Source organism: Microtus oregoni, unplaced genomic scaffold (genome assembly GCF_018167655.1).
Source record: "Microtus oregoni isolate MIOR12 unplaced genomic scaffold, Mior012 000161F_ref0000079, whole genome shotgun sequence".
NCBI lineage: Eukaryota > Metazoa > Chordata > Mammalia > Rodentia > Cricetidae > Microtus > Microtus oregoni.
Genome location: NW_024544816.1, coordinates 3,532 through 75,395, shown reverse-complemented (window position 1 = coordinate 75,395; position 71,864 = coordinate 3,532). Strand labels below are relative to the sequence as shown.

The 71,864-nt window shown below is 46.7% G+C and overlaps 1 protein-coding gene across 1 annotated transcript; it reads left to right on the top strand.

Moving 5' to 3' along the window:
* The first annotated feature begins 11,761 nt into the window (after positions 1–11,761).
* LOC121445163 (glycophorin-C) lies at positions 11,762–55,194 on the top strand. The gene is made up of 3 exons (XM_041647161.1): positions 11,762–12,091; positions 50,174–50,224; positions 53,357–55,194. Exons 1-3 carry the CDS (start codon positions 12,052–12,054, stop codon positions 53,551–53,553), a joined length of 288 nt encoding a protein of 95 aa, XP_041503095.1. The 5' UTR covers positions 11,762–12,051; the 3' UTR covers positions 53,554–55,194.
* The last annotated feature ends 16,670 nt before the right edge of the window (positions 55,195–71,864 follow it).

The window sequence follows — 71,864 nt, the reverse complement described above, 5'->3', positions numbered from 1 at the left end:
TGATATTTGATTAGCCTCCTACAAGTACAAAGCTCTCATTCCTAGCCACAGAAGCCACAGATTTTTTGTTTGTTTGTTTGTTTGTATGTATGTCTATATTAAAGGAAAAGTCATAGATTCAGTGAGCTTTCATAATCCTAGAAGAAATAATTGTGTCCCTGGGATTTATTAGCCAGACAGTCTAACCAAATTGGCAATTTCCAGGCAAGTGAGAGACCCTCTCTCAAAAACAGGTGAATGGCATCTGAAAAACAGCAGCCAAGTTCGCCCTCTGGCCTGCACATGCACATACACATATGTGAATCTGCACACCCTTGAACACGCATGTGAATACCACACCACATATAAACACACACATGTGCACACAGGGGGGTAGGAGCATTTTTTATATTTTAAAGTGAAAGACCCTCAGAAAGGACCTTTTCCTCCAATGAAGTCCCCAGAACCAGGACACTCCGAGTCCAGACCACAGGATGCAATTAGCAAGAGGTTTATTGAGTAAACACAGGTACCTGCGGGCAGCAAGTATTTCGGAGGACTTGCGTGCCTGCCAACTGGAGAGCGGGCTTTTTATAGGGAAGAGCAAAAAGCAAGTTTACAGAAGCAAAAGCGTGGTTATCGGAATGAGGCGGGGGCATGACTGTTCCTATCTAAACCTGCTTTGTTGATGTCCTATCTTATTGACATCCTGCCCTGCAGTCTTCCTATCTCATAGACATCCTGCTCTCTCAAGCACGTGGGATGTTCTTACGAGAGCAGGCTGGCTGCTGATCCAGAGAATTTTTTTTAAAGCAAACAGGACGTTCCCCCGGGAGCATGCTAGCTGCGGGTTTTGAGGAGGGGGTCTGTAGGGTCTTTCAAAAGAAGGCGAAAGTGTGCTGCTTACACACTCTGTACCTCCTGGGGTTATTAGAGCTGGTGTTTGCTGTATAGCTGATGATGCCCACATTGGAGGGAGCAGCAGCCAGGGCTGGAGCTTATCCAGCCTTTTCCCTGTGTCTTCTCACCTGCTATAAACCCCTAGCCAATATGGGAATGCAGTCACATGGGGAGGGAAACGGGCTTGACCCAAAAGTCACAATGAAAATGTCACTGTGCGTTTTAATCATGTCTGGATGTCATACCAAAAGGTTGTCAAGTGGGTGGCTTGTTTCTCTGTTCTGGAAGCTGGGTATCCAGGGTCAGAGAGTTGGCATGTTCAGCTTCCAATGAAACCTCTTCCCTTGGCTTACAGACAGCGGCTGTTTCCTTGCGTTGTCCTTATATAACAGAAAAAGGTATAATTTCATCTCTCTTCTTTATATACAGCTATCACCCACACACCTAGGACCATCCCTAATGAAGCGACCTCTCCCAACCTTACGCACTTACTCCACAGGCAACTGCATCAGGTAGTGCTTTGAATCAACTACTTTTCTTGTGACCATGGTAAAATACCTGAAAAGAAAAAATAACAGCTTAAGGAAGGAAGGGATTGTTTTGGCCCACAGTTTAAGAAAGCAGTCCATCCATTGTGGCAGGAAATGCATGGCAACGAGGAGCTGGTCACATGGCCATCACAATCAAGAATCAGAGAGATAAATGCTGATGCTCTGCTCCCTTTCCCCTTTTATTCAGCCCAGAACCCTGTCCCATTCCCTGCTGCTGACAGAAGCCGTTTAAGGAAGAGCTGGTTTATTTCAGCTCAGGACTCCAGGCCACCGTTCATCATTGTTGGGAAGTCATGGCAACAGGAACTTAAAGATGCTGTCACATCACAGACATGCCCAGAGGCTTGTCCCTTAGGGGAGTCTGGATCCTGTCAAGTTGACAATCACTCTTCACCATCACAGGCTTCATGAGTGAATCTGCAGGGTGTTGTGGGGGAGAGGGGACAATCTGATCACTGTCACACATCCAGGGAGGCAGACACAGTTCTGTTTTGTGAGTACGGGGTCTGGTTTTTCCTTCACTCATCACTCCTGTCCTGTAAATCTGAGGGTATGTACCAGACAAATCTTTTTTTCTTTCTTTCTTTCTTTCTTTCTTTCTTTCTTTCTTTCTTTCTTTTTTGAGACAGGGTTTCTCTGTGTAGCCCTGGCTGTCCTGGAACTAGCTCTGTAGATCAGGCTGGCCTCAAACTCAAACTCACAGAGATCCGTCTGCCTCTGCCTCTGCCTCCCGAGCGCTGTGAGAAAAGGCATGCACCACCACCGCCTGGCCCAGGCAGACTTCTTAATGACCCTACATTATATCTCATTGCTATAATTAATTACATATTTGAGATTATTCTTCAAGTTATAGATTACTTCTCTGATTTAGCTCTCTTCTGTGACAAAAATATCAAATTTCAAACTATATTATTTTTGACTATATAAAGACACATATTGCTTAAAAATGAATTTAGTGGTGAGAATGCTAAGAAGTCTAGACAAAGAAATACAACATTCATGATGGATATTAATGAGGAGCTAAAATAAATAAGGAGAGTAGCATGATGTGGGCATTAAAGACAAGGTCAGATCCTGAGATGTGAACATTCTAAATATTCTTGTAGATCTGCTGCAGTCTCAATGAGAACTTTGGTAGGCTGTGCTGAAGACAGTGACAAGCTAACCCTAACATTTACATAGAAACATAAAATACTTAGAATAGAAAAAAAAATCTTTTAAAAAGGCAAAGTTGTGAACTCCGACTTTCAAGTCTGTTATTGAATTTTGATACAATAATGTGTACTGACACAAAGACGGCTCTGGGGTGTGAAGGAGAAATGTCCCCACAGGCTCATGTGACGGCGTTCAGTCGGTGGTGCTGCTTGGGAAGGCAGTGGAACCTCTCAGACGTCCAGCCTCACTGGAGGAAGTGAATCCCTGTGGGCGGGCACTGAGGCTTCACAGCCTAGCCCCACTTCCTGCTTCTTCTTGCTCCCTGAGTGTCTTTGCAATATGAACGGCCTGCCTCCTGTTTCTGCTGCCGTGTCTTCTACATCATGATGGAACAACCTCCTTGAACTGTAGACCGGAACAAACCCTTGTGCTGCTTCACGATCTGCACAACTATAGAAATAGATTTCTAGGGTCCAGCGGGGAACCTACTAGGACTTTTCTGCTAAGCGGACAGGGTGCCAAGCTGTCCTCTAAAGCTGTGCCTCTGTACTTATAGAACAACTCTCAGACTCATCGGGGAAGTTCCTCAGGCAGCGGATGGTGGTTAGTGCAGAAGCTCACCACTGACCAAACGTGGAGACAAAGGGTCAACAGAATGCTCAGCTACAAATGTGACATCTGTACCATCATCACCGTCACCACCATCACAATCCTTCCCAGCCTGCAGAAGAGGGGGCAGAATGATTTACCCTAATATTTACATCTTGATTCTTGATGTTTTTTAAATATATATTTTTAATTAAAATAAAATTATATCATTTCCCCTTTCCCTCTCTTTCCATGACACCCCCCACTCCCTGTGAAACTGATGGCCTCTTTTTCTTTGATTATTGTTACATATGCTTGTGCACTTGTGTGTGTGTGTGTGTGTGTGTGTGTGTGTACTGAATATTCACACGTGCTAGGCAAACATCTTACCACTGCACTATATCCCCAGTTCTATTTTCAATTTTTATCTTGAAGAGTCTCAACAAAGTTTCCCAGGGTAGCTATTTAATGGTTCTGTAGCTGAGGAAGGCTTTGAACCCACAATACATCAATACTTCCTGTTTCAGCCAGCCAAATACCTGACTGTCACCAGGATAACCTTGCTGTATCCATCTTAACATCAAATGGAGACCATCAAAGGACAAACCTGATAGACAGACAAGGCAGACTTTTCCAAGATTCCCAAGGCACTGCAGACACCAAGGAGCTCCTCCTCTGTTAGGAGCGGGTTCACTGCTGTCCACACATTTGCTCGGAAGGGCACCATTCACAGGATGCCTCACCGTAATGTTTCAGGGACAGACTCCTGCAAGTAAAGCAGATAACGTGGAACAATTTCGACAGGCTACAGGGGGGCTTTCAGATAGACTAACATCTTCACTTGTTTTATTATGAAATGGTTTACAAAACATTTGATTAAAAATAAAATACTTGGCAGACATTTGCAAATACAATGACTTACATAGAAAACCCTAATAAGACTGGCTCAGGCAGTAAATACTGGAATTAGAAGCACAAGGCCCCAAGTTTTAGACAAGTCAGGCATAATGGTACTGTAATCTTAGCAGTGGAGGGGGAGACAGGTGGGTCCCAGGTAACTCTCCAAGTTCCTGCACACTACAGCTAGCTGTCCCCAATTCAGCTTGATTCTGCTACTTCCTGGTGAGTCCAGATCCCACAGTAGTGTCTCACAGGACCAACTTCAGATGCTGATCAGTCCTAGGATGTTTCGAGATTGCCCACCATTCCCATCCAAATTACCTATGAATCAGAAATTTCATAATTCTCTCTTGGGTTCAATTATTTGCTAAAGTAGATCAGCCATTGTCCTGAGACTCAGCAATCAGCCAGCCAGGCATGTTGGTACAATACTGCAACCCCAGCATGGGGTGGTTGACAGAAAGAGAATGGGGAGCTTGGAGACAGCTTGGACTATGTGGAAAGCTCATGTCATCCTTGGCCTTTCAGTAAGACTGTCTCAGTCACAGAAAGTCAAAGGATGGGGGAAAAATGAGAGGCTGCCAACAGCTCCAGAGAGACAGAAGAGCAGGTGAGAGATGGCAGGCCCATGGCAGTGAGGCTATTGTTTACTGTAATCAAAGCTACGCGACACTATATTCACCAAAACCTGCAGAACTTCATGACACAGTTGATGGTTTACCTTCCCTTACCACTTACCTCTAAACAAGACTTGGCTAAGAACAATGCATTTAGGCTGGGGCATGGTTTAGTCAGTAAAGTGTTTGCTTTCAAGCAGAAGGACCTCAGGTTGATGGCCAGAACATACATCTTAAAAGGCCAGGTGTGGTGATACACTTATGGAATGCCAGCTCCGGGGAGGTGGGACAGACAGAGCCCTAGTGCTTGCTCAGTGGTCAATCTACCCTACTTGATGCGTTTCAGGTCAGTAAAAGGCCTTATCTCTTTTTTTTTTTCTTGGTTTTTCGAGACAGGGTTTCTCTGTGGTTTTGGAGCCTGTCCTGGAACTAGCTCTTGTAGACCAGGCTGGTCTCGAACTCACAAAGATCCGCCTGCCTCTGCCTCCCAAGTGCTGGGATTAAAGGCGTGCACCACCACCACCCGGCTTAAAAGGCCTTATCTCAAAACAGAAGTGGACACACTATAATGTCAGAGAGTACACACCTCACACTAATGCACACTAACATGTCAGAGAGCACACAGTGCACTAACGCACACTAACATGTCAGAGAGCACACAGAGCACTAATGCACACTAACATGTCAGAGCACACACACCACACACTAAGTCAGAGAGCCCACACAGCACACTAACACACTAACAGCTCTGAACACCCACACACAAGCTGGAATCTTACCAGAGCTCCCTCCCCCATGGGTCCTGAATTCCTTTTTCTCTCCAGCCGTAAAAAGAATGCCGTTAACTTTTTTCAGACTCCCCAGCTGTGACTGTCCACAAGCAAAAGCCTCAGCAGAAAAACCGATGCCCATGTCAGCTCTCCATGTCATCAGTTCTTTCTGCAGAACTGAGCCCCTCAAAATAGCCTGCTTTAATAATGCTCTATAATGTCAAGCCAATTTTCTTAATGTTGTGCCTGTCATAATTTTTTACACTTTATGTATGCACATGTGATGTATGTATGCTGTGCACGCTTGTGTGTGTGCAGGCACATGCATACCATAGCACATACAGAGAGGTCAGAGGACAAGCTCAGGCATTGATCTTCACTTTCTACCCCCTCTAAGACAAGTCCAGCACACCAGGTTAACTGGCCCACAAGCTCCTGAGGCGTCTCACGAGGCCTTCCTTCTCACCGTAGAAGCCCATGGATTGTGTACGCACTCGCTTCTGCATCTGGCTGTATGTGGGCTCTGAGAATGTGAACACAAGTCCTCACACTGTATGAATAAGTGTTTAACCCACTGAACTGTCTTCCTAGTCCCTCAAATTGGGAACTCAATATGCTAGAAAAGTCCAAAATTAAAACTACCAGTTGTCAGAGAGCTCTCAACTATTTCAAGTTTATCTGCCCTTCACCTAGCAATCCCATGTTCGATTAGCTTTCTGAAGCCCCCACAGAAGTACATGAAGATATGCTGCTACTGAAAACATGGTTGAGATTCCACTATTTGCCAGACATAATTCTTCATATTTTGTATGAGTTACCTCATCAATTCTTCCAGTGACATAGAGATAGTAGACATAGTCCACTGTGGACTTCAGGTAAGACATGCAGCAAAAGCCAGAAGAGGACTAGGCTATGGGACAATGTGCTGTTGCCTCAGATGCTCATCAGTAGAGACTGCTTTCTGTTTTTTTTTTAATGTAAAAACAATTTAATACAGACCAGACATAGTTCAGAGGATTGGTGTCTTAGTAAATCCTGTTGTTGCTGCAACAAAATACCCAACAAAAACAACTTAAGGGGAAGGCTTATTTCGGCTTCAGGGGATATAGCCCATCATGGCAAGGAAGGCACGGCCGCAGGAGGGCACGGTGCCTGGCCACATGGCGTCCACAGCCAGAAGCAGAAAAGATGAAGGCTGGTGCTTAGCTACCTTTTTCCTTTTGTGTATTCTATGATCCCAAGCATGGAATTATATAGCCCACGCAAGGGTGGACAATCCCTCTTCAATTAGCATCAGCAAGACAATCTCTCTTTTCTGAAAAGTCACTATCTCCATTGCTGACTCTGTTCTTGTTCAAGGCAACTCTATATTATTCCTCCTTTGTCCCCATGAGTACCCTGGGCTGCCCATGTATAGCTGCTGGATAATTGTATGGACGGATGAGTGAATAGGCGGGCGGGAGGAAAGAGAATGGAATTCTTCACAGCTCGTATAAACCTTTTCCTTATATGTACAAAGAATGCCGTCTATAGTTTACTGTTTCGTAAATATTTCTGTATTCACACCCAGCTTGCCTCCATCCTTCAAGACTCTAGTCTCATCTTCACACTTCAGGTGTACCAGGAGCCAGAAAACTATGGCTTTTATCCAGTCCTTTTTTTTTTCAGTGTCATTGTCTTCCTTCAGAGCAGAAGCAGCTTTTGTATTGATTGTCCCATGCTTTAGAGAAAACAAACACTGTCTTCTTCAGAGAAAAACTCATCACAGGGATGAGCGTCTAAGCGTTTGTCCACAGTCAGATCCACTCTTACCAGAGAAGAAACTCCACTTCATGGTCATCAGTTTCTACTATTGCTGTAGACAATAAAATTACGATATGACCCAGAGTGTCATTTCCAGCAGGTTCTGATGAGCGATACACAAGTCAGAACGGTGTAGTAAGAAACTGACCACCACAGTGTGCAGGGACCTCTGCACACTGCGAAGGGCTGAAGCAGAGGGCCAAGATCCCCTTCACCCCATGAAAACATTCCAGGCTTCAGCTAGATGCAGCAGCAGGGAGAGCCTCTAATATTCCTTCAAACACAGAAGATCTCTGGCAGGACTGGCCGGCTGGCTGGCTGCAGACTCATGCTGAGGACAGAAAGAGTACATATTTGCTAGATGATATAACAAACCACCACGGGGGTTCATCCAGCAGGGAACTCTCCATTAGGCCTGACACTCACTGCTCCCCAGAACTCTGCCAGATTACTCTGACTTGGTGGGTTTGTTTTTTTTTTTTCCATCAATGAGTAAAACCACCAAGCAAAAATAAAGATAATAATAAGCCCTCACTTACCGAGTACCTTCAGCTTCCAAGCCACATTCTATGTGACACATTCCAAAAAAGGAAAAAAAAAACTGTATACAGAAGAGAGAAAAACAAACCAAGTATTAGCACATGAGTCCATTCCTGTCCTGATTTCATTTCTGTCCCGTGATTAAAACAACCTGAGAAAGATCAACTCACACTTAGATTACAGTTAGAGTTCATCGCTGTAGGGAAGCCAAGGCAGGGATGCAGAGAAACTAGTCATCTCGCCTCCAGGAGCAGAGAGAGGGTGAATGTACGCATGCCTGGTACTAAGCTAGACTTCTCTGCTCTCACTCAGTTCAGGTCTCCAAGGCAGGGAATGATGCTCCCTGTGCCAGTTACGTAAACAAGATAATTCCCTGCAGACATGTGTACAAGGCAACATAATCAAGAGAACTCCTCATTGACACCTGCTTCCCAGTTGATTCTTGTTTCTATCAAACTGGCAACTAAACTAGCCACCAGAATACCAAAGCCCAAATTCCTCAGTCCGTCTAATAGCCCAGGATCCCATTTTGATCTCAAGTACTTCATTCACCTCATCGGCCATGTTACCTGACAGGTATCAGTTTGTGCCAAGTTAAGACCAATACTCAACATAGTCAGAAAATGATGTGGGAGTGTCATATATCAATCTTTTGATTTCATTGGTTAAGCAATAAAAGAAACTGCTTGGCCCTGTGGGTGGAGTAAACAGAACAAAATGCTGGGAGGAAGAGGAAGTGAGGTCAGACTCCACAGCTCTCCTCTCGGGAGCAGATGCCTCAGAGAGACGCCATGCTCCTGGCTCCTGGGCAGACACATGCCATGAAGCTCCTACCCAGGATGGACTAGGCTAGAATCTTCCCGGTAAGACCGGTGCTCACAGATTATTAGAGATGGGTTGATCGGGATGTGAGAATTAGCCAGTAAGGGCTAGGGCTAAAGGGCCAAGCAGTGATTAAATGAATACAGTTTGTGTGTTGTTATTTCGGAGCATAAGCTAGCCATGTGGGCAGCCGGGGTGCTGGGGACGCAGCCCCGCCGCTCATATTACTACAAGAAAATGTAAACGAACCAAAGGAAAAAAAAAAAGAACCACAGTACCAAATATTTGGAAGATAAAACACTGAGGACCCCATGCCTGTCTCACGACAACAGAAACTGATACGTATTGGAAGACAGTCTGGTATTATCTAATAAATTCCATTTGCCTCGGCTGTAGTTACTGCAACAATTACCCTGATGAACTCATTAATCAAAACAAGGTTGAAACTTAGGATTTCTGCCCAGCCAATCCCCTGCTTCCAAAAATAACAATAGCGGAAATCCCCTTCAGAAAGTCTCTCCTGGGACTGGGGGGATGGTTTGGTCAGTAAAGTGTTTGCCTTGCCATGCAAGCATGAGGGCCTGAGTTTAGCACCCAGCACCCACGTGAGAGCTGGGTGCAGGGCCACAGGCTGTGATCCGACTCTGGGGAACCAGAGACGAGAGGATCACTGGGGCTTACAGTCAATTAGTCTAATCAAATCAGCAATCTCCAGGTTCAGTGAGATTCGCTGAGAAACCCTGTTTCACAAGCGACTGGAGAAGACACTCAGGCTTGACCTCTGCTCTCCATCCACACACAGGGAGAAAGAGAGGGAGGGAGGGAGGGAGGGAGGGAGGGAAGTCGTTTAGGTCTGCACTCCTAACACCCTGTGCCTGGGTTACAGCTGAAGTCACAGGTGCATTCAGAATTGTGCCAGGCTTCTGTGGGCCCTGGGATCCACACTCACGATTTCAGGTTTCAACCACCAAGCAGTATCTCCAGCTCCTTTCACACCTTTCTGGTTATTTGCTTCTTTTCTTTCTTCACTTTTTCTTATTGTAGAAAAGCAATGTAGACATCATTACGGTTCTCAGGCATGTCCTACCTCATAGTCACCCAGCTCATCTCTGCAGTGTTCTTTAGACTTCCTCCTAGGAGTTGGCCAGTCTTCTAACCATCCATCTGGTACTGAATTTAAAGCCCTGCACTGTCTTCAGGCCCGGCCACAGTGGCCTGTACCATGGGGTTCTACCCCCTTGACACTCTTCAACTTTACAGCATCCTGGCCTGCAACAGCTTGCTCTGTGTGAGAAGCCGGCATGTCTATCTTAAATCTCCAGAAATGAGGCAGGAGAAGACCTGTCCTAGCCAAGTTATCCCTTAGTCGGGTGTAAGGTTTAAGGACCAACATCATCTCTACCTGCCGCCGCCACCCTCCTGGCTGTCACTTTGAGAGTATTATTTTGTTGGGATCTAGCATAGCATTATTATTAATAAGTTCTCCTGTAGGGTGGTTAGTGTCAATCACCAGCTTGATACAGTCACCAGGAGATGGGCTTCTGAGCATGCCTGCGATAGAGTACCTAGGTTAGGTTAATCAGAGGTGTGGAAGATCCACCCTAGGCAGCACCATCCTGTGGGCAGAGGTCCCGAGTGGTAGGAAAAGGAGAAAGTGACCTTAGCACCAGCATCATGACTCACGGCTTCCGGGTTGCTGATCCAGTTCCCCAAGGGCCTGGTGCTTCCTCCAGCCACCAAGGCTTTCCCAGGAATGACTGTGCCTTTGAACTGTGAGTCCAACTGAACCCTTCCCTCCTTAAGATGCACTTGCCGGGATGTTGTATCACAACTACAGGGACAGAGACAGATGCAGCTACAATTGTTTCTTATCGCGGAATTAACACGAGACTGAAATTTAGGGCTTAATATTGGGAAGAGGCACCAAGGCCACCGCTGGTCATCTTGGCTGGAACTTGAATGGCTCCAGCAACAGCTCTGAGCACATCAAAAGTCTGAAACATCCTTCTAACCTTGATGCAGCCGTGCCACATGTGGGGTGATGAATTACAGAAAGATGTGAAATAAAGGGACTTCAGGTCACATGGGGCAGCATGTGGGGGTCAGAGGTCAGCCTCAGCTGCTGTTCCTTAGATACCATCTACCTCGGTTTTTAGGACAGGGTGTCTCAATAACCTGGACCTCACCAAGCAACCTAGGCTAGCTGGCCAGCCAACTCAAGGAATTACCTGCCTCCACTCCTCCAGTGCTGGGTTTACAAGCGTGCGCCACTACATTTGGCTTTGTTGTTGTTGTTGTTGTTTAATTGATTAGGCTACCACCTGTGAGCTGAGTATTAGCATCCCCCGCCGCCATTCTGCTTCTCATGTAGATGCCTCAAGCTCCCTCTGCCATGCCTTTTCTGAAATGATAAACTGTACCTTCAAACTGCAAACCAGAATAAACCTTATTTCATCATGGCAACAAGAAAAGTAACTAAGACACTGGAATTGAACTCTTGTCCTCCTCATGCTTGCAAGGTGACAGCACTACTTAGATAACGCTACATACTGGTGACACTGTCAGGTGACACAGAAGACCTTCCACCCATCACAGAAAGGGTGACGTAAACTAAGCCAGACACAGAGCGTCAAGCACAAGTTTTACCTGTCTTGTGGAATCTACAGTGTCATTTCAAAGTAGCAATTATTAGTGACCAGTGACAGGCGGGAAACTAGAACAAGACTGGGTAAGTGGTACACACACACACACACACACACACACACACACACACACTGAGCTGGATACCTCCAAAAGTAAAAGATTGGCAAAGAGTTAGAAATGCTAATTGACCGCATCAGTACACAGCCAATGTATGCCCTGAAATATCGTGCCAAGCCCTGAAAATATATATACAACGATTAATGTTAATTAAGAGGAATCATTTTAAAAAGGAAGAAATTTTTAGGTTGGTTCCGGTTGCACAGAACCAAGCATCCAAGCCACGCTTGAAACGCTTGTCTGCCCCTATTTGGATAGTGCCCAGCCAGGCCACTGGGTCTCACGTGGGACTTTTCCAGTGCTCACACGCGGGTGGGAGCGGGGGGAGGGGAGTGGGGGAGGTCTGTCTAACCCCAAGCTTTCTGATAGTGGCAGATGGAAACAGAAACACCGCGAACTGTGAGCTTTGAGCAGAAAGTTAGAGCGCAGAAGAAAACGTTCGGAAGTGGGCGGGTGTGTGTTTAAAAAAAAAAAATGGGTGGGAACCTCATGGCCAAGTTGTAGAAAAAAAAGTTGAAGTGTGCCTATCTTGGGGCGGAGCCCCTCCCTTCTGCTCGCCGCGCGCGCGGAGTGGGAGTCCAGGCTACAACCGAGAGGCAGGGTCCAGGAGCTGGGGACCCCCGCCGCCGCAGTGCGCCCACCGCGTGTCTCTCCCGCCGCGTAGCGATGAGCAGCCCCGAGAGCACGCCGCCTCCCCCGCACCACGGTGAGTAGCGGGACTGCCCCGGATCCCCGCCAGACCCGGGAAGCACCGAGCGTGCGGGGTCCGAGTCCAGGAGCCGCAGGCTGGGCCCGCTGGCATGGTGGCTGGCCCCCAGCCCAAAGAGGCCACCAGTCCCGCGGTGGCACGCTGTTTCTTTGTGTGGGGTTTGGGAAGGGTCCGGGACCCGAGGGAGAGAGAAGCCGAGCCTTTAGCAACCAGGCACCCACCACACACTCCACCCACAAGCGAACTCCTCACCCCCACCCCAAGGCAAGTCGCCATGGTCCGGTCAAGTTCGCACCAGAGAACCCGGGCCAACTCCGGGAAAACTCCAAAAACCTCCAACAGTTCTTCCTGGCCCAGGGACAGGCACAAAACTTTGCGAGATCCGCTCTCCTAGACTCTTTGGGATTACGAAACAACAAACAAACAAAAACGGCCGTCTTTTTAAAGGCTTTAACTTCTTGGTGACAAGAGCAGTCAGTGAGAGTCTCCGGATGTCGGAAACACTGATGGGCCTCTCCGTGCCTGCCCTCCTCTGCTTTGGGGCTCTTGCAACCTAAAATGTTGTTTTTAAAAGAACACAACTGTTTATCTGTTTTACCCTTTACCTCAGAGGAATTACATGGCGTTCTCTAGCACAATAATAAGACAATAAGCGGTAGCAGAGGCCTCTTTAATTTTATTTATTTATTTATATTTTTGAGGCAGGGTTTTATGTAATCAAGGCTAGTTTGTAAATTGGACCAGGCCATGTAGTCAAAGATGTCTTTAAACTTTTGATCCTCCTGCCTTCACCTCTCAAGTATTGTGATCACAGGCATGTGGCAACACACATAGTTTATGCCGTACTAAAGAGGGAACTTTGTTCTCCGTGCATGCTAAGCAAGCGTGCTACCAACTGAACTACACCCCTGGTCTGCCTCCACTCTTCGTTAAGTCCTATAAATGTTGGCGATGGAAGCCCCTCGGGGGCCCTGTCTTGTGTGTTTGGATAGGTACCTTCTATTGGTGGTGTGTGGTCTGTGACTGTGTGCCCGTCTCCGTCACCGGCACATGCTATCCTGCATGTTGCCTGCAATGGAACTGTGATGTCTCAGCTCCGGTTCCGGGGTTCCGGCATCCACAAAGTGAGAAAGCCTCATAGAGCATTTCTCATTGGATTGTAAGAATGAGATGCATGCAAATGCTTGGGAGTTGAGGCTGCCTAGCACCCAGGTTCCCACGCGTTTGTTTCAGTCTGTGACTGACGCAGGTTCTCGTTTGTGGTTGCACGAGCACGTGTGTTCAGTTTCAGATCTTGCTTGGTCAACAGCTGCAAACACCTCTCTTCCTGGGCTGATGGGGTTGCCTTTGCTCAGATAGTTCTCCAGGTTACTGTCCCCATTGGATCTGTGGCAGGGTCCCTGCTATGGGAGCCCTATTTCTTGCTGCTAACTCAGACAGGATGTGTCTGCATTCTATCTCCATGATGAAGCTGTAGCTACTCAGTGCCTGAGGTTGGGGCAGAGAGAATTGACTTCCCTGTGTCGGGTCTGCCTAGATCCAGCAGGGTTTAGTCTTTTTCTAGGCCTGGTTGTCACCATTACCAGCAAGTTATGCAGGGCGGTCTGGTGCCTTGCCCTTGGATGAAAGGGGTCACTGCTTAGCATAGAGATGCCAGGTTTGGCAGCTTTATATAGAATTTGCTGTCGCTGGCAGAGGCAGAGAGGGTAGCCAGAGGTGCCAAATGAAATTATATCTCTCAACCCTTGTGCAGTCCCTCTAGATGCTGGGGACATTGGGAGTCTCGCACAGTAAGCAGCTGGACCTTTCCCAGGGTACCCTCAGTTGGGCAAGTATTTTAGAGACTTGCAAAACACTCTGGGAAGCAGAGGGCTGTGGAGTAAGAGGTATTTTGTGTGTGTGTGTGTGTGTGTGTGTGTGTATGTGTAGTGGAAGTAGGTAACTGTTTGCACAGTGAGTGGGGAGAGGTTAAGAAAACCGAATGGATTTATCTGTGGGTGACAGAGCCATCTTTGTATGTGGAGTTTTACCTATATGTGACTGTAAGAGCTCAGGATAAAGGGTCCTATTCCGGGATTTAATCCATGAGACAAATATTTTTGTGTGTTTAGAATATTCTTAAATTCTCAGACACTGTCCTCCAGAAGATCGTGCCAGTTGTGTGTACAGGGGGTGCACATGCGTGTGCATGTGTGCATGTTTGTCCGTGTTCATGAGTGTGGAGTGTGCACCTATCTGTGCTGTCGTGCATACAGACCCGTGTGCGACCTCCGATGTCATTTCTCAGGTCCTTACCACCTTATGTTTTGACAGGGCCTCTTGCTGTCCTGGAACTCACTGAATAGGCTAGGCCGATTGCCTGTGAGTTTTACCTACCTATCTCTGCTTCCCCAGCACTAGGGTTACAAATACGTACCACTACACCCAGCGTTTTTCCATGGGTCCTGGTGATCAAATGTGCGTTCTCCCTTGTGTAGTTTATGGACTGAACTACCTCTCCAGTTTCTTATGCTCGTGACCATTATGAGGACAGAAAATCACCCCCAGACTTGCTCACTCTCACCATCTCAGCTGAATTGATGGGTAGGAAATGTGGTCACGTTGGAGTATGCCTCTCTAATTACAAGAGACTCTAAGCATGTCTTATGACTGATAAGATACGCTATTACTTTGGCGGGGAGTGCCTGCCAGAGCCTAGTCCATCCATTCGTCTATCTGTCCTTGTGTGGTGTCAGACCTGGGCGTTCACCGGCTTTCGGGGGAATGCCAATATCTCAGGGCCTCAGCTCTCTCTCCCTTTGGTGGGTTTAACAATCAGCCTCACAGTAACGGCTTGGGGGACAGAAGTCACCTGGACCCGTGCCTAGCAGTGGTGGTTTAGGAGAAAGCAAAACTGACTTGCAGATGTGGGTACCCACCCTCACTCAGTCTCCAGCAGCAGGTGGCAAGGCTGTTATTTCTTGCTTTTGACAGTGTAGCAGTATTATTAGTGCTTTTAGGCCAAGCTCTGGTGTGGATCTTGCCTGGATCACCCCAGCATGCTTGGTATTTGACAAAGGGAACAATGGAGGATCAGGGAGGCCTGCCTGCTTCAAGGTTCCAACTTGCTAAGTACTAAGCCAGGCTAGTGATGGAGGCTGTCAGACACAGGCAGCCGAGGTCCACCTGAGTAGGTGACAGTAGCCTATTGGCAGGGAGCGTATGCAAGGCAAGGGGTTCTGCTCACTGCAAGGGCTGTACCTGGTTAACCAACCCAGAGCCCTGTGTGACAGCCACCAGGCATGCCACAGCTCCTCATCCAGGCCTGGGTTCCTGCCATGATCCGTGACCACCTACTAACACTGTCTCTCCGTTCCTGTGGTCAGACCTGCCCCACTATAGCTGCAGCCTTCCCTGATGGCCCTCATGCATCTGCCAATGCTGCCTGCCTTTCCACCTTCACCCTTCTGACCTGTATCCAGCTCCTAGATGTCCAGCTATCCTCCCCTGAACGCATCTGCGTGTCTATCAAGGGCTTGTTTATGTAGCCCAAGTCATTAAAAAGAAAATAAAACAGCCTTGGAAGTCATCCACTAAACAAACCTACAACGAGGCTACTTGGCAGTCCCGGTGGGTCCTGCATCTGCTCCCTCTCAAGAATCTGGGCTGGAGAGATGGCTCAGTGGTTAAGAGCACTGACTGCTCTTCCAGAGGTCGTGAGTTCAATTCCCAGCAACCATATGATGGCTCACAACCATCTGTAATGAGATCTGGTGCCCTTTTCTGGTGTGTGGGTATACATGGAAGCAAAATGTTGTATACATAATAAATAAATAAATCTTTAAAAAAAAAAAAAAGAATCTGACCTCCTCAGTGACTCTGGGCCCACACACCCTTCCCCAAACCCGTCTCCTGCTTAGGGCCTGGCACGATGAATTGTTAAGTGAGCCATTCAGAAACATAGAAATGTCCTTGAGAAGTCACCCCTATAGCTCCCAGGCCAAAACTTGATGTATGCTAAAAGGCCAGTAAATGAGACATTGAAGAAAGTGGAGGGCCCCAAACACACGGCATGCTAAGAGCGCAACTGAATGGCATTCTGATCTCCTCCTCCCCTGCCACCTCTCAGCTTGGCCTGGTGCTTCCTTTAGATCCTTATATAATCTGACCTTCTGGGGGAGTGCTGGCCACTGCCCTCAGGTTTATAAATTTTAATTTTTATACATTCTTCTAAAACAATGTTTTTTGTACAACCCTCTGGCCCATGTAGTAACAGACAATGGCCTCTTTCCCGCCTGCTGGCTAGAGCCCAACCCAAGGCTCTGGATTCCATCTGGAGGTAGGTGGAGATTGGACAAGGCCTCGTGCCAGCTGCTAGAGAGCCCTGTGCACAGCTGCTTCCCTGCCACAGGAAGCCCCCAGCTTGGGAAAGGACTTGCTGTCCCTTTGACCTTTAACCCTGAGGTCCTTGCTCTTTCTCTCGCCTTGATGCTCCATACCCTCACCTCTATTACCTCTCATTCACCTCGCTCTCCGTCCCTCTCTTTCTCTCTTCCCCTCCCTCTCCCCTCCGTCCCTGTGTGTGTGTGTAATGCAGTACATATGCATGCATACCGTGGTGTGTATGTAGAGGTCAGAGTGTGTATACGTGCAGTAATATGCATGCATACCATGGTGTGTATTTAGAGGTCAGAGTGTGTACATGCAGTTCATATGCATGCATACCGTGGTGTGTATGTGGAGTCACAGTGTGTACATGCAGTTCATATGCATGCATACCGTGGTGTGTATGTAGAGGTCAGAGTGTGTGTACGTGCAGTAATATGCATGCATACCGTGGTGCATATGCTGAAGTCAGAGAACGGTGTGGGATGTTGGTCTTCACTTCACTAGCCTCAGTAGATTTGCAGACGCCTACACAACTGCTCCTGATGTTTAGGGCTTTTGCATACATTCTGGGGATGCTTGGCACGCTGGAGCCATTTCCTAGCCCCTCACTGACACTGTTTGCCGATACTTTTGTGCAGTCCAGTCTCTGCTCATCTCCCTCTGTATTAAATCACACGCGCCTTCTCTGACTCCTTTTCAGGGCTCAAAGAAGGAACTTCTATTTCAGGTCTCCTGTGGTGCCCTCAGCCGGCAGCACTGCCCAGGTATCCCCTTCCACCCTGGCACACGCTCATTAGCTGGCCACCTCTATACTTTGCTGATAGGCACCTTTCACAGAGAGCCATCACCTAAATTCCCACGTTTCTCCTTCATGTGTGGTGCATGTTCCCGAGGGCGCACTCATCCAGCTGACCTGCAAGCCCGGCTCCACCTGGAACTCTAGCCTGGAGAACCATCACATGTCAGCAGTAGCAAACGAGCACTAGAGTCTGTCACGTGGGAAGATAGGATGGCTACCCACAGCAGACCCGGTAGAGCAGCCGTGCCTATCTGCCCTTCATCTGGGCCCCGCATCTGCGGCTTCGGTGTCCACTGAGCAGCGAGTTCACTTGCCAGGGATCCTCCCTCGGTAGAAAGGCTTGCAATGCTTCTCAGGGCTAGAGGCTTCAGATTCCGATTCCTCTTCAGCAGCTGAGGCTGCATGAGTGTGAGGGGTTGAAAGTTCATGTAGGTATAGGTGTGTTGTGTATGTGTGTGGAGGCCAAAGAGCAACCTCAAGTGTCGTTCCTTGGGTGCCATCATTCTTGTCCACCCCTACCGTGTGTGTGTGTGTGTGTGTGTGTGTGTGTGTGTGTGTGTGTGTAGGTTAGAAGACCATTTGTTGGAACCAGTTCTCTCCTTCCATTATGTGAATCCTGTGAGGGTCCAGGTTCAAATGCTTTTACCCAATAGGTTGTCTGTTGGCCTCCACCTTGTTTTTTGCCACAAGACTTCTCATTGACCTAGAGCCAATGAGTTCAGGCTCTCTGACTAGGGAGCCCTGGGAATCCTCCTAACTCTGCCTCTCTAGAGCTAGAACCACAAGCACCTGCCATCACGTCCTGTTTTTCTCTTCTCTACATGGGTTGAGACTGTCAAACTGAGATCCAGCTCCTTGCTTGCTGGGCCATCTTTCAAATTCTCTTCAGTCATTTTAAAAAATACTGTGTAGCCCGAATAGATTTCATCAGTGTGCTAGGGATGAAGAAGTTGGCAGTGGGATTGGAATCTGGACCTGGTGTGAACCAGCAATGAACTTAGGCAAGTTGCTGGCCTCTTTATGTAACCCTGGCAGTGCTGCAAGGACCTGAATGTCGAGGGCAATGTACTTCCTGCTCTACTCTCTCTGTTTTCTTCGTGTATAACAAGGGGTCCACATTGTCATGTTGCACTGAGTCCTGACATTTCATAGCTAATCTTGATCTTTGTAAGGGGATAATTATTATCTCCATATACAGGGTATGTTCTGAGTACCAAGTATCTCCTGACAGATAAAATGGCCCCTAAACCATCAGTTAAAATGCTTGTCCTGAAAACATGAGACATAAGTTTGATTCCCCAGAATTCATGCCAAAAAAAAAAAAAAGAAAGAAAGAAGGGAGGAAGGAAGAAAGAATAGAAAAGTAACACATGGTGGCTGAAACTGAGGAGCTAGAACCCGGCATACCTCTCCTGGGAGTCACTGGCCGCCTAGCCTAGCCTCCCTGATAGTTGATCAGTGGGAAACCCTGTCTCAAAAGACTCCCGTGGACATTGCTTAAAGCTAATTTGTGACCGCCACATGGATGTGTGCAAGTGTGTTCCTGTACACAGTCACACCCAAACAGCTTCCCACAGAATGATGCCGGGGCAGGTTCATGATCGCTCTGAATGAGAGCCTCCTCGCTCCCCACACCCCACGCCACCCTTGCTTCCCTGTTGTCTTCTGTATGGCAGTTTACTGACATCGTGCCTTCAAGGAAAGAGCAAAGGCTGTCAGGTTCTGCAGAGCTTCCCCCTAGAGCCCCGCTCCTCCCTCGGCATGGCACAGTGCTCCCTCTGAACCAGGAGAGCAGCCTTCCCCCAGTGTCCCCCTCCTCCCGCGGCAAGGCACAGAGAGAAGCCTCCCAGCATGCCCCTTCGTGTTTTTGTCAGTCAGCTCTGTGAGAAGGAACCGTCATTCCTCTGGAGGCTGTCATGAATCCTATGCATTACCCTGCCTCTCAGTGGCCCCCCGAATAGACTGTGAGCAACTGTTGGCTCTGCCTCTTAACCTGCCATCTAATTTTTAGGGTGTCTCCTAGCCTGCGGACAGCAAAGGTTCCTCCCTGCTCCAGACCTCGAGAACCTCTGCCCTTGAGTGTCTTCTCAAGCACCATTTCTCTGTTCCTCTGTGTCACCCTCTGAGCAGTCCACAGCTGTGGCTCAGACTTTGGCTTCCCTCTCTCCAGAGGCAGGCCTCTTCCTCTCCCTCCCTCCCTCCTCCCCTTTTCCCCTCTTCTTCCTTCTCCTCCCTTTCTTCCTTCTCCTCCCTTTGGGAATGGCCACTCTGCCTCTTCGTGAAGAATACATCTTCCTCTTTCCCTTCCTCCTCCTCATCTTCTTCCTGAGAAATGACACCTCCTCTACCCCTACCCCTCCTCCCCTTTCCTCCTTTCCCTCCTCTTTTTCCCCTCCTCTCCCCTCTTCCCTCCTCCCCTTTCCTCCTGCTCCTCTCCCTCCCCTCCTCTTGCCCACACACCAGGTCCCTGAGGGCTCCTGTGAGGAAAGCCAGGCCCTTGCTTTATTGGCTCCTGCCCTGGGGCTGGTATGTCCTCTGAACGACTCTCCTTCCATTTCTGCAGAACCTGTCATTTTGGGAAAATTAATGTCAGCTATGCGAGTCCTTGTTTTCCCCGTCAGTTTCGTAATCTCTTTTAGTTTTTGCTTTTCATCCACTCTGTTCCTCTCTTGACCCCTCCTCCTCCTCTAACCGTAACTGGTTCCATGACTCAAAGCAGAGAGGAGACAGCGCCCGTGTGCAGCCTGAGTTATATCTCATGTCACCCCAAGCAGTGTGTGTGCAGCCTGAGTTATCTCCTGTCACCCCGAGCAGCCTCAGGGGAGGTATTTTTATCTCCCTTTGCGTACGTGCAATGGCACTGAAACCAGCGAGGTGACAGGGAACTTCGCAGGCAGCCTGCCTGTCCCCTCCTTCTCTTTTCCTGTCTCCTCACCCACTACATTGAGAGTGTGTGGGAGGGCTTCAGCCAGCTCCACCCGTCCCTAGAACCCGGAATTCAAATTCACAGTACTGCCTGAGGGTCACTAAAATCAGAAGGAAGAGAATGAGCCATTAAAGACAAAGAGTGCAGTTATCTTTACAGCTAGAAAATATAATCTTTAATATTTGTCGGAAAGAAAAGATCCCCAAGATCAAAGAGTTGGGGCCCAGTAGTAGGCACCCTGTGGCCCAAAAGCTGGGCTGCCATACCCCACTTAACTGTCTGTCTGTTTGCCTGCCTGTCTGTATTCCTACCTCTGTTCCTCTGTCTCTATCGCGTTCTCCTTTGGCTTCTTTTGTAAAGATTTTACTTGTTAGTGTTGACTGGAGAGGGAACATGTTACAGCACACATGTGGAGGTCAGGGAACACCGTGTGGAGGTCGGGGGACACTGTGTGGAGGTGACAGGACACCGTGTGGTGGTCATGGGACAACTCTGAAGAGTCAGTTCTGTCCAGTCACACACTGAGGCACAGGCTCTCTTATTTCTGCTGCTCCTTGTCTTCCAGTGGCAGGTCCAGAAGCCTCCAGGGGAGCTGCCCCTCTGCCTCCTGTTTCACTGTGAGAGTGCTGAGATTATAGATGTGAGCCATCACATCTGTCTTTTTGTTGATTCCAGTGATCTAAACTTTCCTCACCAGGCTAAGGCTACAAGTACTTTTACCTACGGAGCCCTCTCGCCAGCCCCTCCACTGGCTTCTTTTTCTTTCTTTCTTTCTTTTTTTTTGTTTTTGTTTTTCTTTTTTGTATTTTTTATTGATTTTTATTGAGCTCTACATTTTTCTCTGCTCCCCTCCCTGCCTCTCCCCTCTCCTCTTCAACCCTCCCCCAAGGTCCCCATGCTTCCAATTTACTCAGGAGATCTTGTCTTTTTCTACTTTCTACTTCCCATGTAGATTAGATCTATGTAAGTCTCTCTTAGGGTCCTCATTGTTGTCTAAGTTTTCTGGGATTATGATTTTTAGGCTGGTTTTCTTTGCTTTATGTTTAAAAACTACCTATGAGTGAGTACATGTGATAATTGTCCTTCTGTGTCTGGGTTACCTCACTCAAAATAATGTTTTCTAGCTCCATCCATTTTCCTGCAAAATTCAAGATGTCGTTATTTTTATTGGGTTATCTTCATTCAAAAGTTTGAGATTTGTGGTTCATTATTCCAGAAGCAATGGTGTTCGCTGAAGAATTGTAGCTTAGTGGATGGAAGATAGTGTAAGAGGATTCTCTTCAGGGAAGACAGTGGCATGAGGAGATGAACAGAAAGGACTAGCCGGGAATCCTGATGGGCAGTCTAGGGCAGTGACTCCCAGTCTTCCTAATGCTGGGACCCTTTAATACAGTAGTTCCTCATGTTGTGGTGACCTCCAACCATAAAATCATTTCATTGCTACCTTATAACTATTTGAATCATAATGTAAATATCTGCTATGCAGGATATCTAATGTGTGACCCCCAAAGGGTTTGTGACACCCGAGCAGAGACCCACTGGTCTGGGGTTGCACCGATCACTTGCCTTTGGTGTGTCATCTAGGGTGTTAGTTACTTTTCCTGGAACTGTGATTATTCCTGACAAGAAGTCACTTAAGGGAGGAAGGTCCCTCACGGTTGGGAAGGCATGGAGGCAGGAGGAGACTATTCACGCTGTTACTATAGTCAGGAAGCAGAGCACAAACAGGAAGTGGGGCGGGCTGTAAACCTCAAGGCAGTCCCTGAGTGGGATTTAGCCTATAAACCTTAGGCAGTCTTTTCCAAACTTAAAAGAGTGCCACCAATGAGGGACCAAGAGTTTTCAAACACACAAGCCTGTGGGGGACATTCACATTTTAATCACCACAGTGAGAGACAGGCAAAGCCCAAGGCCAGGACCTTTGCCCGTGCACACAAGGGAAGGCAGAGAGTGGCACGTGGCAAGGGCCCAGCCTTCCAGCTCAAGGGTCCACATGCAGTCCTCCATTCAACCACAAAGTCATCTACGTAGAACTTAAGTCCAGGTTATCGTGGCGGCAGCTGAGGATCCAAAACACCGTATCTCCCATGTCCCCCGTGTATCGTCAACACTCCAGCCTTGATGTCAGATGTGTCTCCGCTTCCTCAGAGCTTCTTTGGTTAGCCGCCATGCTGGGACCTTCTGCTTGGCTTCCGTAAGACCCAAGGTTGTTCCCACATTTCCAGAAGTAAAGGCCTTTATTTCTTCGTCTTCTCTTCTTTTCTTTGGGTGAGCTGTGGTGTATGTGTGTTTATGGATTCATGTATGAAGGCATGTGTGTGTACTCATGTGCTTGTGGAAGCCGCTTGTCAATGATTTCGGTTCTCCTCAATCCTTTCCTCTTTATTTTTCAAGATAGTGGCTCCCATTGATCTTAGACTCGATGTAGCTAGACTAGCTTGCCGCAGTCCCTGGAGAGCTCTATCTACTGCCTTCTGGTGCCGGGATTATACATGTGCACAACTGGCTTTTCTGTGTGGGTTCTTGGGATCAACACCAGGACCTTGTGATTGTGTGGATGGCAGGCACTTTACCCACCCGGCTGTCTCTTGAGCCCTTTCCTTTCTTGTGACACTGGGATCCTGTGCGTGTTAGGCACCTGCTGGACCCACAACCTTTTTTTAAATTTTAAGACAAGGTATCAACAAGTCACCCAGGCAGGACTTAAACTTGACACTTTTCTATTTCAACCTGCCAGGTAGCTGAGACAAGAAGCCTGTGCTACCAGTCACAGTGCAAAACAAAACAAAACCCTTCCTTCTACTTACATCACTCAGGTGCCTCTGTTCCCGCACTCACCTTGGCTTGTCCATCTGTGACCAGCATGTCAGTGCTGTCTGCAGAGAATACACAGTGACTATTTGTAGTTACGTCAATGAGTCCACCCCCTGTGCCCTAAGGGAGTAGCAGTGGGCAGCTGCCCGCTAGGGTTACTGTCTAGAGAGATGAATGTCCTCTGCTTGTTCCTGGAATACCTCCACCCCAGGGCCACTACGTGCAATGCTCTATGACCATGTGTAAGTGCGTGTGACAGCATGCAGTGGCACAGATGTATAAATCAGAGGCAGTCTCGGGTGCCAGTCCTCACCTTTTACCTTGTTAAGGTCCCTTGCTTGTCTTCACAATGCGTGCCAGGCTAGCTGGCTTCCAAGCATCCAGGGCCTCCTCCGTCTCGACCTTCCCTCCCATTGTAGGAGAGCTGGGCTTGCAGACATGCTGCAACACCCAGTTTATGTGTGTGCTGGGGATTCAAGCACAGGTCCTCACACTTCCGCGGCAAGCACTTCACTTACTGAACCATCTTCCAAGGTTGAGAACAATGTCTCTGACCCAGCGGGTCCTTTCTGTGTGATGACTGTAGGAGACACAGGGGCACGTGGCTACTGTTGGCCAGAGCCCGGTCAGGAGGTCAAGCTCCAAAACCATGAAAGAACCAAGGAGATCTGTATCACACATGAACAGCTGGCACAGGCTCCCCCACTCCAGGCACATCTAACAGAGTGGCTCTCCTGGTCACATGTCCCTGCAGTTTCAAAAGAATGGCTTCGCTCCTGAGGTCCCCACCCAATGTCACAGTCCCAATAATGATGGTATTGCTTCAAATCTCCACTGCAGTTGTTTCTATGTTTCGTTCTCTTTCCAGCACCAACAGTGGTGATTCCAATCTCGTCTTGGTTGATGTAGAGAAATACACAGATTACGTCTGTGTGAGACAGCTGAGTAGGGGGTGAGAGGACTGGGAACCACACCTCCTGGGGACGCGTCTGGTGGCTCCGCCCAGGGATGGGTGTGAAACTTGTCGCCCAGTGCTTCTCAGAGCCAGAGCCATTGCTCGTTGTTAGCTTTTCTCCCTGTGAAGACACCGTGTGCTTGGATCTCCGCAGAGCCTTCCAGAGGACTGGTTCCTAGAAATGAGAATTACTGTAAAGCATTCTCAGTGTGGCTCACTGTTCACCTTTTGACCAGACCCCTGTGTGGCATTCTGCCAATTAATCCCATGAAGAAAATTATTTTTTTTGGTTTGTTTGTTTGTTTGTTTTGTTTTTTCAAGACAGGGTTTCTCTGTGTAGCCCTGGCTATCCTGGAACTCACTCTGTAGACTAGGCCAACCTTAAACTCAGAGATCTGATTGCCTCTGCCTCACAACTGCTGGGATTAAAGGTGTGTGCCATCACCATTGCCTAATTCATGAAGACAGTTCTTAACCTCACCTCAGCAGTCGCAGGTTGAGACCATGAAGAAACTTTGGAAAGCATGGGACTGGTGAGATTGCTCAGCAGTTAAGTGTGCTTGTTGTTCACTCATGAGGACGTGCATGAACGTGTTAGGGTATGCATTCAGGTCAAAGGTGAACCTTTCAGATCCCAGAACCCACACCAGGTAGCCCTTAGCCTATAACTCCAGCTTCAGGATATCCGACGCCCTCTTCTGACCTCTGCAGGTACCTGCACACACATGGGTACATGTGCACACACCACACATAAACGACACAAAATACATCCATTTTAAAAGTTAAAGAGAATCTGGAAAGTTGAAAGTGGAACTGAATAGAGAAATCTAGGGTGGAAACCATTTATCCACAAATGTTGGTGAACTAGCTCATGCATCCCTACCTCAAACTGTGCAGAGTTATGTGGGCCACCATGTCATGGTCCTCCAGGCTGAGAAGTGAAGATAATTGCTATTCCTGCCTACAGAGCAGCAGGTACACGTTGTGATTGGACTACTAAGCATCCAGTTCTGTTGAAGGGCATTCTATCACAGACTCAGCTTTGGGATCATATTGTTTACCATCTCCCTGTGGCTGAGTTCATCACTAGACAGAAACCCGGGTATTTGAAAAGTGACTCCATGCAGTGTACTCACCCGGGTCCCAACTTTAGCTAACACTGGCTTATCCTGAATCTCTTCTTCACACGCTTGAGAAAAGAGCCCCAGGCCAGTGAGAGACCCAGTCTCAAATGAGGAACAACATCTCAGGTCACCTCTGGCCTGAAGACACAGGCCGAGGTGTACATGCACACCCCCACCCCCCACCACGTACACACGCACAAATCCCTTTGTGTTTGAAGAAACAAGCTTTCGGTTCTTCTATGCTGGTTGATGTTGTAACTTGGAGAATGACTGAAGTCAGGATGAGTTGGAAAGATACCAAACAGGAAAGGGGTTGGGGCTGGTATGCCAAGTCCTTGCACTGTGCAGAAGCTGCCTGGCCTCCAGAAACAGCGACACGGTGCCTGCCTTTCTATGTAGTTGGTGGGTGCTTTATGTGGCACCCCGTGATGGAGCACAGAACCCCTCTGAGTTCAGCGCAAACTCCCTGAGTGTCTTTGAACCCATCCACAACACCAGCCCTCACGTGTGCTGGAAATCAGGTTTAGAAAAAGGAGTTTTCATTAACAAGACTGAAAGAAAGTTCCCTCACACAAGCTAAGTACGTTTGTTTGTGTCCGGCTTTGGTAATAACCCTTGGGTCATTTCCTACTCAAGAATCTCATATCCTTTAGAGCCGGCCCAAAACAGTCTATTTTTAAGCATTTGAGTGAAATGATGTTTGTTGACCACAGAGAAAACAGTGGTGAAGGAAGGGAAATGCATCTTTGGGGGCTTCACAGTCAAAGGCGGGTGAGGCTGATGGTGTCTTAAACAGAGATGCCCTGGGAGCCCTCTTGAGCGCCGTGGAGCCTTCATTGACAAGAGTGTATTCCTTCCTTGGAGACAGCTAACGTTCTTCCCTCCCTCTGTATTCAGGCTGGTGCTTCCTTACTCTCCTTCCTCTTCTACCTCTTCCTTCTCCTCCTCCTCTTCCTCCTCTACTTCCTCTATCTCTCCCTCCTCCTCTTCCTCCCCCCCCCACCCCCGTTTCTGTGTCTTTTTTTCCCCCTGTGCTATTTCCCTTCTGCATACAGCAGACTACCTAGTGTTCAAGTTTCCCGGGATTCTCTTGTGTTTACTCTGAATCCCACCTTAACAACACTGAGGTCACAAATGTGCATTGCTCCGTCCGGCTTTATATGGACTCTAGGGATCCTAACTCAGGTCACCTGGTTTGCATAGCAAGCGCTTTATCCACTGAGCATGCGCCAGCCGTCAGCCGCCAGCCCCGGGGGTTCCTCTTGATAAATAACTCTCTCTGAGGGAGCCCTCCCTGGCCACATGTCACCTGCCTGGTCCCCAGGACTGTGAGAACAGAGGAGCAGCTCTGTGGGCTGAAGCCAGTTTGGTTCTTCCACCCTGCCTTTTGTACTGGGAAGCCCTGGGGATACCCGAAGATGGCTCTTCTAAGAACTCCCTCCGTGTGGAGCCCTCCCCAGGACAGAGGGGTAGCCCCTTCTGAGGCAGCACACCTCCCACTTAGGATCCCTAGCTGTAACACCTCAGGCTTGGAGTCAGGCAGGCCTGGGTTAAAGATGCAGTGTGAGCACTCTGTTCTTAAGGCATAGGTGAGAGGCCAGGCCTACCACATGGCGCATGCTCAATGAATGTTACTATGACAGGCAAAAGACAAAGGGATGTGGGACCCAAAACCAGAGATCTCTAAAACTGTGGACCAGGGCCCAAATCCAGCTACTGCCTTGTTTCTTTTGTTTGTGTTGTTAATGTATGTGTGGCGGCAAGTTTGTGTGTATGCTCCTCTGTGAAGGTGCATGTGTGTGTATACTCATATATAGACCAGAGGACGGTCTTGGGTTTCATTCTTGGCAATACCATGCATTTCCTTTGAAACAAGGTAGCTTCTTGATCTGCCATTCACCAGTTAAGAAATCAGCTGGCCAGAGAGCTCCAATAATCTGACACTCCCTCTCCCCCAGCTCTGGGATTACAAACTCTAGGATTACAAGGTTCTAGGATTAAACTCAAGTCCCAGTGCATGCAAGGTAAACCAAGAGACATCCTCCAAGCCCCGCTGCCTGTCTTTGTAAAGTACTATTAGAGCACAGTCACACTGCTTCACTGTGATGGCTGAGTTCAACCCTTGCCCACACTGACCTAGCCTCAAACTGTTCATTCTCTGGCTCTGTAGAAAAAAAATAAAAACAAAAAACAAACAAAAAACCTTCCAGCTCCTCACCTAAACTAACAGAGGGTTATAACTTCCAAGTCCAGATGCAACCTGACCCATTGCAGCTCTCCAAGAAGCCCAGCTTCAGGGACTGGTAGCTGTGGAAGGGAGCTGAGATCAGGCTACAAACAGCAGCCTAACGCTGCCCAGGCTACATCTGGCTAATTGGTCCCCAAAAATACATCGATGCCTTCCCTGATCTGCACTGCCCAGGCTGCCAGCCAAGGTCCACCTTCTTATGGTTACTCCTGGACCATCCCACCACCTCCTCTGCAGAAACACGCTCTGCCTTGTCCTTCAGAGAACCCTCACCTCACCAGAGCAGGCTCAGGAGGAACTGCAGAGCAGGGGTACTGCCTGTCAGCCAGGCTCCCCCAACCCTAAAGCTGGGGCTCTGCCGTCCCTCTCCCATGTTCACAAAACAGTACTGGTCACCCCAGGGTGGGCAAACTTTCCACAAGGAAGGCGCCAGAACAGGGTTCGTTCATGTCTCCTACTGAAAGGGACGCCCACTCAGGAAGCAGTCCTCAGACTTGGAATTGAGGACTCTGAGGTTAAGTGTGCCTGTGTCTGCCAGTTATCAGATGATGCCTCCCAAGCACAAGCAGGTTCCTCCTGACCCTGAACTGGACTTGTCTTGCCAGTTGTGCCTGTGACGCCGTGTGTCATCCCTGATGTGACAAGTGTCACAGGTTTATTCATGAGATCCATGCGTGGAGACAGGAGGGCAGTCTGACATGAGACTACCGACGGTAGAGTAGAGTGATACTTTGGGGTTGAGGAAAGAGTGAGGGCAGGCCAGTGGAGGTCAGGAAGTCACTGATGGTCTGGGCATGTGTTGTGGAATTTCATCTACAGGTACCACCCTGAACCACACGATAGAGGTGTCCATCTGAAATATGTGGCTGTATATACACCTGTGTGCAGGTGTGTGCACCTGTGCATGCCTGCAGGCTAGGAATGCGACAGCTACCTGCACGGTTACTCTCTGTCTTAACTCCTTCGAGGTAGCGTCTCTCACTAAGCCTGGAGTTACAGTGGTGGACTGCAGTGTAACTGAGAGGACAGGTACAGAAGCAGCCACACTTGGCTCTTCACACGGATCCTAGGATCCAATCTCTGGTCTTCATGCTTGCACTGTAAGCCCTGTTCCCACGGGTCCATCTCCCCGGCTGCCAGGATGGATGACTTTTAAAGTCACACAAGGGCTGATGGGATCACTCAATTGGTAAAGGCGCTTACCATAAAGTGAAGCCTTATAAACTGAACTCAATCTCTGGTACCCGCATAGAAGACAAACGCCTACAGATTTCCCTCTGACCCCCACATGTTCTATAGCAGGTGCATACCTACACATACACATACATGATATATAGGTAGATGCTAGATAGATGATAGATAGATAGATGATAGATAGATAGATGATAGATAGATAGATGATAGATAGATGATAGATAGATAGATAGATAGATAGATAGATAGATAGATAGATGATAGATAGAATTACCAAAAAATTTAGAGCCACCCAAGAGCAGTCACTGGTGTAAGTGGGGTGGGTGCGGAGGGATGGCTTAGGAATAAGAGCAGGTAGTCTATTTAAGTTTGTCATCAGTTTCCTTTCTTGTCTCTTCAACCAGCACCACTAAGCCTGTGGCCCAGAAGTCACATACTGAGGCTAGGCCCCCAAGATGTGACAATGAGCAAACCAGCAGTGATCCTCAAGAAGAGCTAACATTCTAGTGAGCATGGACAGACACACGGTGGAAGGTTCAGTCCAATGGGTCGTGCTAAGGGTTAGAGATGACATGCAATCCAAAAGGATGAGGAAGATGGAGAAGAAAAGGGATGTGTGTGTGTGTGTACATGTGAGTGAATTTTCATGTGTATTCATATGCAAATATGGTGGTGTGCATGCATGTGTATGCATGTGCATGTAGAGGTCATAGGGTAACCTCAGTTGTCTTCTCTCAGGCACCATCCACCTTAGGGTTTGGTTTGGTTGAGTAGGACAGGGTCTCTCACCAGACTGGTTCTCACCAAGTAGACTAGACTGTCTGCCTAGAGCCCCAAGGATATGCTTGTTTGCTCCCTGAGCCCCGAGATTACAGGAACACCGCCATACTTTTCTTTAAATGTGAGTTCCAGGGATCCAACTCAGGTCCCCATGCTTGGAAGGCAAGCACTCTACCAACTGAGCCGTTTTTCCTCCCAAAGGAGTGCCACTGTACAGAGTAAGACCAGAGGCTCTGTTACCAGGGGAGGTGATGTTTGAAAAAGATCTGAAGGAAGAAAAAGAGCCAAGCCCTGGGTCTCAGAGATACAGCATGACCTCACAGAGAGGAGACAGTTGTATAGCTCAACACACTGCCACAGCATTGGTCAAGGACAATGAGACAACTGAAGGAAAACTAAATCTTCCCAGACCCGTGAGTCAGCTAAACCTTCTCCTCTTCAGGAATTTGTGGTAGGGATAAAGGCTAATGCTTGCAGCTCCTTATAAATTTGATACCACATGGGAGAAGCAGAGAGCAACTGTGGCAGGGCCCCGAGTGGCAGACCTAATAGGAGTTCATGCTTTCCACAAAGTAGGTCACCCACAGGTTGCCCACAGTGTGTGTTCTCTTTCCCTTGGGTCACGGTGTGCTTTGGACGATCTTGTATAAAAGGGCAAATGACTTCATACCATACCTGTATCCTCGCTACACATATTTGTGCACACTCATGCATGCACGCACACTCACGCTGCTAAGGAGGCTCAGCTGGCTCCACTTGCAGGGCTTGGCCACCGCTGGGCTTCAGATCCCAAGCGGCTCTGAAGCCCAGCTACTTCTTGAGTAGGGATGCAGGTGGCATCTTGTCACTTTATCAGAAAGGGTCTGGAGTGATCTATAGCCGAGTGAAAAGTGAGATGGATCAGGTGCACTTGCCAGGTGCAGAAGGTAGCCACAGGGACAGACAGCCACCATGCCAGTGTGTGAGTGAGACAGTTTTAGGTTTCCTCAGAGGGCCCTTTTCCCTCCCTCCTTCCGCTGATGGAAGCGGCCCCTCCACCTAGGTCTGCCCCGATAAGCCTGGAACCGTAGCCGAGCCTCTTATCAGGCAGTTGCAGGGGGGATACAGGGACTCTGCGCTGCACACTGGGCGCTGATAAAGTAGGCCTGGGTCAGACACTCAGCAGCTGCTGTCTTAGACCTGTCCCTAGAGTCTCAGTTCTCAGAAACAGGAGACTCAGACCTAGGAAATCTCATTCATTTCCTGCACACCAGAGCAGGATGAGCTGCTGATGGCCTTGGATGCAGAGTGTGCTTAGGAACATATAAAGACTTGGCCAGGATCCTTGGTGGAGCAGAGGTACTGAGGGGCTCTTGGGTGCCAGCATGACATAGATGGGGACCCAATGGGATCATGGGGTTTGTTGTGAAGTGTGAACTGTTCATAATTCCTTGTGAAGCTGGCACTGCCATCCCCATTTTAGTGCTGAGACGTTAGATTCCTGTAGAGGTGTCAAGGTATTTCACCTACCTGGTCAGTTGTTCTCATCAACTTAGACCATGAAACCCAATATGGACAAGTTCAACAGAGCCACCATGTATGGGCTGTCCATGCATGCTTCAGCATTGCCAGGGCATAAATTTCATTTCATTCATTCATGATCAGATTAGATGCCATGTTGGCTGGCCCCCATTTTGACTTCCCCTGTCATAGAGGGCCAACTAGAGTTTTCATTGGCCCTTCATACACACACACACACACACACACACACACACACACACACACCCTGCTTGACAACATCATAGACTATCTTTAGATTTCACATTAGCTTTCAACCTCCGACTTAGCCCATCTAGGGATTTCAGGTGAACGTCTGTGGGTCCAGCAGACAGTACTGACACTGAAACTGTCTTGTTTATTTAATATTAAGCTTATCAGGGATCTTGCAACTTCAGCCAGTAGTCCTAATAGGATAGAACCTAGACAGAGTGTTTGTTTTGTTTGTTGAGTGGTGCCAGGGACTGGACTCAGAACCTCGCACATCCCAAACTCTACCACTAAGCTCATACACAGCCCAGCACAGTTGTTTGTGAAAGGGTTCTAGGTAACATGTGTGGAGCCAGAGTGGAGAACAAGTAGTAAGGAGTTGCCCCTCTGAGTGTGTTGTTCATGGATCCCAGTCCAGGTCACCAGGCGCAGAGCCCCCAGGTCAGGGAAGCCTCCCCGGTACTCTAAAGCAAGTCTCTGGGGAGTATGCCTTATTTGTTGGGTTCACTTCAGGGACTGGAGCCCAGGGCCTCACATGTGCTCAACCAAAATTCTCACTTAGTGACACCACCCATCCATAGTAACGTATTTCATGTGAATTTGAAAATCTGAAATACCACCTTCATTTTTAATACTTGAAATGATTGTTGTGATTTAATAATTCCATTTACAGAAATATAGAATAAGTTATTCATGACCCTCTTGCCTCTCCCTCCTTATGGACATTCCTTTTACTAACTTCCAATCACAATCCTGCTTACAACTTCTGGCCTGGACTCCTGACCTTTCAACAGTGTTAAAGTTTTCCTTCCTGTGGCCTTGACCTCAACATGGAGTCCTGAGGGTTGCAATCAGGTTTATCAAGCTTGGTAGCAATGCCTTTACCTACTGAGCCATCCTCCTTGACCCTGGAAATATTCTTCCTAATTGTAGTTACCTCTTCTCCAGCATTTATAAAGAATCCCTTTGTTTTAGGGTTTCTATTGCCTTGAAGAGACACCATGACCATAGCAAAATTTATAAAGGAAAACATTTAATTGGGACTGGCTTACAAGTTCAGAGGTTTAGTCCATTTATTGTCATGATGGGAAGCATGGTGGCACCCAGGCAGGCATGGTCCTGGATAGGTAGCTGAGAATTCTACATCTGGATCTATAGGCAGCAAGAAGAGGGAGATACTGGGTCTGAATTGAGCATTTGAAATCTCGAAGCCCACCCCTAGTGATACACTTCTTCCTCCAACAAGACTATACCTACTCTAACATGGCCACACCTCCTAATAGTGTCATTCCATTCAAATATGAGTTTATGGAGGCTGTTCGTTCTTTTTTTTTCCTGAGTTTTTTATTTATTTATTTATTTATTTATTTCCCGAGACAGAGTCTCTCTGTGTAACAGCTCTAGCTGTCCTGGAACTAGCTCTTGGAGACCAGGCTGGCCTCATACTCAAAGAGATCCACCTGCCTCTGCCTCCCATGTCCTGGGATTAAAGGCGTGTGCCACCACCTATTCAAACTACTGCACCCTCTTTCTAGAACCTCTCTCCCACAACGTCTGCTCACTGCTCACATGAAAAGACTCCGCTTTTGTATCTTTCAGGATCTTTCGTTGTCTATCACTCACCCAGGCAGACAAATGGTAAAAATGTATTAACAAAACCGAGCATAATAGTGATAGTGGAATAAGTATTAGGACAAGAAAAAGGAAGGGAGGAAGATGAGCTCATGGTAGTTATGGGTTCTACCATTCATATCTTCTTGTTCTTTTCTCCTAAAGTCTCAGTTTTTAATTACCAAAACAAAATTCAAGAGCAATAATTTGGAAGGTATAAGATAGAAAATTAATTTGTTCCTGTGTGAAAATGTCCATACTTTAAAAGAATACAAGAATGTAAAATCTATTCTGTTTTAGATTGTTCCCCATCAGGAGTCTTTAATCTTGATTGAATAATGAACCCAATCCTGCAGCTGCCTAGTGACTTTCTTGGTAACTTATTTTATTCTGTTATTCAGTTTGATGAAACAAAATCTCATGTTAAATAAAGAAATAATCATGGCAGTCGGGAGATGCTGTCTCCATGACTCTCCTTCCCCAGAGCGAATGTGTCAGGACTCAAAGATGCCTTCGAGGAGTGAGATCCCTGGTTAAGTGGTGAGGGATAGATACATCATCGCAGCAGAAACTGTATGAGTCTGCCCATTTCCGGGGGTTCAGATCTCAAACACACCGCCTTTAAATTCCTAAAGTGAAAGTGGATCTAAGTTTGTTGACTTTCCACTGACTAGCTGTGGGGCGGCACACAGGGGTGGGGATGGGGTCCATTCATTTCTACGACCGAAACAATTGATATGGCTTCTTGTTTGTGCTGTGAAACTTCAGCTGACAGGAGGAAGAATTATATGTGCATTTGTGGCTTCTTTGGTTTAAAAAAACTAATATGGTCAAATATAAATCACAAGACCTGGATAGGGAGTGGGGAAGATGGAGCAGGAGCTTGCCAGAGTGACAGACGGAGACAGGAGTTCATAGCGCGTTCCATCAGCTAGGGAAAGAACGGGAAGAGGCAGTAAAAGGTTAGCAGGACAGGAATGGGGGAGAGAAATGACCTATCTCTCCTGAAGCAGACAAAAGACAGGTCAGGGGTGGGGCCATGAGCTGGTCGCTTCCTGATTCCATCCCAGATACAAAGAGGAAGTGAACTGGTGACTCACATGGGTGTTTTTCCTGCCCTGATACTTAGCAGACAGGATTTGGAGGTGCAGAGAAGGGTAAATAGCGCCATGGGAAACATTCAGGAAAGCCAACTGGCCCCCATGATAAGGAAGCGCCGGCCCTGAACATCCTGTCATCGGGTTCTCCACAGCAAAAGTCCAGGCTTCTGGTTTCTGAAGCCATGTGTGTACGTGTGTGTGTGTGTGTGTGTGTGTGTGTGTGTGTGTGCGCGCGCGCGCGCATGTGTGTCTACTTAGGAACACATGGGCACACATGAGGATAATAAGAAGAGATCTCATGTAGTAAGTGCCACCCAAAGGGAGCCGTTCGAGATATTCTCATGTTCATCTCTGCAAACCAGAGCTCATGTGGCTGGGGTGGACAGGGAGCCAAGGCCCCTGTCCCCAAATTCCAGGCTCCCTGTGTCCCCCACTGGAAAGGGCGATTTTATTTGCACATTGCTGTCTTTACCCGCACCCAGCCAATGTGCTCCCAATATTTAAACCCAAATGCACTCTGTCTCCTGCCATACCCGTTTCAAATGCAAGTGTAGCCTGTAAGCCAAACTGTGGGGTTGCCCAGAGACGCCTCTATGACAGAAAGCACTGGTTTTTCAAAATGAATTTTCATCTTGAATATTCAGTTCTAAAATACCCTAAGATTCTGGATGTTTTTCCTGAGGTCTTCCAGGAAAGCTGAGTTCAACTGAGAAATCTTCAGAGGCATTTGCTTCCAGTGGGTGGAGGTCTGAGCAGTGTGCAGTGTTGAGAACAGTGAGCATCGCTCCCACCTGGTCCTTATCCGTCTGGTTTCCCTGAGAGCCGGGCTACAGGGCTGAGAGGGAGTTTCTCCTCTGCGCACTCAGCCCGGGTCTTGTAGCCCTGAAGCTCTCTCTGAACCTCCGGGTCACAGGAAGAAGAGAAACAGTTCAGAAAAGACAGGGAGGACACCCACTTCCTGCACCCCAGCCTTTCCTTCCCTCCAGGGTGCTTTCCCAGTGCACTTTTCTCTGTTGGGCCACACTCTGCCCTGCTGCCTTGGGGCACTCGGCCCTCCTTTGCTTCCCAAGCCTGTGGGAGCTCTGCTGTCTGCTTTGGACTGTGAAAGCTCAGCCTCTTGTCCTGATGCCATCCAAGGGCTGGGAGGTCACTGCTAGTGAAGTGCTTACTACAGGAGCTTAAAGGCCTGAGTCTGTTCCTCAGAACCCACGTAGAAAAACTGGCAGGCTTGGTGTACACTTAGAATTCCAGCATTGGAGGTGGAGTTAGGAGGACCCTTGAGGCCCACTTACCAGTTAGTAACCTAGCTAATTGCAGAGCCCTAGGTCTTGGTGAGAGGCCCTGCCTCAAAAGTCAAGATGGACAGTGTACTGGGAATAAAACCGAAAAGTGACCTCTGACCTACAAGCCACCCAAATGCACGCCTACTCTCTCTTTCTCTCTCTCTCTCTCTCTCTCTCTCTCTCTCTCTCATACACATAACACTGTCCAAGTGAAGATTGCGAAACTCCTCTCCACCTCCTCCTGCCCAGCTATTCTGCTTGTTGTAGACACAGGATCTGCTGCTGCCCCGGAAGGAAAGAACAGCTCCCCGGCTGCATGCAGAAAATGGCCCCCCCTAGAGTTAGTTATCATGGCTAACTAAATCATCATTATTTACAGCTGCAAACTGATCAAGGCCATTAATCCACGTAATTACGCAATTAGGTTCCTAATTAGGCTGAAAATGCAATTCTATTCTTAAGTGATTTAAGTCCTTTAGAGAAGCAAAAAGCATGAGCACACAAGAGCCGGTTGGGAAGCAGCATGATGTGACTCCGGGCTGCACAGGGGCTGCTGATTTGTACTTGAGTCACATGTGTGTGTGTTTAAAGCCCACATAGGCACACATGCATGAAAAATACATACCTCTGCTGGTGCCCATGCCAGAGACTTAAAAAATGGCCGTCATTAGTGTCTCTGGAAGCTTCATATTCCTGTGGGCTCTGTTTAGAGAATCCCATTGTATGCTAAGTAGTTGCATCGGCAGCAGTGATGATGGGAGGATCTCTGGGATCTGCTAGAGGCATGGTGTGCAGTGCCATTCATTTGGTCACCGGGCCAGTGTCCTGCTAAGCCTTGAAATGCTGCCATTGTGCTTACGGGAGCTCAGAAAGCACAGAGCCTACCGTGAAGCACATGCCCCATATGGTGTGTACTTGGAGAGGCCAGAGGACAGCGCAGGGTGTCATTCTTCAGGAAGCAGTTTTGTTTGAGCCAGCGGCTTACTAGCCTGGAAGTCTGCAGGTAGACTGGGCTGGCCTGCCAGTGAAGCCCAGGAATTCCTGTGCTGGAGTTACAGATATGCATCTGGCTTCTTTCTCTTTTAAACATAGATTCTGGTCCTTACATTTGCAAGGCAAGTTTTACTAAGTCACCTCCTCCATCCCTACAGAGGGTTTTATATAAATGAGTCACTCAGTAAGCTGCAGTCTGTGGCCTGGGCTTGTACAGTTAACCAACCAAGAGCAGGCTTTCCCTTCCTAAATGTTTGTGTGTTTGTTACCCTTACAGATCTGTAACAAAATACTTGAGAGACACAATTTAAGGGGTTCAAGGTTTCTTTACTCTTGTAGTTTCAGGGGGAGCGGCCCGTGGAGGCACGGTAGAGGCTGATATGTGAAGTGGACATTTGGTCATATGACCAGGAACCAGGACTGGACATAACCTTCCAAAGCTCAGTGCAGGAATTACTAGGGTCAGAGACCGGGTCTCAGCTGCTTCTATACACCAGGCTCTGCCTATTCTCCTTAAGCCAATTAAAGAGGCAAATTGACAGTAAGGGCAGAAAAAAAGCAATTTCTGTGACGAAGGAGAAAGGGATCCAGTGATTCCTACCCTACATAGCCGTCTTCCTCTGGTGATACTGATACGAGGTGCAGACTTAAGTTCATGGCAAGAGGCATGCAGAGCTAAGCAGTCCCGGTCACGGCGGGGTCCTGTCCATCACTGACCATCATTGTCTGGCTGCCTCTCTCTCTCTCTCTCTCTCTCTTACTCATATTCCTTTTAAAAAATATATAGGTTTTAATTAGCTTACAAAGTAGTGAGTTTCAGTAAGACCTTTCGTACATCCTTAGTTGTGACAAATCTTCCTCCTCTTCTCCACCCCACTAGAGCCTTTAACCTCATATTTTGCTTCATCTCTTTCATCACTATCATCTCTATCTTAGTTACATTTCTATTATTGTTATAAAACACCATGACCAAAGCAACTTATAAAACCAAATGCTTAATTTAGGAGTTACAGTTTCAGAGGATTTTAGTTCATGATGGCAGAGCAGAGCCATGATGGCAGGAACAGCTGAGAGCTCACTCCTTGCTCTGCAGATAGGATGCAGAGGGAGAGTCACACTGGGAATGGTATGAGTCTTTTAAAACCTCACAGCTGGGCCCCAGTGACACAACTCCTGCAACAAGGCCACACCTCCTGATCCTTCCCAAACTGTTCTACCAACTGGGGACCAAGTATTCAAATACAGGAGTCTGTGGGGCCATTCCCACTCAAACCGCTGCAAGTCCTATGGCCAGTTTGTCCCACGAAGGATAGGGTAGTGACCAGTCAATGGCTTGGACAGAACTTTAAAACAGCTTAAGATTCTCCCTCTTTGAATATCTCCTTCCTGAAACTTCCCTTACTTCGTGGTGGTTCTGTTTGCTAGAACTGGCTGCGCTAGGGTTCCTGTAGCAATTCTACTATGATTTTGTTCTGTTCTCAGAATAAAACTCTAAGAAATGGGGAATCACCGCCAGTGGTTTATTCTTCCAAAGCATTCCTTAAAAATCTAATGTATCTATTTCATCATTATTACCCTTGACTTCATCTAAAATCTCATTAGATGCAGGTAAGATCCTGATGTTTGTTTTTTACTCTTTATTCTTTTGGCTTTTGGGAGAGGCCACCATCAAGCTCCCAAACAGATTACACTGAGGCATTATTATTACTTATGAATGCCCAACCTTAGCTTGGCTCGTTTCTTGCCAGCTTTTCTTAAATTATCCCATCTTCCTTTTGTCTCTCAGCTTTTTCCTTTTCTTCCTTCCATGTATCTTACTTCCACTCTTACTCTGTGGCTGTCTGGGTCCTGGATTGCTGGCCTCTGACATCCTCCTTTCCTTGTTCTCTTGCTCCTCTCTCCTTCCAGAGTCCTCTCTGCCTGCCAACCCTGTCTAACTTTTCTCCTGCCTTGCTGTTGGCCGTTCAGCTCTTTATTAGACCATCAGATGTTTTAGACAGGCAAATAACCACAGCTTCACCGACTTAGTTAAACAAATGAAGCATAACACCTTAAAATATTCTGCAACAACGAGACTCCGCCGGAGGTCATTGGTAAGATGGAAGCAGAATCTTTCTTGAAATTCGAGTGGGGAATTCTGTTAAATCTCAAAAATTAAGATTAGAAGAATGCTGTGTTTTAAACCTTTAGCCTCCTAAGAGTGTGTTTTGTATATCCACCTGATTCTTTGCTGTTTCTCAATATAATTTTCTTCACATAGGTACAGATCCTGTATACTTCTTAATAGATAAAAATCCCAATCTGCTGTCTAAGCTAACTGTAGCTGTAATTTCCTTGTACCTCCTTTTTTCAGCATATGTTTACCGTAGGTACTTTATGGGAGTCTTTTGCCTTCTTACTCCTCCTGGGCTCTTTAAAATAGAATGTCTTCCTCCTCCCTCCACAAAGCACAAAGTGGCCCCTGTGGGCCGCCATGTGCTGTCTCTCTCACAGGTGACTCCTGCAAGCACACATAGGTAGTATTCCTCCAGTATGACCATAGATTCCATTTGACTTTGGCCACATAGTCTTGGCTCTTGTGCTAGATGACATTAGCAGTGAGGACTCCACGCAGTGAGTCGGCATCTCTCTCACGCTGCTCGCTGCAACCTCAGCTCCTACTAGCTTATCCTCCTCTATTTAACATCTCCACTCCAATAGCTTCTCAGGCCCATGGGCATCTCCAGACCAGTGACCCAGCCAAGCCGTCCCCATGACACTGCCATGCCTCTGTTTCCTCACGTCTACCCCATTGTTTCATCCAACCTTATCCTGCCTTGCCATAGACCAAACAGCTTTATTACTAACCGGTGAGAGGAATGCATATTCACAGCATACAGAAGGGTCAGCCACAGCAGAGGATAGAGGGAACTTAGAGAGTCTGGTCAGTTTCTAGGACTTTCTTAAGTGTTTGGAGTGGTGGACATCCTGGGATTAATGAGCCTCCCTGCAGGATGGAGTCTTTTATCCCCCTTAGCATGGCTGTTGTCTCACCTCTCTTCAACACTTCCAGATATGCCCTCTGTCTTGTTTTTAGAGGCAGGGTCTCTTACTGGCCTGGTATTCCAGCTACTAAGTATCCGATTTGCCTATCTCTGCTTTCCGAGCACTGAGATTACAAGTGTTCACTAATACTACCAATAACCAGGTTTTTTTTTTTTTTCGAGGCAGGGTTTCTCTGTGGCTTTGGAGCCTGTTCTGGAACTAGCTCTGTAGTCCAGGCTGGTCTCGAACTCACAGAGATCCGCCTGCCTCTGCCTCCCGAGTGCTGGGATTAAAGGCGTGCGCCACCACCGCCCGGCCAAGAATTTCTGCTTTTTTTTTTCCTTTGGTTTTTCGAGGCAGGGTTTCTATGTGGTTTTGGAGCCTGTCCTGGAACTAGCTCTTGTAGACCAGGCTGGTCTCAAACTCACAGAGATCCGCCTGCCTCTGCTTCCCAAGTGCTGGGATTAAAGGCGTGCGCCACGACCGCCCGGCTAACCAGGGTTTTTTTAGCATGGATTTTGGGGCTCAAATCCAGATCCTCATGTTTGCATGGCAAATACTTTACCAACTGACTTATCTCCTCAGTGCCTACTTTTCAGATTCCAAGCCACCCTGCAACACACATCCCTGAACATGGATCTTTTCCCATTCCAGATGATTTCTCCAGACTCCATACCTAGAGGGCTTATTTCATCATTTGGGTGACAGATTTGCCATATGCTATATAAAAGCATCGATTTTGCCTATATTTTAAGAATTTTATCAGGCTTAATTGTTGTGCTATTGCTTTGAAGAGGCACCACGAACAAGGTGACTCTTATTTTTAAAAGGTGTTTAATTGAAGGGTTGCTTACAGTTTCCGAGGGTTAGACTGTGACCTTCGTGGTGGGAAGCAGGCAGGTATGGCACTGAAGCAATAGCTCAGAACTTTACATCCTGCCCCACAGGCAGCAAGTGAGAGGAGCCGGCAGACACATAGACAGACAGACTGGGCCTGGTGCAGAGTTTTGAAACCTCAAAGACCACCCCCAGTGACATAGCTCCAACAAGGCCACACCCACTCCAAGGCCATACCTCATAATCCTTCCCAAACAGTTCCACTCTCTGGTGACTAAGCATTCAAATATATATAAGTCTATGAGTCCATTCTCCTTCAAACCAACATACCATCTTAACCCAGGTCGTGGCAACACTATTGGCAATGATAATAACTAATATCCCGATGGCCTGACCTACACCCCGCACTGTCCTTGATCCTCAGCACGGACCAATAATAATCCTGCATGGTTGGGCAACCATCTTGAATGTGCAAAAATATAAGCACCATCTCACTCCCCGAGGACAGTTCAGGCCTGAGTGCCAGGGCTGAGCTGCCACTCACTCACCAATCTGTCTGTCTGTAGTAAGTGTGCTGACCTTGCATGGATGTGCGCTGAGCAGGTGGAGCCTCTAAGAGCATCTCATGGCATCCTCAGTATCTTCTCTCCATAAGTGCCTGGGTGGGGCTGTAACGGGTGTGTCTAGGTCTGCCTGAGCTACATCATCTCTAAAGAAGCTCAGAGCTGTGAGGCTAATGCTGAAGGGGATGAATAATCCCCTCCTGTCCTCATGACAGCTGGGGATATCTGTCTCCTTTGTCATTTGGGAAGTGAAGAGCCCTTCCTTTGGAGAAGCATTTCTGCAACTCCTCTTCACAGTCCCGATGCCCTTAAAGTAAGAGCAGTGCTGGTTCCTCCACTGTCTCAGTGTGATCAGCAGTGCTGGTTCCTCCACTGTCTCAGTGTGATCTACAGTGCTGGTTCCCTCCACTGTCTCAGTGTGATCAGCAGTGCTGGTTCCTCCACTGTCTCAGTGTGATCAGCAGTGCTGGTTCCCCACTGTCTCAGTGTGATCAGCAGTGCTGGTTCCTCCACTGTCTCAGTGTGATCAGCAGTGCTGGTTCCTCCATTGTCTCAGTGTGATCAGCAGTGCTGGTTCCCCACTGTCTCAGTGTGATCAGCAGTGCTGGTTCCTCCATTGTTTCAGTGTGATCTACAGTGCTGGTTCCTCCACTGTCTCAGTGTGATCAGCAGTGCTGGTTCCCCCATTGTCTCGATGTGATCAACAGTGCTGGTTCCCTTCATTGTCTCGCTGTAGTCCCTTACTGTGTGTATTCAGCTAAGGTCTTGCTTAGCCTCCAGAGAGCAAGGCTGAAAACACTGTGTTCTCATAAGCCATTGATCGGAAGGATACGAGCATTTATCAGAGTTATGTATAAGAGTTATCTCCCCTGTCCCCAGCAACAGTTATGGGGGCAAGCAGAGAAGAGGAAGGTGACAAATTCTCAGTCCTTGATTGTGCTAGGTTTTTAGTGACATTGGCTGGTTCCTGAAAAGAAAGGAGACACTAGTCAGGAGTCGTGATGGACGGAGGTGTGATGTGATTTCATTTTTGTTTGATGAGAGAAGTATGGGGGACTTTGGGTCTATTTACCAAAGCCTGTTGTCACCTTTGCCAGGGTGGGGTGTAATGCTTTAGCATTCCTGCAGTCTATAGTCTATAGCCATGAGCACAATGGGTTCAGCCATGAACTCAGTGGTCCTTAGATCCAGGCTCCAGCAACAGCAGCAGCAGCACCTGAGAATATATGAGAACTGTGAGATCAGGTGGGGAGGTGGCACAGTTGGTGAAGGGCTTGCTTGAGAAATGAGGACCGACCTGAGTTTGATTCCCCCAGAATCCATGTTTAAAAACAGCCATGTGTGGTGCCATATATTGTAATCTCAGCACTAGGGTAGCAGAGTCAGGAGGACTAGAGAATCCCCAGAGCTCACTAGCGAGCTAGCCCAGCCTAATCAGCTAGTTCCAAGTCGATGAGAGACCCTGTTTCAAAAACCAAGGTAGATGGATCCTGGAAAATGACAGCTTAGATTCTCCTCTTAGTCACATAAGGACCTGTAAGTTCTCTGCCCCCCATCACTGACTACCTAGGGTCTTGGGGTAGAGGCAGGCTAATCTGTGGTTCTCTAGGTCCTCGGGGGATTCTTGTGCGTGCACACTTGAGCTTGAGGGTGAGAAGTAGTTATCTAGGCTGCATCGTTTCCCCCGTTCAGGATTTCCTGCCTCTGCTTTGCCAAGAAGGAAAGGAGTCTCTGAGAGGGAAGAACACTAGCAGGAAAAGTTTTATACTACCTCAAGGTGTAATCCCACCTCAAGAAAGATAAGGGGGCACTGGAGAAGGTCACCATGATCCAAGAATATTAGCTCCTTCCCTCCATAGTGCTTACATACCATGTTCCACAGATGATGAAAGCAGTACCCCCTTCCTTTACTATTCATAACCGAACAAATTCTCATAGTGAAACAGTGGGGTGCACCAACATTGTCCCACACTGCTTCCCTCGTCCACCATAAGGAAATCCCCTAGATCTTTCTGGTCGTTGTTTAAAGCCAAACCAGGATTCACGGTGTTCAGGAGTAGCTGGGATAACGAAGAGGAGATTTTATTAAAGATATTTTAATATGGCCTTAAGCATGGAGATTAGAAGAAAAAGGGTACTCAAGAAGACACGCGTGAGAGCCTGAATGTGTGGCTTCTCAAAATGCACAGAAAGTAAGAGGATTCCCAAGGCTCTCAAATCTCTAAAGGGTGAGTCACAACTAATTGTATTAGTCAGGGTCCTCTAAAGGACCTGAACTCAGAAGGAATGTATGTATTTAAAGGGTTTTTCTTTCTCCATTGACTCATAGGATACGGTCCAGGTAGTCACAGTAATTACTGTCTACAAGGGAGAGGTTGAGAATCCTGTAGTCTCTCAGGACTGAATATCTCAGCAATTTCAGTCCGGCACTGGAGTGCTGGAGGATTCCTGTAGTCTACATTGGGATCCCAAAGAAGTAGGTTCTAGTATTTGTGATGGATGCTACACCATCACAGATGGACTTCCCAACAAGAGTGATGGCAACTGGATAAATGGAATAGTCTCCTTCTTCCGTGTCCTTTTGTCCTGGCTACCTCCCCAAGGTGTAGACCAGATTTGGGGTTGGTCTCCCTGCCTGATCTGATTAAGAAAATCCTTTGCAGATGTGCCGAGCTGCCTGAGGTTTAGCTGATTTCGGATGCAGTCAAGTTGAGAATTGGGAACCAAGATTAACTGTCATACCATACACATCATTTCACTAGATCTCAAGCTAAGCCACTAAAGATTGCTCAGAAACTCTTTCTTTTTCTTGGTCTTTTGCTAAGAGATAGATAGATAGATAGATAGATAGATAGATAGATAGATAGATAGATAAGTGAACTGATTCTTGAGATGTCTTGAATGTAATTGTAAACTGCTGAGGTTAAAAAAACAGAGACCACTAAGGTTGCACAAATAGTTTGATACATTTCCTTTTCTTGTAGACAACCTTTCTGGTGAGATTTCTAAAGAATCGCAGGTTTATAGCTGAAAAAGAGAAAGGCTGTAAGAAATTAGGATCTATGTTATCATTCTTGTTTTGTTGATGAAAAGCTTCTGCTGGATTCCATAGTGAGCAGTTCATCTCTTTCCTCATAATGTGCCCTGCATTTTTCTCTTTTTTTGAGTTTTTTATTTATTTAGTGATTTACTCTGTGTGCATCTGTGTATATACATACAGATATAGTTATAGATATTGCACATGTGGAGGCAAGAAGACAGCTTGCAGGAGCCAGTTTGCTTCTTCTACCATGTGGGGCCCAGGGATGAAATTCAGGTCAGCAGCCTTTGTAGTGGCAAGCACTTTTACCCACTGAGCCTTCTCACTGGCCATTCCCCACTTTCTGTCCTGCCTTGCAGCCAGGCTCTCAGCCTTCTCTGATTGTGTCCAGGGAGGTTGGCCTTTCCCAAGCATGGACAGTGGATCACTCCTGTCACATGGCATCTGCTGTCCCTGACTTCAGCTCCCAAGCAACAACTTAGTTTCCTAAGCAGACTCATTGCCATGTCCCTATTCCTGTGCGTTAAAGCCACACCCGCCGCTCCTGGAGTGGGCTTCTCCTTCTCCAAAGGAGAACAAGTTCACCAAGAACCTTGGTGGCCTTGGTATTGTCCAGAGATCTACCCTGTTCAGTTATCTGATGGTACTGGCCAACTTTCCACAGGCATAAGCAGTGTGGTGTTGCTGTAGCTCTAGCAGATTCCGGGTCCCCCAGTTCCCCCAGGAACCTGACATCCAGCAAAGCTTTACTGGAATCCTTTCTCTCTCCTTCCGTCTTTTTGAGTTTCCTAGAAATTCTGTTCAGGCCGTGTCTGTGGGGGTTGGAGCTAGGGGACACAGTATCTTCTTCTTTGTTTATGGTACTCCATGAATATATGAGAATACTTGGCACCTTCTTTGTATGTGTGTGTTCACACATGTGCAGGTGCACATATGGGAATGTGCGCATATGGAGATCAGAAGACAACTCTGTCATTCCTTGGCTACCATGCATTGCTTGTTTGTTTTCAAGACAAGGTCTCTCATTGGCCTGCAGCCGAATCCATTGGGCTGGATAGCCAAGAAGGAGCCCTAGGAATCCACCTTTCTCCATTTCCCCACATTGGGATTCTGAGCAGATGCCACCACACCTGGGCTTGTTTGGATGTCCTTTTGTTTAATTCAGATAGTAAGGATGGGACTCGGGTTCTTGTGCTTCTGAGGTCAGGATTTCACTGACGAACTGTCACCTTAGCCCTTCCTGCCTTTAATACCCTGTATGCCTCAAGTCCACCCTTAACACGGGTTCTCCCTGGAGGAGAGCCTATAAGATAGAAGTGGCTCCACGCTGCCCATCCTTCAGTTGTATAGGGCTGCTGTCCTGGACTCAGGATAAGGGGAAGCTGTTTTATTCTCTGTTAGAAGAATGGTCACAAAGCCTTCTTCCTTTTCTGTATGTACTATCGCTCAAGTGAGCTGATCAATTGTGAGGTAAATGTGAGTGCCATTTGTGTGTGTGGTGTAAAAGAACTTCTGGAGAGGATAGAAGAATAATAGCAGAGGGACGTGTAGCAATAGCCCAGGCACCTAAATCTTGAGTTGTGAGTTATAGCATCCCGCCCCTCCCCCCAGGTCCTCGTGTGAGCAAATTCTGGGCATAGAACCTCCCAAGCATGAGTCCAAGTGGCACTTACTAGTTATTTCTCTGTTGGGATTAAAATACCATGTCCAAAAGCAGCTTTCAAAGGAAAGAGTTTATTTAGGTTGACAGTTCTAGAGGGCTAGTCCATAGTGGTTGGGGAGGCATGGCAGGAGACCGGCATGGTGGAGCAAGGAACTGAGAGACCATATCTGAACAGCACACAGGAAGCAGACAGTAAGTACTGGAAGTGGGGTGGGGCTGTAACTCTCCAAGCCTGCCCCAGTGACTTACTCCTCCCCCACAGCTCTGCATCTTAAAAGTTCCATAACCTTCTCAAACAGTGCCACCAGCATGGGACTAAGAATTTAAGTCCGTGAGCCTACGGGGGACATTTTTCTCATCCAAACCACAACACAGGGAAGGATGCTCATCCCAACATGACCTTTGGAGCCCAAGTCTATCTCCTCCATGGTGTCCTATGTCTCCCTGTAACAGGACTATGTCTTCCCATAATGGAGACACCTGTCTTGGCGCTCTGGCTTTGCTAAGACCCAGGGTTGTACCACAACTTACAAAATTCATATAGACAGTATAGGGGTGCAGGAGGGAATGGCTGAGATCCAGGCAAGAATCCACAACCCTCCCCACTCCCTACTTCTATGAGAAAATGTCAACAAACCTAATCTTGAGGGTCCCTTGAAAGTAGTCACAGCTTCTATAGTGAAGATGATGGCTGCACTGTGTGGAGGATAACATTGCAGATTATCATAGGATTCCTACTGCTATTTACTGATGTGATAAGAAGACCCTTAGCAGATGTTAGCACCATGCTCTTGAACTTCCAAGCCTCCAGAACTTTGAGCTAAATAAATATATACTTTTATGGGTCACACAGAATTCCAGCCACTAAATCCATTTGTTCATATATGCATGCATCCATTCATGCTTTAGTTTTATATTTATTCAGTATTTCCCAAGTGGACAGTCTCAGGCTATCCCAGGCAATAGAAACCCTAAGACAGAAATCAGTGCTAAGTTCATGGTGTATTGCTGTTACAGACCTAACCATGTGTTTTGGGGAGTATTGTGGAGGCATTTGAACTTTAGATCAGAAAATCCACTGAATGTTGAGAACCCAGTGGGCTGTTTCGTGGGAACTTAGAGAATAATACTGAGAGCAGTGCAGGTGATGGAGGTCTGCCTTGTAAAGTTCAGAAGGAAGCAAAGACTTCATGGGGGCCATTCGTATGCTATTAGGAATCTGAGGTTCTGTGTTGTGTGGAGCGGCGGGCTGTGTCCAGCCACCTGGCTAGCTTTACCCGAAATAATTACACAGAAATTGTATTATTTTAAACACTGCCTGGCCCATTAGTTCCAGCCTCTTATTGGCTAGCTCTTACATATTGATCTAACCCATTTCTAGTATTCTGTGTAGCACCACAAGCTGGCTTACCAGGAAAGATCTTAACCTGCGTCTGTCTGGAGTGGGAGAATCATGGCGAACACCTGACTCTGCTTATTTCTCCCAGCATTCTGTTCTGTTTACTCCGCCTACCTAACTTTCTGTCCTATCAAAGGCCAAGCAGTTTCTTTATTAACTAATCAATTAAAGCAACAGATAGACAAATAAACTTAACCAATAGACAGATGACCCTTCTCCCTCAGTTCTGGTCTGCTTGGAATGAAGAATCAGCTGTGACTTCCAAGAGACCCAGAACGACTAACGTGAAACCTTTGCCTTGTTGGGAAAATTGCTGCTTGTCATTTGGGGCTGAGAAATGAGTGGTTATTAGATGAAACCAGAATCTCTGTGGTAAAAAATCTTCTGGAAGGATTCCTTCAGGGCCAGCACACAGGAGCTGTGATCCAGTAAAGGCCGAGGCTGCATCTCCTGCTGGCAGCCAAACTTGGCAATGTGGAAGAGTTTTCTAGCCCGTTACTGGTTTTGCTCATGGACAGCAGCTGAGGCTTGGCACTGTGAGAAGCTAGAAGAGACCATTGGTGAAGGTGCAGCATTCATTGCAGTAAAAGCCCCAGGATTGAAGGGATCCTGAAGAGAACAGGAGTCTTGGCACCATGTGCTAAGCTCACAGCCCCTGGAGAGAGCCTGGGAGAGGATGTTGGTGAAGGTGTAGTCAAGTTGCAGCGGAGTTCCAGCATTTTGGAGATGACCACCAAGGAAAGAATCTGTGGAATGGATATAGTCTGAGCCTAGAAGACAAGCTGTATGTGGGGGTAGGTGGGTGGCAGAGCCAGGGAAGCGGACCTGCCCAGGACCTTTGGCTGACCCGAGGCTCCCCTCCTGGCTATGTCCAACCCACTGCCCCGCCAGACTCTAGCAGCCAGTGTTTTATCAGATCCAGGCAAGTACATGGTAACTGCCCTGTGGAGAAAGGTCTCTTTGCACTACAATTGCAACGATTCCCTGAGCCTGGTGTGTTCCTCTCTGCTTCAGCTTATACTGAGATTTCTAATTTAGTGCTGCTATCTCCAGAGTCTAATAAATCCCCTACTCCCCTGTGCCCCCAAGGAGAGGAGATATCATTTGTAGTAGCTAGAGGAAGCACTATAGGAGGTTGCAGTGTGCCAGATCCAGAAGCCACAGGCAAGTACTAGCAGCAACTTCAGTAACTTGGATAGCTCCATAGGATGGGCCTTTCCCACTGTACAGTTGATACAAAGATCTGGGTTTGGGAAGAAAACTCGGGGAGAGACTGAAAGTATACCCCAAGTGAGTAATGAAGTCCCAGGCTGCCACTGGATGAGCTGTGTGACCAAAGGCACGTCACATGCCTGGGCTTGAATGTTCAACCTGTGGAATGGCCGATGATGACCGGCATCTCTCAGGAGGACCCTTGAGAGAGTAGGTGTAAGGCAATAACAAAGCCACACTTGGTGTGAGCAGACCATCAACTGGCCTGTGTTAAAAACACAGTGGTGAGCCGGGCGGTGGTGGCGCACGCCTTTAATCCCAGCACTCAGGAGGCAGAGGCAGGCGGATCACCTGGTCTACAAGAGCTAGTTCCAGGAGAGGCTCCAAAACCACAGAGAAACCCTGTCTCGAAAAACCAAAAAAAAAAAAAAACACAGTGGTGCCAATCTTCATCCCACCACAGATAACCACTACTGAGTGTCTAGCCAACGTGGGCTTCTGTGATCGGATACAGTGGTATTGCATTAACTTTTCCTAAGAAGATCTGAACAGTTGTCTGTTGGCCCCAGATACGGCTCCAATGGCAGACTGAAGTAGTGATTCCATCAAAGTCCAATTTGACCAACCAGTGAGTTTTGAGGGGCTTCTTGTCAAGAGCATGGGTAAAAGTTTACTTAAAGGAATGTGGATAACCCAAAAATAGACACATCAGAGGCTGGGGAGATGGCTCAGTTGACAAAGTGCCTGCTGTGCCAACATAAGAACTTGAATTTGCATCCATAAAATCCATAAAATGGGCAGGTGTGGTAGGATGCATCTGTAATCCTAAAACTAGAGGGCCAGAGGAAGAGGAGTCATACAACCCAGTTGTCAGCCATCCTAGCAGAATTAGTGAGGTCTAGGGTCTGTGATAGGTAGGTAGGTAGGTAGGTAGGTAGGTAGGTAGGTAGGTAGATAGATTTTTGTCTCAAAAAATAAGGTACAAAGTCGCCAAGAAAGATCTCTGACCTCCATACACACAAGTACACAGGTACCTATTAACAAACATGCACATAACCATACAGACATATACATACACCAGACAAGCATATACACAATCAGTTGTATCACCACAAAGTCTCACATCTTGAATTGTGTACTCATAGAAGCTGTGTCGTGGAGTCTTTTGGTTAATCTTCTGTGTTATAGAATAATCCTCTTGGACACCATAATGACTTGTTGCTGGAACTGGTTTAATAAAATACTGATTGGCCAGTAGTCAGGCAGGAAGTAAAGGAGAACAAACTAAGGATGATGGGAAGGGGGTGGAGTCAGGAATCACCAGCCAGATGCCGAGAAAGTAAGATGGGCATGCCATACTGAGAAAAGGTACCACCATGTGGCAGAGTGTAAATTAGGAATATGGTTTAGCTTAAAATTTAAGAGCTAGTTAATATTAATCCCAAGATATTGGTTGAGCATTTTTAAGTAATATTAAGCCTCTGTGTGGTAATTTGGGAAGTAGCTGCTGGGTATTTGGGAACAGGCGAGTGGGAGAGAAACGTCTGGTTACACATGGCTCCCTACATTGGGCGGCAGATGAAGCGTGATCCTAATTAGTCTTAACAATACAAACCTGGAGTCAGATGTCAAGGGTGAAAGCTGAAAGATTAGAGAAATGAAGGAACAGTCAGAGTCACTTCTTACCTCTCTAAATTCTCAGGGCCAAGATCCTGTCTACACCCTGCCTTATCACTTCCTCTCTTTCCCGTGTTGTCACTTCCTGTCTCCTCTCTGTACAGATCTCCTGAACTCTAACTCCATCCTCTGAACTCCAGGCAAGCTTTATTTGTCAGAATACAGACAAAATATCACAACACTTGTGTGTCCTGTGTGTGTGTCCTAGTATCTCCAAAGATCACTTGGATGTGGGAAAAGCTGGAAGAGAGTCACGACCCAATCTCAGCTGAGGGTCTTGAGACCTGCTCCTTCCTTCTGTTAGAGGGTATCAAAAGTCCCATTGCCATTATCATAAACAAACATAGCTACCTTCGTTTTTTTCTGCTCATTGCGTTGCCATAGATACCTGGCCAAGGTAGTCTTCACTCCAAGATGGTGAATATATTATACCCAGGGGGAAAAGTCAATGGGTATCTACAAGGTGTGAGCATTGGCATCTGTGCTGGGATTTAACAGGGAGTGGCATGGTTCTGGAGTGCCCTGGGAATCACGGCATATGCTCAGCCTGGTTCAGTAGGCATGCAGAATTGGGTCTATGCCTTCCAGCAGAGGTCTGGTGCACTGTATTCTTCTCTCTGCAGGCAATCGCCAAGCTGCTTACAAGTGACCAGGGGGTACATACTGGTTTCTGATTGTGGGGAGTCTTCCTTTCTCACCGTAGGTTTTCACTTTTGTCCACAGAGCCTAACCCAGGGATGTCCTACAGCGTGATGGAGATCGCCATCATTGCAGGTAAGCTGGCACGGGAGTTCTTTTCTAGAAGCCAAGAAAGACCCTGAGCGGAACTGGCTTGAGGACCTAGGTGGAAAAGGGCTGGTAATGCCTGGTGATTCCCTCCTGCTCTAGTTTGCTTCTTGTTGCTGTGATAAACACCTCAGCCAAAATAAGCCCAGGGAGGAAAAGGTTTATTTAACGTAAACTTCCATGTCAATGTCACAGTCCATCCTTGAGGGAAGCCAGGGCAGGAACCCAAGCAGGGGCAGAGGCAGGAACCATGGATGAAAGCTGCTGAACAGTGTGTTTCCTCTGGCTTGCTCAGCTGAGTTTCTTAGAGAAAACCTACCATGGGATGGAACCACTCACTGTGGAAGCAGCAATCAAGAAAATGCCCCATAGGCCTGTCCATCGGCCAATCTGGTTAAGGCAATTCTTTTTTTTTTTTTTTTTTTGGTTAAGGCAATTCTTGAAATGAGATTCCTCCTCCCTAAGTGTGTATAGACTTGTGCCCGGTTGACAAAAACTATGTCTCCACCCCTGGAGGGGTCTTTGGGGATAGAAAGGAACACTCCCATTCTGATTGAAAGTGTTACATATGGTGCCTGGTGGAGTGTGAACAAAAGGGGGCTTGCTACTCATATCAAAAGACATCCTGTCCCTGGACCTTGTATCCACCACAGTGGCTCAGGCTGGAGAATGAGCCATCTATGTATTACAAATAAAAACATGATAAAACCAGATTAGTAGAAAAGGAATCTGGGACAAAATCCACTATGGGAGAGCTTTATTTGGGGTAGGATGGTCAGAGCACCATAGCTATAAAGTCATGAGAGGTTCTGAAGTGGGAAGGCCTTAGGAGAAGGAGAGGTGCCATGTGTAACAGGGTAGGGATTCTGGAGGGAGAAAGCCTCCAATTCCAAAAAACAAAAGCAGTTCTGACTCTTAGAGTTTGGGGGTGGTGGAAGGAGGTAGAGGTTCACACCATGTGACCTAGTCTGTGTGCCAGGAGTCTCAAAGCAGGAAGGTATTAGACAAAAGCAGGGTTATAATTCAAGGTTGTCAGAGTTCTGGGCATCAGCTAGGCTTGCTCCCAGATTCAAAAGGAGCGCTGGATTCAACTGCTTATGAGGGTCTCGGCTGCTTTCCATGGCTGCATTTGAGAGAGACTACAGGAGGGTTGCTTGGTTTGGGAGAAAAGAAAGCAGCTAACAAGTGTGTCCTAACCCTGTAAAGCAGTTTTGGGTACAAGTCGACAAGCTAGCCCAGGCTTTGAGGACTTCACATCTCCCTCAGCCCACACTGTCCTGACTCACACTTCCACCCAAAGGTGAAACTCTGGGCTGGTGGCTCCCCACTTGTGGCCCAAGAGCAAACAAGCTTGGGCTGTGTCTCTCTTTGCTCCCTCTTTGTGATCCCCTCTTCTCACTCGCTGGTGCACAGCTCAGAGATCATCTTCAGTTAAAAATAAAGAAGAAACAGGAAGCCATCAAAGACACCTGTCGATTTCATCTAGCTGATCATTGTCTCGTCGTTTGGGCCCTCAGCCCTTCCTTTTCTCAGGAACTATTGACAGGCGGTGTTCCTGCGACAGTCACAGGGAGCTTAGGAAATCGTTCCTGTGACAGTCGTAAGGAACTTGGGAAATCATTTAATACAAATGAGATATGGGAGCTATATTGCCCAACAATATTACTCGAGGAACCCTTCCTTCTAAAGTGAAAATAGTTAAATTCTACAACTTCAAACCTAGTGAGAAAAGATGAAACACCTTCCTTGGGATTATTGCCCTTGGACCTTCTAAATTTCCCTTTCCAGACCCTAAGTGATCTGACCCCTCCTGTCCCACCTTCTGCTTTACCTCTCTGATTGCTGGGACCTAGCACACCTTTGGCATTGATCAGCATCATGGCCAAGTTCATATCTTCCTGGAGACCTGGAAAACCTCACCTCCCAAAATGAATGGTTCAGACTGGATAGGGACACCTCCCCCACCCATTTCATGCCATACCCAATCACCCTTGTCTTTCCCCCCTATGGACTCTATGGAGGGTAATCAGTTCTTCCTAACCTGGGCACAGAAATTCCCATATGGAAATGGGATTGTCTGGAGAAGTGAAACCCTACATTCTATGGGCCCTTCAACTTCAAGTCAATACAAGTACTATGTGTTACTGGTGGTCTCTGTAGAGACAGAGTGTGTGAAGAACTGATAAGCACTCACAAATAGCAAAGCAGCAAGGGTTTTCATTCCAAGGCAAAGCAAAAATTACAGAGTGTGATTGCCATGAGAGAACAGTTGGTCCTGAGCAAGATTTGCATAAGGGTGCTTGACTGCTGCCTGAATCTTCCTTTTGTGGAATAGGAGAAAGGGGAATTGGATGCTGGGGATGTTGGGTTTTTGAGATTAAAGTTTAATTACATTTCTCCCTTCCCTTTCCTCCATCCAAACTCTCCTATATACCTCTCCCCACTTTAAATCCATAGCCTCTGATTTTACTAATTTTATTGCATGCACATGTGTATTTATATATTCCTAATATAACCTGTTTAGTGCACATAATATTGCTTTATGTATGATTTTTAGGGCTGACCATTTGGTACTAGTCAACCAGCTGGTGTGCTTTTCCTTGAGGAAGGCCACCTCTCCCACTCCCAGCTTTCCTCAGTTGCCTATAGTTCTTTGTGTAGGGTTGAGACCTCATGGGATTTTTTATTTCAGTCCAGTTTGGCAAGTTCATGGGAGTCATCCTTGTTTGGCTCACATTTGGTCAGTCATTGGGTGAATTTTGTGTTGACTGATGGACTCTGGTTATGTGAACCTTTGTATGCTATGCATGTCCTTTCCTATGATGCATCTGATTTCCATCACATGCATGCTCAATCATGCAAAGACGTAAGATAGCAAATAGAGATTGTTTTTCCCCAGGTGATCCTCTGGGATCCTCTCTTCTCCTGTCAACCAGGGAAGGTCAGTAGTTTCATAGACCTAGATACCGCTGCCTTATTTTACTGACTGGCCATGGCTACTCGGCCTTGCCAAGGTGAACTCTACTTCAAGATGGCAGGACGTTATGCCCAGAGGACAAAGTCATAATGCAACACTGCCCCTGTCTGCCTTGATTGATTTGCATCCTGTCTTTCTTTCAGCTGTGATCACTGCAGTGGCTTTGGTCCTGGTTTGCCTCCTCTTCCTCATGCTTCGGTACTTGTACAGGTACAAGGGCACCTACCACACCAATGAGGCCAAAGGCACAGAGTTCGCCGAGAGTGCTGATGCAGCCCTGCAAAGCGACCCTACCCTCCAGGACGCCGGGGACAATAGCAAGAAGGAATACTTCATCTGAGGAGTAGCAGTCTTCACCTCCCTGCAAGGTGTTTGTGGCTGTTGGAGAGAAAGCACACCCACTAAGTGCCACCACTGTCAGCACTGGGAAGCCCTCAAGGGCACCCCAAAACTCTTACTGCAGAACACTGGGTGCCTGCCAGGAAACTGATACAGATATGAAGAGTCAAGGTGCAGAACACCTCTTGCAGGGACTCGATGGCCACCCAGAGGCTGGCATTGGCTCTACAAGGCATAGATAACATCTGGATACACAGGTCTCCCTGTACAATGCAGGTCTCATCTCACTAGCATGCAAGTTCTCCTAGGTGCGCATGAGATGGTTGGACCTCGGATGAACAGAAGAATGGCATCTTTAAGTGGACTGGGGATAACAACATCAAATGTCAGTCCTTGACATTTGGGGAGAACAGCAGGTGCCAGAGTTAAAAGGTACCTTCATCTCCCATCAACCCAACACAAAACGTTAACAAATAAATTTGAAATGTAACTGAGCATTCTTATCAAGTGTCTAGGAAACAGTAAATGCCACCTATTGGTGGCTTTTCTCTTGTATAACATTGTATCTGTGTACGTGGGGCAAAAATTGTCCAGTTCTGGCAAGAAAACAGGAGGAAGAATGACCTTTTCCCCTCACTGGTCCAGCTTTATAAAACAAATGGAAGGATGAAGTTCAGCAACCGGCCACTGGCTGAAGCACTGATTTCTTGATAAATAGTAGTCCAAGATGAGAGTTGTGTTCAACAACCATGAGTGAACTCCATCAGCCCTGGGTTTGGGTCCTAGCTCCTCTGCACTGGTCTTGGGACCTTAAGTTGTGAAGTTGGCCCCTCTGCCCTTAATGTTGGCATTTTGTTGGCATTTTTCAAGTGGAATTGATGCTAATTGTATTACCCCTACTTCCTAACTCCCAGCTTTGTGGGCAGGAACAGAAGGATCAGATACCAGGCAATCACTGTGTTCCTGTGTCATTAACTCACTAGATTCATGGCTTGCCTGTGTTGGCTAATGAGAATTCATCCTCGCCCCACCTCTAAACATCCTGAGAAGCCACCAATTTAAAATGAACAACAGGGAGAAAATGAACTAATCAACCAACCCCGTCCAGGTGAGATTGCCAGTGGCTCTGCAGTCACTCTGAGACCAGTGTGGCTGAGTTTAAAGACTGTCCCCTGCTATACCCAGGTCCTCTCAGGAGCCTCTTCAGCTGTGCTATCTCCACTTGGACTCCATCAAAAAAGACCCATCCATCTCATGTCATGTTCCCTGGGAATCTAATGAGGATAGAAGCTTAGTCGAGTGTGGCCACCAGTGAAAAGAGCTGGAAGTCCCGGGAGTGCTGTGGGGAAGAGAAGCAGGGATTGGCCAAGTGCCAGATGTCCCCAGATTGGTGGATGCCTGTGTCCTCATCTATGAAGTAGAAGACTGGCTACAGATGTTGCCCATTAATCTAGAGACCTGGTCTAAACCCCTAGTGAATGCTTGAAACCAAAGGCAGTATTAAACCCTGTGTATTTGGCTTTTCTGCACACACTTATGTTAAGATTTAATGTATAAATTAGGCACAATAAGAAATTAACTGCAATAACTCACAGTAAAATGGTATAATTATAACCATAAGCTGGAATAAAAGATTCTTGAAACCGTGAATTGTTTGTTTCTGGAGTTTTTGATTTACTGTTCTCAGATGGCAGTTGGCCGTGTGTAATTACAACTTCAGAACGGACCTATGCATGGGGGCAGCTGCTGTTATCTGCCCACACCTGAGACTGTGCTACGCGACAACAGCCTAGGAAAACAACTGTAGAACAAATCAAACAGAAAGGTGCAGTCGGCTGCAGACGGAACTTGGAGGTCAGGCTGCGGCCAACAACAGAGGAACATTAAGACCCAGTTGTTCCTCTTTGACGGGGATGAAGACGATCACCTGGGATTCTACAAAGAACAGAGCAGGAACACCTGGGGCAGGAGTCACATAAAATCCCATGGTGTAAAACTCCCTACTATTCCTTAAAACCTTAAAAAAAAAGTCATATATTCCCTTACTTCTGAGGAGGGTTTCTCTGAAGTAGCTCGTGTTTTGTCCCCCTGCTCTCACACTCGGCTGACCCTCCCATATGGTACGGGCACTCAGAACACTTCCATCTCTTGGCAGCAGAGCTAGGTAAAATCATCTAACCCAGTGCCTTCATGTAATGAAGTGTTGACTGCCGTGTGCAATTTCTTGGCTATTGTAGTGAAAGCAAAGAACAGAAGAAAACAGAATTGTGTGTGTGTTCACTTTCACCCGGCCATACAGCAGAGAACTCCTAAGAGCCACCCAGGATCAGGAATCATCTGTATTCAGTAAGGAACTTCAAAGGCAGGTGTGTGCGCGCACGTGCAGAGACAGTCACACATTTACTAGGTACTTGTGTAATTGCAGATTACAGAGCTGGAAACACTATTTCTGCCTTCAAGAGTTTGAGGCTTAGCCGAGAAGATATATAAATAATGTGCAAATGTTCAAAGCCCTCAAGTATCGCAGATGCTGAAAGCAAAGAGATGGCAGATAAATTTGAAAACTGAAAAAAAAGGAGACACAGTTTAAGAGTAAGGTAGGCTTATGAAGAGCCCTAGAGAAGAAGAAGGTTGGGTCAGCAGAACAGGAGGTAAGAGCTGGACCATAGAGGAGCCGAGCCCAAGCTAACACAGTTAGAGTTTGCTACACATGAATCAGGAGCCACTGAAATAAAGGTTGACATCTATGATAAGGTAAAGACAGCAGCCAAATCAGACAGGACTCAGAATGGACCATGGAAATGTACAGAGGACAAGAGGGTAGGGAAATAGCACAGCCAGCAAAGTACTTGTTTTGCAAGCATGAGGACTCTAAGTTTGACCTCCAGAACCCATGTTAGAGAGAGGTGGGATGAAGCTTTGTTTTGCAGCCTGGCATGAAGCATCTGTGCCATACTCTCCAAACCCCAGGGCTCAAGGAAAATCACAGAAAGATGGGGTGAAAGAGCGTAAGAGGCGTGTTCAGAGAGGACAGCTGTCAAATAGTGTCTTCGGAGCATCCACGTCTCTGTGCCTGTCTGAACAAAACCTGTGGACCCTAGAAAGACCAGCTAATCCCACAGACAGGGAATGAGGTTGACGCTCAAACCAGACAGTAACTGCAAATGCATGAAGGCTGAATGATGTGGAAGTGATTTCTTATTAATAAAGAAACTGCCTAGGCCCATTTGATAGGCCAACCCTTAGGTAGGCGGAGAAAACAGAACAGAATGCTGGGAAAAAGAAGCTGAGTCAGTGAGTCGCCATGATTCTCCCGCTCCAGACAGACACAGGTTAAGATCTGTCCTGGTAAGCCAGCTCATGGTGCTACACAGAATATTAGAAATGGGTTAGAACAATATCTAAGAGCTAGCCAATAAGAGGCTGGAACTAATGGGCCAGGGAGTGTTTAAAAGAATACAGTTTCCGTGTAATTATTTCGGGTAAAGCTAGCCGGGTGGCGGGAAGCGGCCCGCAGCTCCAATACAACAGCTGAACTCAGCCAACTTCCTGACAGCCCACACAGTGTGTTTATACTTTCCTTCCCTCACCCCTACCTCATCCCTGAAGGACAGGAGAGCTACTCTTGAACCTAGATGTTAGAGGGTCCGGAACACACTGCCATTCTTAAAGAGATGTTGCAGAGGTGGGGAAGTGGGGCCCACACAGGACTGAACCAGTCAACTCTCCAAAGAGAGTTTCTCCTCCTTGCCTATAGAGAGGGGACTTATTTAAGGGTTTAAAACAAAGAACCTAGGAAATAAGACACTGCAGGTTCACCTCTGACTCCACACACATGCCATGTACTTGCACCTTCACACACAGACACACGCATGCAATGCGTGCATGCACACAGGCTAAACAAGGCTCACATTCGGCTCCCATGATCCCATTGCTGGGGCTGGATTCCGTGGTGTTCATTCATCCTGTCAAGCCAGGAGTGGATTTCAGCCTTTCCAGGAGGTGGGACAGTGAGTCAGGGCTCAAAGCCCAGCACTGTGTAAATCCCAGAGAAGTTTATCTCCTTGGAAAGAACTCCTGACACGTTTATCTTACTTAAGCTGCTCAATTGTTTTCCATTCCTTTCCTGAACATTTTCTCATCAGAGCATCGGAATGCCTTCGGGCCAACAGGATTCTAGCGGGCTCCACGCCAGGAATAGAACTGCATACTTTTGCAGGTTTGCAGCTAAGCATATCGATGCTATGTTAAAGAGGAGAGCTATTCTGAAATAGGCTAGACTCAGACAGAAATCTCACCTCAGGTGACTAGCTACAACTTAGGAGGGAGGAGTGGACTCCCCCACGCTCCAGAATCTCATGAACAAACCGAAAGGTTGGAACTTCGGGGGTCTTGAATATTTCATCTGGGGAATGGGGGTGAAGTATACATATGTGTGGGAAGGTACACACCCAAGTGAGCAGGTATGTGTGACAGTCAGAGGACAGACAACCTCAGACGTCATTGTTCATGGGCCATACACCTTGCTTTGTTGAGACAGAGTTTGTCTTCGGCTTAGGCTCACCAATTAGAATAGGCTGCCTAGCTAGGGTCCTAAGGATCCACCTGCCTCCACCTCATTGATACTGAAATTAAAAATGTATGTCACCAGTCAGGCAGTGGTGGCGCACGCCTTTAATCCCAGTACTCGGGAGGCAGAGAAGGCAGATCTCTGTGAGTTTGAGGCCAGCCTCGTCTACAAGAGCTAGTTCCAGGACAGGCTCCAAAGCACAGAGAAACCCTGTCTCGAAAAATAGAAAGAAAGAAAGAAAGAAAGAAAGAAAGAAAGAAAGGAAGAGATGGAGGGAGAAAGGGAGTGAGGGAGGGAGGAAGGAAGGAAGGAAGGAAGGAAGGAAGGAAGGAAGGAAAGAGCGTCGCCATGCCCAGCTCATTATATGGATGATGGGAATCAAAGTCAGGTCCTCACGCTTGCACAGCAGGGATTTTAACAGAACAGGATATTTCCCCAGCTTCACAATTCTTTGCACAAAGATGTTGATCCTGCTCAAGTTCCTATCCTGACTTCCTTCAATGATGGTCTACAATGTGGAAGTGGGAGCCAAATAAGCCTTTCCTCCCCAACTTGCTTTTGGTCATGGTGTTTTGTCACAACAATTGAAACTCTAATAAAGACACAAGAGAAGGCCATTCTACCTGAACTTCCAATCCCACGTAAACCCTAAATGCTACAACATGGATTTCCTTCTCCGGAGTACTAGCTGCCTGTTTCATTGCTACAGCAGGATGCCAGACAAAGGCAGCTCTCGGAAGGCAGAGTGACTGCTCACAGCTGGAGAGTACGGTTCATCCTGATGGCAAAGTCATAGCAGCAGCAGCAGTAGCCAAAGCCTGCTGGTCATATGACACCCTCAGTCAGGAAGCAGAGAGAGAGGAGTATTCATGCCTGAGTTGGTTTCTCCTTCTTATTTGATGTGGTAACCCCAGCCCATAGAATGATGACTTTCTGTTCAGGGTGTTTCTTCTAACTTTGATGAACTGAATCTAGATAATCTCTCACAGACATGCAGAGCTTCTTTCCATGGGAATTTTACATTCCATCGAGTTGACAATCCAAAGCATTCCACCACAGAAGGGGTGGACTGTAGTGTAGAGGCCGATGAATACAACAGAGCAAAGACTGCAGGCAGTTAAGATAAAAAAAAAAAACACTGATGACAACTTATGCTGGAGAGGATATGGGTAAAGGGAGCACTCCTGCATTGCTGGTGGGAATGCAAGTTGGTACAGCCCCTTTGGATGTCAGTGTGGAGATGTAGTGAGGAGACAAGCAGGCCTGCTTTTCATCCCACCCAGCTTCCGCATGGTTAGCTTTACACCCAAAATAACAACACACAAATTGTATTCATTTAAACACTGCCTGGCCCATTAATTCCAGCCTCTTATTGGCTAATTCTCATAACTTGCTTAACCCATTTCTAATAATCTGTATAGCACCAGGAGGTGGTGGCTTACTGGGAAAAATTCAGCATGTCTGACCTGGCAGCTGGCTCCATTGCATCTGACCAACTATGCTTTCCTTCTCCCAGCATTCTGTTCTGTCTACTCCACCTATCTAAATCCTGCCCTATCAAAAAACCAAGGCAGTTTCTTTATTAATCAATGAGAGTAACACATAGACAGATGACCCTCCTCCATGGGGTTCCCTTCTGTGTCAATATTATATACAAATGCTTTTATGTATTTATTTAAAATATAGGAGCCACAAGTAAAAAAAAATAAAACTTTTCTTTCTGTTATTGGCTTAATTCAGTCCACGTGATTATTTCTGATTTCGTCCATTTCCTACAGGAGGCAGAAAATTCCCAAGATACAGGCACTTCCTGAATAGGGTATCAGTCGTTCATAAATTAACAATCAGCTTTTCGTACATCAAAGGAAACCGTTCACTGCATGAAGAGCCAGCTCTGCAGAGTGGAAGAAAGTTCCCTCTCTATGTATCTGAGAGAGAAGTACGTATCAACAATACACAGGAGCTAAAAAGCTGCACATGCAACCGTACCTGAAGCGGGCAAAGGCCTTGAGTCTAATGGAAAAAAAAATCTATTTGGTAAAATTCTATGTATTATATGCAAATGTCTGGTTCTTACTTTCTAGAAATCTGAAGTTATCAGAGGCTCACACTCACGATACAGCAGTGTGAACAGAAAGAACACTCTCTGTGTGTGCACATCCATGTGTGGATAGATGTACGAGTGGGTGGGAACGTGTGTCTGACTGCCTCACACCTCTCCATCATTTAGTTGTGTGTGTGTGCAGCCATGCCTGGATTTCCATGGAATCTTGGGGGTTGATTGTAGATCCTCATGGTTGTGTGGTATGAGTTTCACTAACTGATCATTACTTCAGCCTATGCACATGCTTTTGCTGAAGGTATTTCTTTATGTTGGATTGAAGGACAAATGTGTGGACATTGTTATGATTGTCGTCACTTTAAGAGACAAGCCACGCCCACTCCCACTCCAAAGCGAACGTGCAGTAGGCAAAAGAAGCTGGACACTCACAGACTTTTGACACAGGTGCTGACTGACCCCAGGGGGACCAAGTCTCACTGAGTCTCTCTAGTCAGAGTGGGGCTTTTGGAGAAAGGTGGTCCGTGGCGTGCTCAATCCTTGAGGAGTTCTGTCAGTCCCCAGAACCAGGCTGCCTCTTGATTGTCACCTCAGCTAAATCTGCAATTAGCTAAAACCCAAGGAGCTGGTTTTGTGAGGGATTTTCTTAATTCAATTATTTGAATTAGGAAAACACAGCCCACGTCTGGGTTATGCTGTTTGGAAACAGCCCACATTAAAGGACCTGCAAGAATGGAGCTTTGCGGTTTTGCCTCTTCCCCTCCCTCTCACAGCAACTTCGTCTCCCCTGTTGCATCCGCCGGTATTAATTCCAACTTCTGTAGGATTTCAGTGGAGACCAGCACATCTCTAGGAACCCTTCTCAACTTCAGCATCAGACTGAACCACAGGGCATTGCAGACTCAACAACTGCTGGACTCTCAGCCTTTGTGGGATTGCTTGAACCACATCCTGTAAGCCACTCTGATAAATCAGCCCATTGACCTTCTTTTTAGAAGGGCTACCTCGGTGTACCCTAGACCTCATCCGTTCTATCAGCTCTGTTTCTTTATAGAACACTGATTTCAATACCTAGATATGGAGGACATGATTGGACACATACTTACAAATAACAGAACACTCTTCAGCTTTCCTACTTCTACAGTGAGGACCAGTATGGTAACAAGACCAAGAGGAAGCTAGGGATTGTTTTGAACTTAAAAAAATAGTAAACCAACATTAATTTCTCATTGCTGAGGTGGAAAGTGTAGGGGTGCAAGACTGATGAGTCCCACCACACCCCCATTAAGTGTATTCATTTTATACATGTAAGATGATAGATCTTGAAGAATGACAATGGATTGTGGTCATCTTAACCAGGCAGTGTCTCAAATTATAGCTGCCACGTCAGACATGTTTCCAAGGCTTAGGGAAATTTACACATCCTCCGATACCTGCTATATAATGATTAACTAATAAATACCTTCCCTTCCCCTCTTTACCCATGAATAATGGACACCAGAAGCAGTTTGGTTCTAGCTGTCAAGGCCAGCATTACACTTCTGTAATGAGTACGTATCTCATGAGTTCATTTACGGGAATTTTGGCCTCCCTTTCTTCCAAAGGGCGTCACTGCATTGGCTCCAATTATGCTCGTTGGACCTTGTTCATAAGAAGCAACAATGACTCCAGACACATGGTTAAAACATTAATATGCTACGGAGTGGAAAACAAATTTCAATATTGTGGAGTCTAGAGTGCACTGAGATAATGCTTCTAATGGGAAGGCCGAGGAAATACATCTAGTTCCTCTTTGGGGGAAACAAGAAGGTCAGTACCTCATGAGTTGTCATGGCAATATTGTCTTCAGTTGGGTGGGTTGGTTACCCCAGCCATTAATAGGTACTCAAAAAGGCTGCTAGTTTTGAGTTGAACCCAGAACAAAGGAAAAACCTTTTTTAAAAAAATTTGTATTGTATTCTATTGAATTGGAGTCTTGTGTGTTTTGAATTTGCTAACTATCCAAGGATCATAGTGCATTCCTGATTCTTTGTGTCTACCCCCCCCCCACCCCCAAGTACTGGGGTTCCATTCATGTGCCATAATACCTGCTTCATTGTTGAGGTCAGCTGGTTAAAACAAAAACAAAAATATTCTGTATCTAAGAGCACTCTGACCCTTGACACAATAAGGATGGGGGAGATGATCTGTAAAACAGACGTCTCTGCCCCAAGAAAGCTTGCATATGGTGTTTCATATGGTGCAGTGGCTTGTTACATCCCCATGTATTTGTCTATGGTACTTCCTTGTCTTTGTTCTCTGTGGTGATCCATTCTGCAGTGCCTTCATCTGATTGTATACTATCTGTGCATGTAGTTCCTAATAAAAGCTCATGGCAAGAGGCTGTCTGGATCCTTTGAGCTTCTTGCATGCTCTTTAGGTCCCTAGCCTCCCCTGCTAAGAATTTGCATTCCAGACTCTGAGTTTTGTTTCATGGACTGAGCTTGGCTATCGGTGGCAGTTTATGTTGTGTTGGAAACCAAACCTAGGAACTGATGCCTGCTATGCAATTGGTCTACCAATCAATATGCATCCCCAGGCCACAAAGTAAAGTTCTGCTCCTGTGGCTACATTGGCTGTATGTCCCAGCCTAAGGCATCTGTGGCAGATAGGGATGCTTTCTGGGTCCTTTGGCAGAATGCTATATTTGGATGTCTTAGGATTTTGAAGCAAACACCTGATGGCCTAAGTGGAGAACCTGTTGTCTTTTGTGCATGGACTTGCAGTCTTAAAGGAAATTGAACCCCTAACTCTGGGATTACCAAGTTACCATGCCAACTCAGCCACCAGCCAAGGGCCGACTGGCCCTTCAGACTTGACTTTGGTGTATATCACATGCAACAATAGGAAGCAGCATAGGGCTTGGTTCTGCCTCAAGTTGGTATCTCAGACCTTCTTAACTCCCCAAGGAAGGTCTTATCCCCTCTGAGTAGTGAGTGGGGGGTGTGAAGGAGGGGAGGGGAGGATTAGGAGAAGGGGAGGGAAGAGGAACTGGGGTTGGTATGTAAAATGAAAAGTAAAATTTTTTAACAAAAAATATTTAAAAAAAAAACTAAATGATGCCATTTGGGTAAAAAAAAAATAGTAAGCAGTGTAAGTGAGGCTTCATGCTTCTTGCCTCATCCTCATCCCAGACTCAGAAACAATAATCACCACCCTGGGTGTAAACAGTGAGGTTTTAAGTCTTCCTGGTACCAGAGAGCAAAGATCAGAGGCACCTTACTTCTTACAGACCCTAACATGCCTACAAAGGAAGCCACTCCTTTCCTGAAGTCAGGCCAGGCTCATGGAATCTAATGATAAGACACTTACCATAGAGACTTCTGGGTGAATGGCTATGCAGATGCCAAGAGAACAATATGTAAGCAGAAGTTTCTGTCCTGCCTGGTCCTGCAGCTGTTTGGTCCCAACAAAACACACAGAGGCTTATATTAATTATAAACCGGTTGGCCTGTTAGCTCAGGCTTATTATTAACTAGCTCTTACAACTTAAATTAGCCCATAATTCTTGTCTATGTTAGCCACATTGTTTGGTACCTTTTAGTAGTGAGGCATTCTCATCTTGCTTCCTCTACATCTGGCTGGTGATTGCAGACTGAGTCTTTCCTCTTCTCAGAATTCGCCTAGTCTGGTCACCCCACCTATACTTCCTGCCTGGCTACTGACAAATCAGCATTTTATTAAACCAGTATGAGTGACAAATCTTTACAATGTTCAAGAGCTTTATCCCACTGCAACAAGAGGCTGAGTTCATGTTCAGCCAGTTATCACTACTCACAGTCACACGTGTGGGCACAAGGCTTGAGGGCCACACTAATGCCAGATTGGTACCGTGAAGCTGAAATGCTTAGCTGTGAGAGACTGCCCTATTCCACATGCCCTGTGCAGCTGATTTAGGCTGTGACTGGGAGGCTGCCTGAATGACATATTAATTTACTGACACTAAAATGTATGGACTTCAAGACACACTATCCAAATGCAATTATAAGTAGCCAACCTGACCCTTCCTGTCCTCGAGCCTATGAGACAGTTGAGGAAATTTATTTTCCCCTGCAAATGTGTGAGTGCCTGGGAATCAACTCAGTTCAGGGCAGCCGTTTCTGCTCCATTCGTGAGAGAAGTGGGGAAATGGAGGAGCTACGCTTTCAAGCCCTGACTCAAGTTTCAGAGGCACATTTCTGGCTTGCACCATAGATATGATATTTTAGTGGTGTTTTAAAGATTATTTGGGAGGCAGCGACAAATAGAAAAGATTGATCAGAAGACAGTGAGAGTGTCCAGTCCAACCTGCTGCCACCAAATGCATCTCAGCGCCTCTCTGCTTGACGCCTGGTGTCTTAGTTAGGGTTTTGTTGCTGTGAAGAGATATCATGACCATAGCAACTCCTATAAATGAAAACATTTAATGGGTGGCTCACAGTTTCAAGGTTTAGTCCATTACTATCATGGTGGGAAACATGGCAGCATGCAGGCAGACATGGTGCTGCAGAAGGAGCTGAGAGTTTTACATCGTGATCCTCAGACAACAGGAAGTAAACTGTCAATCACACTGAGTGTAGCTTATGCAAAGGAGACTTCAAAGTCTACCTCACCTCTAACAAGGCCACACCTGCTCCAACAAGCCGCACCTCCTAATAGTGCCACTCCCTTTGGGGACCATTTTCTTTCAAACCACCACATCTAACATCACAGAAATTAGTAAAAGCTCTGCACACACCAAGTCCTCAACTCTCACAACCTAACAATAAAGTTGTGCAGTGATGTCTACAAGGGATGGTGTCAATACTTTAGAGAAGGAGAGAGAGAAGGTTCAGGAGGGACTGGGGATGGATGGGTCATCCTGCAGGCAAGGGCTTTATTAACTCTGTCAGCTGTTCTCTGGGAGGTCTAAAGGAAGAGGCTTCAGTCCGACTGACTGAAGGGAGATGATCATTTCTAAAGGTTTCCAAGGAAGGAGAGGGTCCCTGCATCTTGGGGAAGCAAGATATGACCTGTGTGATCTGTGCAACAAAGGTTGTCTCTCAGGTAGTGAGGAAGGAAGAGGACCTGGCATTGGAGAAAAACTGTGACAGGAGACAAGCCACGGGAGGTACAGCCTGCTAGTTCATCACAATAGCACCTTGAGGGTCTGGGTTCTAACAATGGGTTCCAGGACCCCAAAATCTGTAAAGCAAATCTCTTGTTTAAAAAAAGTACAGTATGTGCAGATAAGCTGTGGAGATTCTCTTGTGTACTGTTATCACTCGCAAGCTTCCTTGTGACACACTGTGTAAATCACGGTTGTGTTTGTTAGTTAAGGAGCAATGGCAGGAATATCTGTGTGCTCACGACTTTTTAAATCTACGATTTTCTTTTTATTTTGCTGGAGTCTGTTAGTTTTTGGTTTGGGGTTTTTTAAAAACAATTTTATACATGAAACTTGGTCATTTTCATGCCCCCCTTTGCCTCTTCATACCCTCCTTCTGTTGACCCCTTCTTTACTTTCGAGTCTCCCTTAAATTTCTTTGTCTTGTTGTGAATCACTGAATTTTGTTAGGGTTGTTTGCATGAGTACCCACTGTGTCTGAATGTGTGTCTGTGTGTGTCTATGTGTATGTGTCTGCGTGTGTCTATGTATGTGTGTGTCTGTTTGAGTATGTATTTGTGTCTATGTATATATGCGTGTCTGTGTCTGTGTGTGCCTGAGTGTGTCCGTGTGTGTCTGAGTGTGTGTCTGTATGTGTCTCTGTGTGTCTGTGTCTGTGTGTGTGTATGTCTGAGTGTGTCTGTGTGTATCTGAGTGTGTCTGTGTATCTGTGTGTGTGTTTGTGGTTTATATGTGTGTAGTACATAGCACATACCATGTGGGTACATGCCTACAGAGCCAGAGCAAGACAGACAAGAGTCTTCTCCTATCATTGTCTCCTTTATTGTCTTGCGACAATCTCTCACTGAACAGGAACCTCACCATTTAGGCTGCTGTGTCTGACCGCCCTCCTTTCTGGGTATCCCAAAGGCATTCTCCAATGTACAAACTCCCCCATAGCCGTTGTTCAGCCCCTTACTCTCCCGTGACTCTGGGCCAGCCACTTCCATGGTCCTGGCCTCAGTTTCCAAACTTGGGCAGCTAGAAACTGAAGAACTGTTAGCTTGTTTAACATTGCAGGACAGATTCAGGACATGCTGGTTTAGATGAACGAGCAACGCGCGCCCTCTAATGTCCGGTCCCCGCCTTTGCACTGTCTTCTTACCAGGCCAGAGAAGAAAAAGAGGGAGGAAACAGCTCTCCCTCTGCAAACTCACTTTTGAGAGCTTATAATCAGAATCAATAGGAAAAGAAAAAGAGTGGAGGGGTGGTATGGAAGGACACTGAGTTCGTTACCACACGTATGAACCGGCACCGAGATGAACGCAAGTGCAGAGTGAGAATGGACAGAGAGGGTCGACAGCCTTGAGGGCAGCTCTTTTCACCTGAGTCACGTGGAATAAAACAGTCAGTTTGCAGACCACCATGGTGTGATTCTGGGAATCAAGCACCCCAATGCCTTCCAGTGTCTAATGCCTAAGCACTTTTATTTTGTTTTGTTTACCCATTTGTTTGTGTATTGTGCTATATTTGTATGTGTTCTTGTGTGTGTGTTTACACATGCATGAAAATGCGTGTGTGTGTGTGTGTGTGTGTGTGTGTGTGTGTGTGTGTACACTGGCATCTGACAGTCAAAAGTTGCTATTGATGCACTTAATCTTATTTTTAGATTCATCCAACCTTATTTTTTGAGACAAGATTTCTCACTGAAACAGAAGCTCGCCAATTTGGCTAGGACAGTTGACCAGAGCCACCTAAGGGTCTACCTACTGCCCATTTTCCCCAGCACAGTGATAACATACACACTACCACACCCAGCTTTTTGCCTGCATGCTGGAGATCTGAGCTCAGATTCTTATATTTGCTCCGCAAGCCCTTGGCAGCCCAGCCATCTGCCCAGCCCTGTTTTTCAATTAGCATACAATAAGTGTGACAGGGCTGAGAATACAGTGTTTGTGTTCAGGATCCCAGGGCAGCACCAGCCTTTCTCAGGGTGAGCTTTAAAATGACCCTGAGAAATCCTGGGTTGACATACTTCAGTTAGCAAAAACAGTTAGCCAAATGCAGAACCACAGAAGCCAAAAAGCAAGGCTATTTCATTTAGAGACTTTTTCAGAACCGTGGACTTTGATGGGTGAGGTCTTTGTTTTTGTTTTGACACATGGTACTGTCTACAAATGAAAGACAGTGTAATGGCCTAGAGTCATTGTGCTAAGGGCTGGGGGCTGTTACACTTGATGGAGAATCACATGGAAATTGACCCAACTCTACTGTAGAACCCTGGGGCAAGATACCGTAGCCTTAGCTTCTGTTAAACTGCTTGCTTGAACAAACATCCTTCCACAACTGCTGAGTGAGATACCAGGATGTGGGTTTTGTCATTGAAAGTCCCTTTATCTAAATCAGTTGTTCTCAACCTTCCTAACACTGCAACCCTTTAATACAGTTCCTCGTGTTATAGTGACCCCAACCATAACATTATTTTTGTTGCTACTTCATAACTAATTTTTCTACGAATCGTGATGTAAGTATCTGATATGTAGGATATCTGATATTTGACCCCTGTGGAAGGGTCATTTAACATCCACCAAAAAATTGATGTGGGATTCCCTTCTGCATGCCATGAATATTTTTTATTACCATTGATTATTAAAGAAGCCATTTCAATCATTGGCTAAGTAAAGCCAGGCAGGAAATCTGAACAGAGATAGAGAAAGTAGGCAGAGTAAGAGAAACACCATGTAGCTGCTGAAAGAGAAAGACACAAGCTGCTAGCCATACCTTACTGGTAGGCCACAACCTCATGGTGATTCACAGATTAATAGAAATGCGTTAATTTAAGATGTAAGAGTTAATTAGAAATATGCATAAGCTATTGGCCAAACAGTGTTGTAATTAATATAGTTTCTGTGTGATTATTTCAAGTCTGGGTGACTAGGAAATGAACGCACAGTCTCTTACTACAGAGGGTAGTCCCAGCCAATTGAAATAAAGACTATTTGATTCCTAACCATAAATAAAGGACATTGAGCCTATAATTCGTGATCCTGAGAAGCTAAATAAGAAGGTGAACCCAAAGAAAAACATATAGGCATCCTCCTGAATATTAACCTTCATCAGGCGATGAAAGGAGACAGAGACAGAGACCCACATTGGAGCACCGGACTGAAATCTCAAGATCCAAATCAGGAGCAGATGGAGAGAGAGCACGAGCAAGGAACTCAGGACCGCGAGGGGTGCACCCACACACTGAGACAATGGGGATGTTCTATAGGGAACTCACCAAGGCCAGCTGGCCTGGGTCTGAAAAATCATGGGATAAAACCGGACTCGCTGAACAGAGCGGATAATGAGGACTACTGAGAACTCAAGAACAATAGTAAAATGGGTTTTTGATTCTACTTCACATACTGGCTTTGTGGGAGCCTAGGCAGTTTGGATGCTCACCTTACTAGACCTGGTTGGAGGTGGGTGGCCCTTGGACTTCCCACAGGGCAGGGAACCCTGATTGCTCTTTGGGCTGACAAGGGAGGGGGATTTAATCGGGGAAGGGGGAGGGAAATGGGAGGCAGTGGCAGGGAGGAGGCAGAAATCTTTAATAAATAAATAATAATAATAAAGGAAAATAAAGACTTTCAATTGGCTGTGAACTGTTCCTGAGTCTTTGGTCGGCTCCCCATAACAAAGGTAACAAGCTCCCTCCGAGTCTGCATGTAGCTGTGGCTGATCTTCTTTCTGTCTCCACTGCCTCCCCATCCCCCACCCCACTCTCCCCTTCTATTTCCATGCCACAAGCACCCTATTACCCTCTCATATCCCTCATTTAAAGCCTTCCCCCCCTTTTTTGTTCCCTAGCCAAAATAAATGCACATTGGTAATAACTACAAGCTAGGACAAGCATATGTGGGGGAATGGGCAGCATTTGTCTTTCTGGTCTAGATTGCATCACAATTAAACATTATTACATCATTGAGGCCATTAGGGAAATTGCCTTTCTGCCCAAGAAAATGAAGTCTTTGGCCCTGGTAGAGACCTAGTTGGACTGTCATTGATCTGGTGAAGGAACAGGAAGGCAGATTTGTAGTGGCATTTCATTGGTATTTTAATAAATAAAGCTTGCCTGAAGATCAGAAAAGTAAAACAGCCTCACTGGTGAGCCCTACAGACCAGGTAGCAATGACACACACCTTTAATCCTCGTAACCACACTAGTTTACCATAGAAACCAGGCAGTAGCGGTGCACACCCTTGATCCCAGAACTAGAGAGGATTATAAAACGGGAGGAGGCAGCTCTCAGTCTCATTCTGAGGTTTCCTGGAGGCAGGATCAGCATTTTCAGACTGAAGTTGAGGTAAGAGCCAGTGGCTGGTTGTTTTGTTTTTCTGGCCTTCAGGTTAAACCCCAATTTCTGTCTCTGAGTTTTTATTAATCGTGCTTCACAGATTCATGTTAAAGCAAGCATAAGAGATAGGAGGAATCGCTACCCTGTATTGAAACTCTGTGGTTTTGCTCCCCAGACTCCCTGCTCCCTAGCACAGGCCCTAGAAGCTGCCTTGCTGTTTTTTGGGGTCCACCAGCTTTTGAGTCCTGGCTCCAGAAGGTGTAACTTTCTCTTTTCTTTTTCCTTCTGGCTTCTGCTTCCAGATACTGGCTGGAGACCATTTTTCTGGTATTTGGGGGGTTTCTCTACTCATTCTCTGAAACCTGGTATTAAGGACATTCCCAGGAATCCACAAGGATGACCCCAGCTAAGAATCTAAGCAATAAGTTAGATTCCCTTCCTCTGTAACAGATTGGTAACTATCTTAATTGTCATTTTAGAACCTTCATGCAGTGACTTATGGAAGCAGATGCAGAGATCCACAGCTAAGCATTGGGAGTCCAGTCATAGAGAGATGGGAGCAATAATATGAGCAAAGGGGGTCTAGACCATGATGGGGACACCCACAGAAACAGCTGACCCAAGCTAGTAGGAGTTCACTGACTTTGGACTGACAGCTGGAGAACCTGCATAGGGCTGAACTAAGCCCTCTGGATGTGGTGACAGTTGTGTGGCTTGGGGAGTTTGCAGGGTCACTGGCCTTGGAACCAGTATTTATCCCCGGTGCATGAACTGGCTTTTTGGAGCCCATTCCCTATGGAGGGATACCTTGCTCAGCCTAGATATAGGGAGGAGGCCTTGGTACTACCTCAACTGATGTGACAGACTTTGTTGACTCCCCATGGGAGCCCTCACCCTCTGTGAAGAGTAGATGGGGAGTAGGGTGGGAGAAAGGTGGGGGGGAGTGGGAGGAGGGGAGAGAGGGGGAACTGAGATTGGTATATAAAATAAAAAAAATATTTTTTTTAAAAAAAAATTTAAAAGAGAAGGAACAAAAATATTTCAACATTGAGCAGGCAGTAGTGGCACATACCTTTTTTTTAAAAACTGGTACACACTATTCGTATCTATATTTCAAGTTTGGAAATGCATATTTGCAAGCAGCAATACAAAAGTATTCATGAAGAATGCATAATCTCTGAAAATTATGAAAACATCCCTGCTACCAATACACTTCTAAATACAAAACTGACTAACATATTTGTTACTTCTGTGTAGCTAGAGAAGTTCATTTTCAAAACAGATAAAATTCAGTCTTTAGGTGTGAATGGTATGAATGACAGTTCTTTTTTTAAAAAATTCTTAGTTGTTTGGGATCCTTAGGCATGCAAAAGCTTTGAACAGGAGATCGGCAAAGGAACCAGTGTTGTATTACAGCATCTAGTTAGGGCAGAGCTGGGAGTGCCTCTGGGTCATCTACACCAGGAGCTGAAGCACTTGACTTATCAGTCCTGCTACCGCGGTTTGGACCTCCACCATGCCCACATCCACCGCATCTTCCCCTGCCACCACGTCCTGGGCAGCCTAGGTCTCCAAAATTGATCTCCAGTTGAGACGTTATATCATTTGCTGGCTTCCGGAAATGATGATCCATAACTGAATCTTCGGCATGAGCCTCTTCACTTTTTGATTTATGCAGAACAAATCCCTTGTCCATCAGCACCTTCATTTGGTTTTCTGATAGGTTGGCACATACCTTTAATCCCAGCACTCGGGAGGCAGAGGCAGGTGAGTTCAAGGCCAGCCTGGTCTACAGAGTGAGTTCCAAGACAGGCTCTAAAGCTACACAGAAAACCCCTGTCTTGAAAAGAACAACAACAACAAAAGTTTCCAATGTTGGGAGTTGGAGAGATGGTTCAGTGGTTAAGAGCACCAGCTGCTCTTCCAGAGGACCTGCGTTCAATTCCCAGCACCCACATAGCAGCTCACAACTGTCTATCGATCCAGTTCCAGAGTATCTGACACCCTTATATAGACATTCACACAGGCAAAACACCATTGCACATGAAATAAAAGTAAATCATTTAGATAGATAGATAGATAGATAGATAGATAGATAGATAGATAGATTCAACATTTTAAAAAAGAAATAGGGGTAATTTCTAGATGAAGAGATGAAGGCCTAGCATTCCTTAAGTCTCAGCCATTTTTTGTTTCTACTTCTGTGAACTCTTAGTTCTGCATCCCACTTTTAAAAT

What these genes read in the sequence shown, in the direction of transcription:
- LOC121445163 (XM_041647161.1), top strand. Translation starts at nt 12,052, where the DNA reads ATGAGCAGCCCCGAGAGCACGCCGCCTCCCCCGCACCACG. An exon ending in GCCGCCTCCCCCGCACCACG is followed by an intron (nt 12,092 to 50,173) that starts GTGAGTAGCGGG and finishes TTTTGTCCACAG; the next exon opens with AGCCTAACCCAGGGATGTCC. An exon ending in GGAGATCGCCATCATTGCAG is followed by an intron (nt 50,225 to 53,356) that starts GTAAGCTGGCAC and finishes TCTTTCTTTCAG; the next exon opens with CTGTGATCACTGCAGTGGCT.